The sequence below is a fragment of the Gossypium raimondii genome, chromosome 9 (genome assembly GCF_025698545.1).
Source record: "Gossypium raimondii isolate GPD5lz chromosome 9, ASM2569854v1, whole genome shotgun sequence".
NCBI lineage: Eukaryota > Viridiplantae > Streptophyta > Magnoliopsida > Malvales > Malvaceae > Gossypium > Gossypium raimondii.
In genome coordinates this window covers 29554617-29626705 of record NC_068573.1, presented here as the reverse complement: position 1 = coordinate 29626705, position 72089 = coordinate 29554617, and the positions used below count along the sequence as shown (strand labels likewise).

Below are 72089 nucleotides of genomic sequence, written 5' to 3'. Positions count from 1 at the left end.
GTGCCTCAACACAAGAAATGAACTAAGACTCCATGGTAGAAGTGGCAATCAAGGTTTGCTTTGCACTTCTCCAAGATATTGCTCCGTTAACTAACATAAAAATGTACCCAGATGTTGATTTTCTTGAATCAACACATCTAGCAAAATTCAAGTATGAGTAACCAACTACCTCTAAGTTGGTAGTTTATTTATACATAAGCATGTAATTTTGGGTCCTTTTAAGGTGCTTCATCACTTTCTTTGCAATTCTCTAGTGGTTAAAACCTGGATTACTTTAATATATTCCCAACATTCCAACAACAAATGCAATATCAGGTCTAGTACAAACTTGAGCATACATTAAGCTTTCAACAATGGAAGCATATGGAATGTTCTGCATTTGTTCCCTTTCAAGCTCATTTTTTTGGACATTGGTTCAATTTGAACTTGTCACCTTTTAATATGGGTACTACACTAGGTGCACAATCCTTCATTCATAATCTCTCTATTGATATAGGCTTCTTGAGATAAACACAAAAATTTTTAAATCTGTATTTATAAATCTTAATGCCAATGACATAAGATGCCTTACTCATATCCTTTATATTAAAATTCTTAGAGAGAATTGTTTCACTTCATATAGCAAACCTTTATCTTTGGTAGCAAGTAAAATGTTATCCACATACAAAACATGGAAACAAATTTTACTCCCACTAACCTTTTGATATATGCATTGATCTATGATGTTTTCCATAACCAAATGAAGAAATGGCATCATAAAATTTTAAATACCATTGGCGAGAGGCTTGTTTTAATCCATGGATTTCTTAAGCTTGCATAATAATTGCTTACCATCACTTGAGGAAAATCCTTCTGGTTGTTTCATATAAACTTCCTCAAGGTCTCCATTAAGAAATGTTGTTTCCACATCCATTTGATGCAATTCCAAGTCAAAATGAGCAACCAATGTCATGATGACACGAAGAGAATCATTCTTAAACACTAGCGAAAAGGTCTCCATGTAGTCTATTCCCTCCTTTTGAGTGAATCATTTAGCAATGAGTCATGATTTATATCTTTTAATATTGCCTATCGAGTCCTTTTTAGTTTTAAAGATCCATTTACATCCAATGGTCTTTGCTCCTTTAGGCAATTCAACAAGATCCCATACATCATTAGATGCCATAGAATTTTCCACCTCTATCTGATATCATAATTTAATTTGTTTGTTACATTGTTTTTTAACCTGCGCTTTAAATATTCTAAAAGCTTCCAACACTTCATCCTTGTTGTGAAATAAGTAGATATACATGTATTATGAGTAATCATCTATAAATGTGATAAAATATTTATGACCATGCAAGCTCATATCAAGATAACGAACATCAGTATGTATGATTTTTTGTACTCTTAACCTCCCGCCATTGATGTTTATTTTATGTGTATTGGTTCTTATATGCTATTAACAACTCATTTAGATGGTATATGTTTTACGAAATTGCTGAGCATAGAAATTTCTTCATAGTTTTTGTATATATAGGCATGCATATACACGTTTTCCCATAAAAATATTGCATTCATACATTTATGTTTCTTTCAAATGAAGCATTAACATCTTCCATAAATGCAAGAGTTATTGAAGAAACTTAAGCATCATTTATGTTAATAAGACATGTAAATTTTGATTACATCATAACTAGCATTAATAATGTTTTAAGTAACATAACTTAAATAAACAAATAAGAGGAAAACATTTATATATATGGAAGACTTAATGAAGAAAAAACTTACATCTTTTGTTAATTTTCTATTTTATGATATAACGTAAGGCCATGTGTAGTTTCTTGACCGTTTCTTAAAATTTTTTATCCTACTAATTATGAATAAGCTTTTTTCTCCTTTTTCTGTTATTAATTTTAAGGTTATTTATTCGGTAATTGGGTTTATGGAAGGTTTTTTTATCTAAAACTAAAGTTAAAATAATGACTAAATTGTAAATAATGTTAGAATTTTCAAGTATGCAAACTAGCAATAGTTTTATGAATAGAATTTTCAAGTATGCAAACTAGCAATAGTTTTATGAATGTGAACAATACATTGTTAGTAACAACATGTGTGAGTAAGCTGATTGAATCTTAGTTTGTTGGCATCAACATTGTTGTTGGAATAGGAGGACGTGGGTTCGAACGTATTAAAGTGCGTTTATTCTCCTATTTACAGGTAGGTAGGGGTTATATAAAAAAAACATGTGAGTAAAATTCAAAATAATTAGGAACCTCAAAATGAAGTTAATTTTTTAAGTTGCTTAATTTTTTAATGTGGTATATCGGGTTTTAAATATGTTTTCATTTTTTTTATTAATATTTGATTCAATTGTCGTTAATTTTATTTTAAACATATTAGTATTCAATTGGTTTTGCACTACAAATTGGGATGATGTGCTAAGCAAAAAAAGCGAGAAATAAAAATTGATTCAATTGAAGTATTTGGAATATTTATAAAATATAAATTAAAAACTACAGTTACTTGAACCAAATCAAATGTTATTTTATTTTAATTTATAATTAATTTTAATTTTATGATATAAAATAAATAATTTACATTTTAAGGAGTGAAAATAACTTACAAAGTCTATATAAACTTTGTTTTTTCAAAATAGCATATTGAAGTATTGTTATGACTCTCCATGCATGTATTTCCTCTATGATTCTTACTCTTTATTCAAAATTTTGATTGGATTTTATGTTTTTAATATTTAATAATTTTTTAAATATTATATTTTAATTGTAGTAATTAACGTAAAATAGTATTTTTATTTGAATTATTTAATATAATTAAAATATATTAATTTATCAATTCAAATTATTATAGTAGAATATTTTCAAATAATAATTAAATCATTTTAACACATTCAACCTACAATATAGTTATACTTTACGTAATTAATTCAAACTAACATTATTTAAAATAATAATTAATTAACACAATTAATTTTAATATTAATTAAATGATAATTAAGGTGCTTAGAATTATAACTATTTTACATCAATAAAATCAACACAACTATTTTAAAAATAAAAATAGCACAACTTCTTTTGCATTAAAATTTTTAACTACTAATTGTAATTATAATTATCATGACTTTGTACCTATATTTTATGCTTAGAGTTCTATTCAAGTAATAACTCTATTTTCAAAATTAACACAATTTTTAACTAACAAATTTAAATTAAATTATAATTATTTTAAATATGTAATTATCACAACTTCTATTAAAGTATAATTATTTTAAAATGTAAAATTATCACAATTTCTATTTTATTTCAATTTTTATTTTTAAATGTGACTTTAATAATATGATGAAAATAAAAAAAAGTATTTATCACCGGTTTAAAGTTGGTTTAAATTCATGTTTTATATATATTATTTATTTTATAGTTGATAAAATTTAATTTTTAAAAATCGTAAATAGTGTTTCTAAAATTTAAGAGTAATAATTATGATTAGAAATGGCGTCATAGCTACTTTAGTACTTTTGAGACATTGCGCATGAATCAAAGAGCCTAAGCTTATAGAGAGCCCTTTTATAAGTGTGAATACATATTTTCTTAAAAAAGAGGTAATAAATAGTAAATTGTTGACTTATACAATTTTTTAACATAAAATAAATGGTGACTATCAATAAAATTTGATAATTTACTATTTATAATCTTTTGTTTTTGAAAGAAAATATGTTCACGCTTGTCCTCACCATTTATAAAAAGAAGAAGAAGCTAAATCCACAATTATATTCAACTTATTTTTTTACAAATTTTCTTTACATAAAATAATTAATACTAAGAAAAGGAAGTCAACTTCTAATGATACACACAAAGAATTATATTATACGAAGAAAATGCAAAATTGAGCTTTGAATATAAAGATGAACAAAAAAATTTATTACTATTTGATTTATCCATTTAGTTTTTGAAATGTTTAATGTTGATCTTAAAATTACGAAATTATTACATACATACGCTATAAGCCCAACAAATTATATTAAACCATGTTATTTATTTTTCCCATTTCAACATAAATCACTAAATCACCTATCTTCTTTATCAAAATAATTAACAAATTTACCATAATTTTTTTCTTCTATAAGAAGTTAGGATTTTTCTAAACAAAATTTTGTTTCTTGGTTTATTCCAAAAAAAAATCAATTACTGAATCCAAAAATTGAATTAACCCTTCACAGCATACCAAACATTTGGGTTAACAACCATGGCGGTGATGATCAATAGAATTTTAGTTCAGTTGGTATCGTTGTTGTTATAACAATCGGGAGAGAACATGAGTTTGAGCGCACTTATGAACATATTATCTTTCGGTTTAAGGGTTTGGAAGGATTACAAGTAATAAGAGGAATTGTATAAAAAAGGGGTAAATTACACTCAAGGTTACTAAACTATTAGTAAGTTTATGTTTTGGTCGCTCAACTTCAAATGTTACAAAATGATTGTAACATCTTCAAAAACCCCTTGGTCCTGAATAATATGAGATAAAATTTTAGCGAAATAAGGTATAAGATCAAAGAAAATGAAAGTTACAATATATCAAAAGAGAGTTAAATCAAGAAGCATGACATGATGTATTAAGGAAGGGACTAAATTGCAAATATGCAAAAATTTCTATGGGACAAGCATAAATGTAACATCCTTACAATTGATATATAATAAAAGTAGTAATAAATTGAATAATGTATAATTGATTTTTGGTAAAATGAGAAAATGATATAAAGCGGATAAAAGAGAATATTGATGAGTATTAAAATGATAATAATAATAATAATAATAATAATAATAATAATAATAATGATGATTAAGGAGTAGGTTTTAGTATATTGATTTAAAGTAAAGGCTAAATCGTAAATATGTGGAAAGTTTTTGGCTTAAGTGTAAATATTCAAAATTTAGGGGATCAAAGTGTAAAAATGAGAAATTTGAAGGACCAAAAGTAAAATAATCCAATTTACTAAGATATGGAATTGACATGCAGGGACCAAATTGAATAGGTGAAGAATTGTGATGGACTAAATCGTAATTTTACCAAATTAAGTGATGATTCAAGGATGAAATTTTGAAAGATCATAAAGGACAAAATGGTCAATTAGCAAGAGGGAGAGTTCTAGAATGTAATGATGATGTTGATGATATTTTGGTGATTTTTTAATTAGTTAATTAGTTAAATATTATTTTATTAATATTTTACTTATATATTTATTATTATTTTATTTAGAAAATGGTAGTATTAAAAGAGAGGAATGATGAAGGAAATGGATCATCCTTCCAACGTGAGTGAAAGGGTGAGAAAAGAAGTTTTCTTTTCTTTACAATTTAGTCATTTGCCATGAAAACCTATATTTTTACCCAAAATTTTTGAAAATTTCCTTAGATATTAAAGAGAGAAGATGAAGTAGAGATTCTAGAGAATATGCTCATCAATTTAGAAGCAAGAAAATAGTAGATGAAAGTGGAGAAAATGAGAAGAAAAAGGAAGGAAAGTGGTGAAGATGAGAAATGCATGGAAATGAAGGAGAAATGAAGAAATTCTTGACAAAGGAGATAAGTTTCATACTAAACCTATTTGTATTTCAATAGGTTGAGTTAAAGATGTTTTGATTGAGATGTATGAAATATGTATTTAATCTAAATACTAGAAATAGAAAGTATATGACGAAGAATAGAGACTTAATACACTAAATTGGTAAGAGAGAATGTGATTTGTATGGTAAAAAGTACTAAGATTAAGAAATGAATATGTAATCTACACATAAACATAAGTGTCTAAATTGTATAGTAATCAAAAGTATGACATTTAGGTGTGAATGAATGAAAGATAGTGCAAAGAACCATGGAAAAGAAAATATTTTTTTCATTAAAACAGTTTGGACAGCAACAGTGACGTAACTTTGAAAATTTACCAAAAATTATAAAAATTTAGTTAGAGATTTAATTAAATATTTAATTAAAGCTTATTGAGTCTAGTTTCATATGGAAGAAACGGAATTTTATAGTTTTAGATATATTAATTTTCGTGAAATAAGGTCGGAGTGGATTCAGGTTCCCCTGTTCTGACTTTGGAAAATCATAAAAAATTGTAAAAAAAAATTATGGTTTTAAATTTATATGTTTAAATTCTTAATGAGTCTATTTTCAAGAAAAACAAACGAAAACATCATCCAAACGCCGTACTAAGAGATAATTAATTTTTAGTAAAGAAAGGTCGAAGCCGTCAAACAGCAAAATAGAGACAAATTTGAAGAATTTACTGTACTTATTGGCTAAGTCATAAATTCTGAAATTTTTATGGTAAAAAGATATTTGAGTCTAGTTTCAAAAACATCAAGCGGATCTTAATTTTAAATTCTGTAGCTCAAGATATAAATAATTTAGTGACTATGACTCAAGTGGACAGCTTTGATATGAACACATAAATAAATAGTGGAATTATAGATAATGTTACATATAAGCATGTTATATACTAAAAGTTAAAGATTCTAACAAATATATACATAAAGGATGTGGAATGGAGAGGAGGAGGAAAAAATATATGAATATATATATAGTAGATGAATTTGAAATGTTTGAAATGGTTGCTAGTAATGGAATGATTAATACATGTGAGTATGTTTAAGCGAATTGATAAAATAATAAGTGGATAATTGTTAATTGATGTGATATTGAATTCTTTATTAAAATTTTATGAAGAATTAAATTGATTGGCATAATTTAGAAATAACTATGAAATATAGGTAAAGTGGGTAAACCACTTTTGAAAGTGCAAGTCCTCCAATGGTCTTATTTGTAAAATTTTAATATTTGTGTTAATTTTATATACTTTGTTATCTTTGATTGAATATCATGTTTTTTTTATGAGGACTTGATATTAGAAATAGATGTAAGTGGATGATATGTAAAATGAAGTAGCGGTTATGACATTTGAATATATATATTCAGGTAATGATATATAAAAATAAATAAATAAAAATAAAACGGGGAACTTGTAAGAAAATGGAGATGATGTCAAGATGATAAGTTCGCCATGTCACGACGTGGAAACCCCAACGTTGCGACGACAATTCATAATTTTTTATGAACTTTACAATTTGGCCTTTGATCAACTGTGGATGTTTTAATGAGCCCCTTTAACTCATTATTAATTCTATCATAAATTCAATTATTACTAAAATGAGTTAATGATCTACATTAATTAAATAATACGATAAATTGATCTGAAATTTTTAGTAGTTGCTTCGGCAACGAATGTGACATCCTGATGCCTTGACTCGACGATCGGGTCAGGTATGGGGGTATTACAATGATCACTAAACTATTTGAAAGTTTTCATTTAAGTTATTAGGTTGTTAAAATCGTTGTTGTATGGCATTCTCTGTTTGCACCGCCTATATCACCTATATCAATCAAAAACTCTTCTTTCCCTTTTCTTGTAACACCCCCATACCCGACCCATTCGCCGTGTCAAGGCATCAGGATGTCACATTTGTTGCCGAAGCAACTACTGAAAATTTCAGATCAATTTATCATATTATTTAATTAATTTAAATCATTAACTAATTTTAGTAATAACTGAATTTACTATAAAACTAATTATGAGTAAAAAGAGCTCAATAAGACATCCACAATTGATCAAAGGCCAAATTGTAAAGTTCATAAAAAATTTTGAACTGTCATCACGACATTGGGGTTTCCACGTCGTGACATGGAAAACTTGATGTTTTTAAAACTAGAATCAAATATCTTTTTACCATAAAAATTTCAAAATTTATAATTTAGCCAATCAGTACAGTAAATTCTTCAAATTTGTCCCTGTTCTGTTGCTTGACAGCTTAGACCTTTCTTTACTAAAAATTAATTATCTCTTAGTACGAAGTTGGGATGATGTTTTTGTTTGTTTCTATTGAAAATAGACTCATTATTAATTTAATCATATGAATTTTAACCCATAATATTTTTTTTTACAATTTTTTATGATTTTCCAGAGTCAGAACAGAGGAACCCGAATCCACTCCAACCTTGTTTCACGAAAATTAATGTATCTCAAACTATAAAATCATGTTTCTTTCACCGTTTCTTCCGTATGAAACTAGACTCAATAAGCTTTAATTCCATATTTAATTAAATCTCTAACTAAATTTATATAATTTTAGGTGAATTTTCAAGGTTAAGTCACTGCTGCTATCCAAACTGTTTTAATAAAAATATTTTCTTTTCCAAGGTTCTTTGCACTATCTTTCATTCAATCACACATAATTGTTGTACTTTTGATTACTATACAATTTAGACACTTATTTTTATGTGTAGATTACATATTCATTTCTTAATCTTAGTACTTTTCACCATACAAATCACATGATCTCTCTTACCAATTTAGTGTTTTAAGTCTCTATTCTTCATCAAATACTTTCTATTTCTACTATTTAGATTTAATACATGTTTCATACATCTCACTCAAGACATCTTTAACTCAATCTATAGAAATACAAGTAGGTTTAGTATGAAATTTACCTCGTTTGTCAAGAATTTCTCCATTTCCATGCATTTCTCATCTTCACCACTTTCCTTCCTTTTTCTTCTCATTTTCTCCACTTTCATCTACTATTTTCTTGCTTCTAAATTGATGAACATATTCTCTAGAATCTCTACTTCATCTTCTCTCTTTAATATCTAAGGAAATTTTCAAAATTTTTGGTAAAAATGTAGGTTTTCATGGTAAAGGACTAAATTGTAAAGAAAAAAAACTTTCTTTCTCACCCTTTCACTCACGTTGGAAGGATGATAAATTTCCTTCATCCTTCCTCTCTTTTTATACTACCATTTTCTAAATAAAATAATAATAAATATCTAAGTAAAATATTAATAAAATAATATTTAACTAATTAATTAAAAAATAACCAAAATATCATCAACATCATCATTACATTCTAGAATTCTCCCTCTTTCTAATTGACCATTTTACCCTTTATGATCTTTCAAAATTTCATCCTTGAATCATCACTTAATTTGATAAAATTACGATTTAGTCCCTCATAATTTTTCACCTATTCAATTTGGTCCCTGCATGCCAATTCCACATCTTAGTAAATTAGATTATTTTCACTTTTGGTCCTTCAACCTTCTCATTTTTACATTTCAATCCCTTAAATTTTGAATATTTACACTTGAGCCAAAAACTTTTCGCATATTTATGATTTAGTCCCTTCTTAATACATCATGTCATGCTTCTTGATTTAACTTCTTTTGATATATTGCAACTTTCATTTTCTTTGATCTTATACCTTATTTCGCTCAGATTTTATCTCATATTATTTACGACCAAGGGGGTTTTGAGGATGTTACATTTCTTTTACGATATAATTTTATTTTTCATTAAACAACTTTGAACATTACGAATTTGCGAACCAAAATCCAATGAATTTTTTTCTCTAACCTTCAACATTGATCGTCAAATTGACTTGGATTTAAGGTTTCTTCTACTCGTTGATGGGTACTGATCCACCGTACTGATTGTCGAATCATTGCTTGGAGCTCACTAGCTAGACTTTAAAAAAAACTTAATAACCTATTGACTTAAACAAAAACTTTCAAATAATTTAGTGACTTAACTGAAACTTTTGAATAGTTTAATGACTATTTTATAACTTTTTGAAATTGAATAACCAAAATGTAAACTTATAATATAGTGATCTTAGATGTAGCTTACTATAAAAAAAAGCCACAACGAAGATGGGCCAAACATCCTAGTAATTGGTTAGGATTTTTTTTTTTTGCCTTCATATGATTATTTCTTTGATATTTTTGAATTTTGTTAATGTGTCTTTGAACCGTTGAATATTGTTGTAGGATTTTGGTTGTTTGTTTTTGTTAAAGAGATTGTATAGTTTTTGTTAATGTGAGAAATTGAAACTAATATATAAAGTGTTTGATGAAAATTTGCATTGGAGTTGTTTTTATCATGAATGAAAAAAAATGAAAAGATTTGATTATTCTGGAACCGAACAAGTAGCAATATTTTTTTTTAAATCCCTTAACTTCTTGAAGGAGAGAAGCAAAGCTTGTTGTACCTCTTCTAGACTTAGACACATGTTAGCATGATAGGGCACCTGAGAAACTTAAGACCAATCTTTAGGTTGGCTCAAAGGCCTCGGTGACCAACCTTCCTGGACCCTTGCTCTCTATCTGAACCTTAACCTCAGCAAGGGACCAAATGGAGCCATCTGTGAATGGTAAATGGTTTTGACAGGCACCCCTCTGTGACAGCCCACCATGCCATACTAGTAGACAATAGGACGTCTCCTATAAATACCCTCCTAGACAGTGGAGGAAGGATCTTTAGCCTCTCAAGCAACCTTTTAAGAACATATCATCCTCAGGTTCCTCTACTGTCTTTTGCCTATCTTCTTGTCTCTTTCTAGCTCTCCGCCTCTTAAGGTGAATTGACTACCTTAATACCACCACATCCTCGTTGTACATTGTATCAACAAAATTGATGCTGATTTTTTTTGTTATTAATTATTTTGATAAAAAAAAAAGGTGATTTGCAATGCTTTTAGAACCAGAACAATAGTCAAGTTGGTCAGGTCATTGGTTCACGATCCGATTGGTTCAAATGATTTAAAGAAAATAAATTATGAATTTTAAAAAAAATTTATATATATATATATATATATAAATCAATTCAACTAGTTTTCTTAGCTTAATTCAACTAGTCCGTATCAATTCACAGATCAATTAATTTTATACCTTTCGTTGAGATATCGATCAGTTTAAACAATACCGATAATTTAAAATTTTATCCTAACATAAAAATAAGCCATGTGGCTTAATATAATTGATTCCGCCTAGAAAACACCTATGTAATAACTTTTCCTCTATTAATTTATTAATATGATACAAACTTCCTAGTTTTGACATCATTATTCCATCTTTAACTTTCATGGTATGACAGTCTTTTACATAATTTGAAGGCGTAATTATGAATTTAACCTTTCAATATTTATATTTTTATCAAATTAATTTTTTAATTAAATTAAACTTTTAATTTTTCAAAAACGAGTAAAAAGGCTTTTCTTAATGAAAATGATGACTAAAATATTGTTTGTATGGCAACTCGTATGATAGTCTAGGTGCAAATCATGTTAACATAAATTTATTTTCTTATATGCCATGTCAATAAATAATTTAAAATTTTAAAATATATATAATTTAAAAAATAAAAAAATTAGCATGAAGTGCATGTGGATTGTCATGTACGTTCACGTATTTAAAAAGTTAACATTTTAGTTAGTATTCTTGTTTAAAGAGCATCATTTCAACTCTTTTTAAAAGGTTGATGGTCGAATTTGACTTTTTTTAAATGTTAAGGGCCAAATTTAGCTAAAAATGATAAATTTAACATATATATATATATATATATATATATATATATATATATAAAACATTAAGGGCTAAATTTGACATTATAAATTTTATATTTTATAATCCAAAGGTTTTCTTTTTGAAAATAATAAAATTTAATTTTAATTTAATTCTTCATGTTTAAAAAATAAATAAATTTAATAAATCTTTTGTTGCATAAAATATAATTATTTATTTATGCTATAAGTAAATCTTTAAATGTAAAAATAGTGTTGAATAAGAAATAATGTTAGTAGTTTGTGGCAAATAAAATAAATGAAAATTTCATGTATATAAATAAACAAAACCAAAACTTATGTATCATAATATATATTGAACTAAAATTTATATATAGCCTTAAAAAAGATCTTTTATATAAAATAAAATTCTATCATACGTGTATGCGTGTGGAAATAATGTATTTAGAACATACAAGTATGTTTAAAATAAAATCAATAAATAAAAAACCAATGGTTTGAAACTAATTAATAATAATACGTGAAATATGTACAACATTAAAATAAAGAAATAGATTAAATTGTGAGTAAAATAAAATTTTAAACACATAAACACATCATACTAGGAATGCTAAATAAATACAATTATTTATCATGATGATGCCATTAATCTTGAATTGATGTTGAATTAATTTGTGACACCAATTCAATCAGCAGCATTCTTAATATATGCAATTGATGGAGCTAATAAAATGCTTATAATAAAATTCAAATGTATAACAAAATCAAAATAAAACTTTGGTTGAATAGTAAATTTAAAAATTTCCTAATACAATTGACACCGGTTTAATTATCACCATATACATATTTTTATTTTTTAATAAATATGAAAATACACACCAACTTAAATAATAGTGATGATGATGTAACCCCAATGCCCAGTAAGATGGTAGCCTTGTGGGTTATGCCCAATACTAGCACAACCCTATTATAGCCTTTTTCAATTAATTAACATTCAAATGGACTGATGATAACTTTCGTATCATGTGTGAGTTGTATATTTAATTTTTATATTTTAATTTGATTAATTTTAATTTTTATATTTTTGAATTTTGAAATTCTTGTCCTGCCCTAAAACGATAACGAGTAAATTCATAAGTTGTGAATTTTACTCTTTATATTCAAATTTCAATTTCAGTTTAAACAATAGTTGTTAAACCTATTAACCAAAACACTATAGCTATTTATAAGTATTATGTATAAATAGCAAATTGATATACCCATTACACATGTGATAATATATTTATCGCATCATATTTTATAAATAGTAGATTTAACTTAATGAATTTAACAATTATCATTTGAATCATGAATATAATTTCAAAATTCAAAAATGACGAGACTAAATTAGACTTGTTCAAGGGTTGAGTTACTTGCCCAAGCCTGAAGAAAATTTTAGAAAGTTTGAACAAAAATATTAGACTCGAAAAATGGACTCGTACAAAAAATTAGGTCTATTTAAAATATGAGTCTGACTTACACTCAAACATTCAAGGTTCGGGTCCAATCCAACCCATTTTTTAAGTTTGTAACATATTATATTACATTATATTATATTATATTATATTATGAATATGCAATTTATAACACATAAAAATTAATTAAGTAAAAATATATAGTACTATAATATAAATATTAAAAAATTGTTAAGTATCCAGTATATAAAATTTAAATAAATGGAAAAATAAAATATTAAATTAAAAATAATATAAATATATATTTTAAAATAAAATGAGCAGAGTTTAAATAAATTTAAATTAACTAATTTCAAATATAAACGAATTTAAATGGGCATAGTACCAGAAAATGCCCATTTCCTAAACTAATTTCAAATATAAACGAATTTAAATGGGCATAGTACCAGAAAATGCCCATTTCCTAAAGTATTTATGGAAATGGGCCACTCCAAAAAATAATTATTCGAATGGACCGAAAACACTAAAACGTGCTAACGTGGATGCATTTTCAAGGGAAAACATAGTAATAGTTGAGTATAGCAAAATATTAAAAAATAAATATAAAATGAGTATAGTAAAATATTAAAAAATAAAATATTTAAAAACTACTAATAGTTGAGTGATCATTTTGTAAGTTTTATAATTCGATAGTCAAAAACCATAGTTAAGTGACTACTAATGTAATTTAATCTAGCTATAAAAATATGATAAATAATTATTATATTTTATTATTATATTTCTATAAAAACTTATTTAACATAATTATATACTATGTTTAAATAGATTATCTGTCTAGTCAAAATACATCTGAAATAAATTTATCAACATTCATTAGGTGATGAAATTTAAATTAAAATTAGGATTAAAAACTTAATGAGTATAGTAAATATTAAAAAATAAATATTTTTAAAAAAGAGATATCAATTTTTATTAATCAAACATTCATAACATAAAATAAAGTAAATAACTAAAAATTAAAAGTATAACTTCTAAATTGAAATAATGGAAAATTATTTTAAAATTAGAATTGCATGAATATTAACTTCAAACATTAAAAATTGAATAGAAGATTACCGCATGTACAAGTTTCATATGTGCAAATTGTTCTTTCTTTTTAATGGTCATTTTATATATGCTAACAATTCTAAAATGCAACAGGATTAAAGATATCAAAAGATAATTTTATAATATGAGAAAATGTTAACAAAATATTAAAAAATAGAACCTCTGTAAGTAAAAAAAATTATAAAATATAGTGTAGCATTTTATCTTATGTTGTTAGTTAAAAGAGGAAGGAATCCAACATTGTCTAGGAACAAGTTGCAAACCTATTCATGAATCTATATATACACATATCTCACATCTCACATTACTTAAGAAAACAAGAAAAATGAGACTTTGAGTTTATATAAAGATCTGATTTGTAAGTTTTATTTCCATATTAATTAGTGTTACTAAAAAAATGGTGCTGTCACTTTGCGTCTTTATAAAGACTTATTCTCATAAATTTTCAAAAATTTAGTCTATTTTAACGTGTTTTTGCTGACACGGGAAAAAGCGCATCCTCATCAATATGCTTTTTTGCATTTTTCCCTAAAAATGTGTCCATATCAACACATTTTAATATTTTTGGTCTATACCCATTATTACTTTTTAGAGCGGCCCATTTCTATAAATAATTTCGAAAATGGGCTTTTATCGGTACTATCATTTTAAACTGATACATATTAATAAAACATGAAATATACTAATTTTATGGTCAAACTAATCTCCTTCAAGCCTCAATTACATGGGGGATCCAACCAGAAGCATATAAAACCATAGCCACACGCGCCATCATAAGCTGTAACTGTCACATCACTACAAAACAAAGCGTAACACAAGTTACGTGCACGACACTCTCCCGTCTCTGGTCCCCTTATACATACCCATATCCAACTATGCCACGTGGGGGCATACTGTCTTTCCAAGTCACGTATCCTGTCTCTCAACGATAATTAACCACTCCATTTCTCACACTTACACTTATCAAAATGTTTGTAGTCTTTTTTGAAGTTTTAATCTCAAATTTCACAAAAAAGAAAAATACAAAAACCGATAATGGCGTTTGCCGCGTTGTTTATTTCGGCGACGAAGCTCGCCGGAATAATCATGACGGTTTCTATCGCAGCTAATGCTTTCTCTTTCTCGCGTTACCGGAAAAAGCATCTCCGACGGTTCGATTCTCCCATCGTTGAATCCTCCGATACTCTTGCTGATTTTAATGTCAACGGTAAGTGAACAGTTAATCAATCAGACTCTATTTTTCTTCCCTCTGATTGCTTGAAGTAATGTTGTTTATCTATAGCCTTTGAACTGCATTTGTGTGGATTTAGAGTGAAGCTCTCCAAGTATATGAAAAGTATACTCATGAAGTTGCTTGCTTCTTCTTCTTCTTCTTCTTTTGCTTCTTCTTTTGGATATTTTTCTCTTTGATTGGAACGATAAAAGAATATAAAAAGGCTATAGTATTATAGTGAACTTTCCTACTCTTTGATAGAGAAACAGTGTTAACTATAGGTCTAGGTTTGGTATGAGGAACGAAAGGGAAAGCAAATCGCCATTTGTTTTGTACGTAATTCAATAGGAGTAGTCTTTTTTGGTTTGTTTAGTAGAAATTAAATACGATTGGAATGTAAAACATTTTTTTAGAATTAATAGATAAAATTTGTGTTTATATAAAAACATAACTTTAAATAAATTCTGAAGTTTGCGAATCGTTTGATTTACTCAATAATTTTATAATAAACTATATGCTAATCGGATTGTTAGTCTTACTGAATTGGATTGCTATTATTCCTTGATTGTATCAATTGGAAGATCATTGGGAGATAGTGATTTCTGGTAACAGAGGAGAGAAAAAGGGGATAAAGAAGAGAAGGTTTTTATCTTGACTGTATCAATGGAGCTAATATTTCTTAGTTACGTGACAAATTGAGGCATTTTAACTTCCATCTGATTGTTAAAAAAATTGTGTGCTATCTGATGAATTTTATGTGTTTAGGAGAGGAGGAAGATGGGTTTTTCTTTGGATTAGCAACAGCCCCAGCACATGTGGAAGACAAGCTCAATGATGCTTGGCTACAGTTTGCTGAAGAAAATCCTTGTCATAAATCAGAAAAAGGTGATGATGATATGATGGAAGCTGATGCAGTGATTGGTGCTGCTGATGGTGGCTCGCATCAAGCTCCATTAGCTAGGAAAGAGTCTAGCAAGAAGAAGAAGCCTCTTAAGGTTGCCATGGAAGCCATGATAAGAGGGTTACAGAAGTTTGTAGAGGATGAGTCTGAAGAAGAGACTGCTTCCAAGGAGGAATGCAATCATAATGTAGCTGCATGGCACAATGTTCCTCACCCGTAAGCCTTGTTAACTGATAAATGATGCCTTTATTTACAAGAAAGGTTTATCCTACCCCTCACTGATTTTTGACAACGTGAGAAATGAATTGCTTTAATTGTTTCAGGGAGGAGAGATTAAAATTTTGGTCTGATCCTGATATAGAACTGAATCTGGCCAAAGATACTGGCATTAGCATCTTTCGGATGGGAATAGACTGGAGTCGAATCATGCCACAGGAGCCAGTTAATGGGATTAAGGATGCTGTAAGTTTGATGTAACTTTACAGTTGTAACGATGCTTTCCATCTATTGTGTTTCCATTTTTCATTATATGGGCAGAAGTTACAAATGGTAGGAAAGTTTAGCATACTAAGTCAAGTTGATGTCATTCTGACTGACTTCGGATCTAATTTTGGTTTGGTGTGCAACTGAAACATGGTTCTTTGTCCATGGGCGTGACAGGGGAATATTTCATAAAAATCTGAAAGTTATGGCAATAGCTCAAATACTTGATAATGGCTCAAATATACCCCAGTTTCTCTCTCTCTCTCATAATCACGTCCATACTGCACATAGGGGGTCCTACGATTTCAGTAAGTAAAAGAGACTCAAGTTGAAGGGTACTTAGAAGGCTATCATACTGGTGATGAAAAGTAATTGTTTTTGGTTGGTTGTTGCTCAAATTTAAGACACCTGTATGGCATCCAAGTTTAATTGGTTTCTTATATTCAACGCCAATGGGTCCACATTTAGATAGGTAGTATGATGTTGCTTTTCAGGTAAATTTTGCAGCATTGGAGCGATATAAATGGATCATCAGCAGGGTTCGCTCTAATGGAATGAAGGTGATGCTCACACTGTTTCATCACTCACTGCCCCCATGGGCTGGTGATTATGGTGGATGGAAGCTGGAGAAAACTGTTGATTACTTCATGGACTTTACCAAGTAAATATTCCGTCAAATAGTAATTTCTGTTATGTATTTTTGCTGCTCTGATCATACTTTTCTCAATGCAATCAAGGTTGACTGATGACAACTCTATTCTCATCTTTCTCTTGCATAAGCCAACAGAGAGAGAGAGAGAGAGAGAGAGAGAGAGCTTTATAAACAATCTTTAACGACTTTTGATTTAAATATTACTAAAAGAAAGGTAAACTGCAGGAGTTAAAACACATAGTTACTAGGTGAGAGAGTGGTAAGAATTCAACATATTGGTGCTCTTAACTGAAATCTAAATCGGACTTTGAGGCAGAGATTAGGCTGCTAATTCATATTTCATGAGAGCCACTTTAGGCTATTTTTAATTTAGGAACTTCTGGTTTTGTTTGTCCTGCCTGTTTTCTAACTCCTTTTTTGTGTGCTTATCATGCAGGCTTGTCGTCAACAGCGTATCAGATATGGTTGACTATTGGATAACATTTAATGAACCTCATGTCTTCTGTATGCTTACTTATTCTGCAGGTGCTTGGCCCGGAGGCCATCCTGATATGATAGAGGCTGCCACTTCTGCTTTACCAACTGGAGTTTTTAGACAGGCCTTGCATTGGATGGCCATTGCACATTCAAAGGCCTACGACTATATCCATGAACAAAGGTTTTTCTTCCTTATGAAGACTTGAGAAAAGGATTTTTTTGTCAAAAAAATTAACATATTTCTAACAAGTTAGATATTTTTGATACTTGAAGTTGCGAAATACTGCATGTCTCACCTGTTTGACAGATTTCCCAAATATATGACATTCTAATTACCATTTCATTTCAGCAGCACATTATCAAAAAAAGTGGTTGGAGTAGCACATAATGTATCATTTACAAGGCCATATGGTCTCTTTGATGTTGCTGCTGTTACATTGGCCAATTCTCTCACCCTTTTTCCGTATGTGGATAGTATATGTGACAAGCTGGATTTTATAGGCATAAACTACTATGGACAGGTTCGTTCCTTTTTCCCATTCATCTTTTTCCTGTTAAAAAAAATGTACTATTCTTCAATATAAACCTATTGAGATTATTCTGCTGGCCAGGAAGTGATATCTGGAGCTGGACTAAAACTTGTAGAGACTGATGAGTATAGTGAATCAGGGCGAGGGGTTTATCCAGGTGGTTTGTTTCGCCTGCTAATAGATTTCCATGAAAGATACAAGCACCTTAAGGTTCCCTTCATCATTACGGAGAATGGGATTGCCGATGAAACAGATGTGATCCGTAGGCCCTATCTTTTAGAGCATTTGCTTGCTGTTTATGCAGCAATGCTCAAGGTTTGGCTTTGAATTTTAGGAAATCTGGAGTTAGGTTTTCTGAAATTAGTTAGTCGTAGAACCAAGTACTAACCTTGTTGTTTATTACAGGGTGTCCCTGTGCTCGGTTACCTTTTTTGGACTATTTCTGACAACTGGGAATGGGCTGATGGTTATGGTCCCAAGTTTGGACTTGTAGCTGTTGATCGTGCCAATGGCCTTGTTCGGATCCCACGTCCTTCATATTACCTCTTTACCAAGGTTATTATTGTATTCATAAGGATGTTCCATCATTGGCCTTCCTGTTGCTACTCTTATGTGTTTGTACTGAAACATCATAGTCCATATTGATTTTAGGTGGTAACCACAGGCAAAATTACTCGTGAAGACAGGGAAAAAGCATGGAATGAACTTCAAAAAGCTGCTAAAGAGAAGCAAACAAGACCTTTCTATCGGGAAGTTAATAAACAAGGTTTGATGTATGCAGGTACTATCGCAGCTCCTTATTGCATGTTCATATTACTCTCCTTTTATTGACATTAGTTCTTGGCATATAGAATCTAAAACGATTGATACTGTTGGCTTGCATCCCTCTCTAGGATGATCCATGATAGCTACATGGAAATAAAGTTGCTTTTGAATTTGAAATCTAAATTTTAATAAATACACGTAGGAGGCAATTGGCATAACCTTAAATACATTTCATGCATGTCATTATACTATCTCGCATGCTCACTACATTTCTCAACTAGTCACTTGAAAATGACCTTGTGGAGTCATGTTAAAAAATTTTCCTATAATTTGCAAATCCGAATTGATTTGTATTTTCTGTTGATGGTTTTCTTTTTGTCTTTCTCAAAATGCTAAAGTCCCAATAATAATATTTCTATTATTCCTTTTATCATTTCGATTTTGATAGGAGGCCTTGATGAACCTACACAAAGGCCTTTTATTGAAAGGGATTGGCGGTTTGGACACTACGAGATGGAAGGACTGCAGGATCCATTAAGCCGTTTATCCCGATACCTTCTCCGTCCTTTCTCCCTCAGAAAGAAGAGAAAGCATAAGAAAGTTAATTCTGAATTGGTTCTTGAGCCCCTTGAGCTAAGTGCCTGATAGCTTATCCATGCTTTACTTATATATCCTTCAACATTGCTATTCAACTGAGGAGTACTACAATTTTAAATCTAGGTATATGAACTCTAGAATAGCGCCAAGCAGTCAGTATAGGTACTTTTCCCTTAGAAGCTAAGGTTCAAGTTCTTGTAATGAAATAAAACATGTCTGATTTAAACCTGTTTATGTAATGAAACAGGTACTATTCAGCTGTAACTCTTAAATATTTCTGTTCATGGAAGAAAGAAACAAAACTGGAAACTTTTGTCTGTTTCCCCTTGGTCAGTGGTAAAGGGAGAGAAACCAAGATTTGGTGCCCCTCTCTTGTTCCACATGGAAACATTTTTGTGATAGTCAACCATTATTTGCAGGCTCTGCAATATGGAATCAAAGAACCAACCATTTCAGTGTGGAATCATGTGAATATTGGATAGCTGTGGCGTTCGGCATACGTAAATTGAATTTTGGAGATACGACTTAATCCTCAAAATAGATTATCGGACTTGTTCATGGGCCATATTCAAATTATGGCCTAAGATTGTTTTATTTTCTTAGTATAGGCTCATCTTCGGCCTACTCGGCTTGTCTACCTGAACTCAAGCGGGGCCAATTAAGTCCAAGTTGGGCTAAATCTACTAGGTCAAGTGGATTATTTAACCACACATACTTTCGTAATATGGTAGGTAAATGTTTTAGTTTTGGTTTTGGTTTTGGTGACCCAATCTTCTCTTTTGCTGGAAATTGGAAAATATCTTCTTCAATCATACATGGATGGTAATGGTACTAAGCAACATCTTTTGGGTATAAAGACAAACTTTCCTTTGAAAATGAATGATTGACCATTGGAAGTGTGTGCTTAAAGTTGAGGATAAAGTTTTACATAGAAATCCAATTTTGATAACAATTAAAGCAATATAATTTTTTGTAAACATGCCCTTCATTCTTTCAAATCCTTAACGTCAAAAACTACATTATGAAGTCCATTCGAGTCCTCTGAAAAATCTACAACAACATCCAAATAACGAGTCAATGCCGGGCGGCTCCATTATAAACAAACAAATCCATAAAAAAGTTCTGTCAAAACTATTGCTTGAAAGTGCTCTTTATCTTGTCCTCAACTAAAACGTGGTTTCCAATCGATATCAGCCATTCAATTTTCATGGTTTGAATTTTTTAAGCCAAGTTAAACCTGTAATAGCCCCCCCCCCCCATCTTTTCCTTAAATTCTACGCCATGGTGAAATGCATTAAATCTTTCTTGAACTTGTAGATGATTTGTTCAACTTTGAACCAAAGATGGGCCCTAGATCTCCACCTAAAAGAGTTTCCATTTCTCACTCATTCACATCTTTCTTCCTTGGTTTCTTAATTCCTTGCATTAATGCTGCACCCTTGGGTCCAGAATCCGATAGAGTAATCAAGCTGCCGAGCCAGCCGGCGACGCCATCGATATCGCAGTTTTCGGGGTATGTCACAGTGAATGAAGAGCATGGAAGGGCACTTTTCTACTGGTTCTTTGAAGCACAGTCTGAGGCATCTAAAAAACCTCTCCTGCTTTGGCTTAATGGAGGTTTATATTTCATAGAATTTTCAATTTCTAGAGAAATATATGCAATCATTTATTTAATGATGAATGTATGTATGTATGACTCTTGTTTTATGCGTTGGGTGTTAAAGGACCTGGTTGTTCATCAATAGCCTATGGTGCAGCTTCGGAGTTGGGTCCACTAAGAGTTGGTGAAAATGGTGTTGATCTTCATTTCAACGAATTTGCTTGGAATCAAGGTTCATCCTCTCTCTCCTTTATTTTGATGAAAAAAGAGAGAGTATATTATCTTCTTAGAAATTATAATATTATAAATTAGTATAATAATTAAAGTTACATTTTAACCCCCTTAAAAATTTATTTTTAATTTTGATTCTTGTCGTCCAAGGGCCAAGCTGCATGTCAAGCCTAAATATCACCTAATATAATTCGTAAGATTGGATAAAATATTATATATGAAATTGATATTAGACAAAAGAAAAATGTTTAAAACATGGTCGAGTGTGAATTTCAATATTTAAGATTCAAATTTTGCTCGATTCAAACAATTTTATAATATATATTTTAATTTTAATTTTATATATTATGTAATTTTATATAAAATTAAATAATATTATAGTATAAATATTATAATTTAAAGTTATAATAAAGAAAAATATATAAAATTAGTAAATATAAAATAAAATTTAACATATATTTTATTAAAAATTTAAAATATATATAGACAAAACTTAAATCGAATTAGATTAACTATTTTTATTTTAAAAAAAATAGTAAAAAAATAAACTTCACAAAATTTAATGGGCTAAGAGATTGAAGGATATGTCGTATATGATTATGACCTAAATTTGTCCTGTCCCGGCCTGCATGTCCTATTATATAAAATATATATATATATATATATTTCTGAAAAGAGACTGACAAATTCATAGATTTGTATCCATAGAGGCGAATTTGCTGTTTGTAGAATCTCCGGTTGGAGTGGGCTTCTCTTACACCAATACAACCTCCGATCTCACAAAATTGGACGATGCCTTTGTTGGTAATTCCCAACTATTTGTATAGAGGGCGATAATACATCAAAACTTTTATATAAAATTGAACAGTAAAGTAACTAAAACTCTATTTCTCTTTTCATTTAGCTGAGGATGTATACATGTTTTTGGTGGAGTGGCTTCAAAGATTTCCACACTTCAAAACTCGTGATTTCTTCATCTCTGGGGAGAGTTATGCAGGTATTATTTATCTTCCTTTTCTTTCTTTTTATTTATAAATATATTTTTATATTTCAATAAAATTTGAGATTTAATCTATATATTTACAAATTTTAAAAATTAATTTTTTTATTTTTTTAATTTAAACATTTAATCTGATCAGAAATAATAGTAATATTTTCTATTAAAATTTTCTAATTTAGCATGTTGACAGGGGCGGAGCGGACTAGTAGGGGCCCGGCCCCTCTAAAATAAAAATTTCCACTTTTAGTTCTTTTATAATTTTAAAAAATTTAAATTAATATATGATAAAATTATACTTTGGCCTCCCCAAATGAGAACAAATTGATTTAATCTTTAAAAAATTATAAAGATATAGACTGTTAAGATAATAAAATTTCATTTTTACTATAATAAAAATATACAACTTTATTCGGGCTCTCTAAAATATTTTTGGTTCCGCCTTGCATTTTGATTAGGTAATTTTATATGATGAGATATGTGATTGATAAAACCAAATATCTCAAACTGAAAATTTTAATAAAAAATATTAACCTGATTAAATTAGGAATTTTCAAATTAATAAATAAAAATTAAATTTTAACTTTTAAACTACATGAACTAAAGTTTAAAATTTGTCAAAATACAAGGATTCAAAATAGATTTTGACCTAATATATATATATATATATATATATTGATGAAAGTATTTTTATTCTATCACTAAATTAGCAATAGAATAATACTTTTTATGATTAAATTTAAGCATCCATGGTAAATCACATTTTAGTTTTAATTTAAATCATTCAAAATAATGAATTACACTTTCAATTTTATATATAATAAGATAAATATATTAACATTCATCATTTAAGCATTTTCATTCAGCATGAGCCTAAAATTAATGAAAAATAAACCCTTTCGTTATTATATATTCATTTAGGCTTTATAATAATAATAATTATTACCATCGTCATTATTATTATATTTTAATTATAAAATAGTTAACATATTTTCATTTAATAATTTAAATATGAATACATTATTTAATAAAATTCAAAAGCATAATAAAATCACATATATCACATATGATAAATTAAAAAAAATTGTCAAGTGTCTACAAGGGCAACCTAATAGGGTAGGTAAGGCCTTCACCTTCCAAAATAAAAAATTACTTATGTAGTCTCTCTCTAAAATAATAAAATTATAAATTAATATATGATAAAATTGTAAAAAAAAAATTCTTTTAGTCCCTTAAAATAATGAAATTATAAATTGATAAATGATATAATTACTTTTTTACCTCTAAAAAGTTTATAATTAAAATTTGGCTCTCTACCTTATAATAATCCTATACATATTTAATAATTCTTCATGTGTTGCAGGCCATTACGTGCCCCAGCTAGCAGAGCTTGTGTATGATAGAAACAATGACACAACTCGATACCCATTCATCAACCTCCAAGGCTTTATGGTAACCTTTTCTTTCATGCTATAGGAATTATGAAAAACCATAAACTCACACACCTTTACATCTTATCCATTTTCATGACTATAGTCAATACATGTTGCAGGTGGGAAATCCAGTCACCGATGATAACTATGACTACACTGGCATTATGGACTATGCTTGGAGCCACTCTGTAATATCAGATGAGTTCTACCATAAAATCAAACAAGCATGTGATTTCAAGGAACTGAATTGGTCCACTGAATGCAATGCTCTTGTTAACCAAGTCTTCGACACATACTCAGAGATTGATATTTATAATATTTATGACCCCAAATGTCTTATTAACACCACATCATCAGCAACTGCTAATAAGGTGATTTTCTATCTATAATTTAGCAAGCTACCTAACATGAAATTATGCACAAAGTTTCTAATGAAAAAGATGTTCCATGCCATTTCGCAGATAAAATTTGATGGGTTAAACAGAGTGAGGATACTTGCAGAAGGGTATGATCCATGCTATTCTCCATATTCAGAAATGTATTTCAACAGGCCAGATGTTCAAACATCTATTCATGCTGACAGTAGAGGAGAAAAATGGGTGAGCTGCAAGTAAGTATAAGGGCAGTATTGTTTATATTTATAGATATATTTGATTCACTAACATGACTTTTTCTTTTTTATCCCAGAGATTCTATCTTGAATTCATATAATTTTTCTGTTTTTTCTGTACTGCCTGTCTACGAGAAGCTCATCAAAGGAAAACTGAAGATATGGATGTATAGGTAAGCTAATATTTCATACTCCATTATCATAAAATGGAATATTGGACCATGAATAAGTTCATATATATGAGATATTGGGTTTTTTGGAATATTGGACCAAATGCCAAAGTGGATAAGAGTGAAATGGAATCATGAAATTAGATTATTAAAAAGAATAATAAATGCTCAAAGTCTTCTAAATCGGACCTTCTAGGAGTTAAGTAAAAGAAAAGATTGGAGGTGGTGGGGGCCAAGGGAAGAAATGATAATAAGTTTTTTAACTCTGTTCTATATTAGTGTTGTTTTAAAATTGGTATATTGTTAACACCGGTATGTTTTGGTATCTGTTTTAAGTTTGTCAGTATCTTTTAAGTATTTTTTCATATATAAAATTTAATTTTTATTATAATATATTATATACATGTGAATATATCTTAATTAAATAAGTATAAATATGTTTATTTGCTTACAAATTAATCTATATGAGAACATAGTTCGGTATTGATTGGAACAAATTGTGACACACCAAAACAAAATTTAAACTACTTGATACCATCGATAAACCATGGTCTTATTATCTAATATGTATTTTGGTTGGTTGGCATAAACAGTGGGGACATGGATGGAAGAGTACCTATCATAAGTTCCAGATACTGTGTTGAAGCACTTGGGCTCCCAGTCAAATCACCCTGGCGTTCTTGGTTCCACAACAAGCAGGTTCCTTCTTCATTTTCCTGTAAAATCAACCTGCATGTAATATGAATATTTGTGTATATATATTTATATATCAAGTTGGGAAATTGAAAAATTTCAGGTTGGAGGGAGGATAGTGGAATACGAAGGGCTGACATTAGTGACGGTGAGAGGGGCAGGTCACTTGGTGCCTCTAAACAAACCCAGTGAGGCTCTTGCCCTCATCCATTCCTTCTTGTCGGATGAACCACTACCCAACCGCAGATAGATGATATACGCTTTAAGGCTAGCATTCCTTGTTTGCTTCACAACACAACCTTTTAATTCTAATCATTAAGATTCAATCTCAACACAAATTAAATTAAAAAAATGGTTTAGAAAAAAAAGAAGAAAAAGAAAGGGTATGCTACAAAGTACAAACCATTGATGAGAATGTAACATATTCTGGTGTTAAAGTTCGTTGGTATGTATGTATTATTGGCAATTCCCTTCGTTGGTTTGTGTTTCAATCAGGATCCTAATTGTCTGTTTCAGAATAAAGCTTTTTATTCTATTTATTTAAAGGGCAAATCCCTCTGTCTTGAATTGTTGTTTAATGTTCATCATACATGGAAATGTTGTCTCCTAAATGTGGATTCCATTCCTATTCATCCCTGAATTTTGACTGTTGATGGGTATGTGGTTACAGAAAAAATGCTCAAATAATCTATTTAACTTCTTTATTTAAATTACACTATATTAATAACATCTCTACAATGCAATAATGCAACCCAATCGATGAAAGTACTTAGGAGATCCTCAGATTCTTGTATCAAATTAGTCCTCTATTATTAAATAAATCAATTTAATCCTGTACTATTAAAAGGAATCAAATAAGGCCAAATTGGAATAAAGTCAACATTTACTTGTTTAACAAAGTTAATATTTTTAAAGGTTTTATGGTTTGGTAAATGAAATCTTTTATTTGGAATTGAACTACAATTAAATAATAATTTTCAAGATATTTCTAATACAACAAATGTTAACTTTGTTACAATTTGAACTCATTTGATTCTTTTTAATAGTATAGGGGCCAAATTGATCCATTTAATAATAGAGGACTAATTTGATATGGTCCCTAGAATCCAAGGATCTCCTAAGTGCTTTAACCCAAGCCAATCAGAGTTGCTTTAGACAGACATGGTAATGAATCATTGTATTAGTGGTAAATAACAAACAAATAATAACGCAACAAAAAGTAACACTTCATTTGGAAGTCCTTATACTTACTTTAGATCATTTCCTAACCTAACCGATTTTCCATATTTTGAGAATCGGGATGATCGAGGATGACTTCTTCAATTGTTTGTTATCAACTTCAACTTACCGCAGCCAGATGTAGATCTGTGAGATATATGTCTCCAGTGTTATCTTTCCAAGCCATCTGAAAAACAAAAGACGAATATCAGACAAAAATTAGTTTGTCCTTATTGGTCTTCAGAATATATAAATGAATAAAACAAGAGATGAATTAAAGCCCACTTACGCAAAAAGGGTTAAAGTGTAGCTCCGGAAGGACTGGGTGACATTTCGTAAACATATAAACACACTGATCAAAACAAGAAATGAGGCTCGAGTAAAAAGCAAAATTGTGTAGATATGTAACATAAACAAAGGTAACATTGAGACCTACGTTATAGGGATCCATGAGGTATAAGGATGGTATTGTATGTGATATTTTCAAGCTTGTATATGTATTCAAACCAGAATAGCCCCATCTACAAGTTTTATCAACATTTCATCAATAAAGATGGAAATTCTAGGAAACAGGATATAAGTCAAGAGGTGTATATGGTACTGTCAGGGCTATTATCGTCACAGCCATTTGATTTGATACTTTCCCTCCATTGTTCAACCTGCAACAATAACTCCAGAGTATCAAGCAATCGACTCTAAAAGGAAAACACTAATAGGGTATGATCATTGCTATTCCTAAGTAAATTGCATTATTTCATAGCCAGAAAATACAACCAAAAGAGGGAAAATAATTGCATCAGAACTTACAGTTGGATGGTAGTAAGCATAGATCATTCCAATAATCCATATGTAACGTTCAAGGCCTGAGCGGAAATGCCACTCATGCAAGTGAGGAAAGTTGGGCTTTGCAGGATCAGTATATCCTGCAACAGTTTTTCTTTCCATCAGTATGACACAAAATAGTTTAAATAGAAATTATACTTTGGAAAGTTACCCACCAAGCGAAAAGGTAAATGGATTCCAGGGAACCTCAAACACTCCAGGCACTTCCCAAACTAGGATAACCACCAAGAAGTAGGCAATGTGTTTTAGAGCAATGACCGACCCTTTCTCCTTGTACTTATTTTATACACCAAGTGCTCCAAAAACTATAAGAGAACACAGTATGCATTGGGCATATATAGTACAACATATAACTATTATTGAGGATGACACAGCAAAAAAAAATAAATTTAGTCATCATATCTTCTGTTCAACCAAATACTCAAGGTTAGAATGTGAAAAAAATTATATTAAGGTTATATACTATTCACTTTAGGGGAACTTATACCTGTGCAAACCTAGCAAGACTGAAATCTTTGCCTACATAATAATATGAGAAGTTCCTAAATCCAGTCATCCACACATAAGCAGCAATGAAAACTTGGATAGCATTATAGATCTCTTTTGCTGCAAAGTAATGGTACATCAAAAACAAAACCTGTAAAATAAAGGGGGAATAGTTAAGAGTAAGACTATTGATCCCGGTGAAGCACAATGCTTGAACGCTTGAAGTATAACTGACATCAGCTGATGGACTGTTAACTTTTTATGCAATCCAACCCGTGCCCTATCATAATAAGTAGGCAACAATATTCTGGGAAGAAAATTTTGCAGATTTACAAAGTCATGTGAAAGAATCACAAACCTGCATCCAACCTTTCCACTCCTCAGTTTGGTGTCTGTTCAAATGAAGTATAGATTTCCCTGAAAATGGTGACTTATCATGGTACATTTGAAAGAAGTTATCGCCGAAACTATGATTAGAAGGAAGTAGAGGAACAAGAAGAGATCCCGATTATAGTTCTGCATAGACAGATGATGAAAGAGAAAACTTAATTAGCAAGCAATAACAACTGTAATACCCAATTTTAGCCCGGACTCACAAAAAAAAACTCAAAGTAATATCATTTGGCCCGATCGGAATTGCCCATTACTTGAAAAGGTTGAAGGTCCATCTACAAGCTTATGGAAACATAATCTTCAGGGATATGCAATCTTAGATATGATATGCAATATATAATCTTAGATATCATATGCAATCTTAGAAGATATGATTTTGTAATCTTAGAGATTTAATTTGTAGATACCCTTTAATCTTAGCCGTTGATGTAATTGATCTGTACCGTTGGATTTGGGGAGGCTCAACTATAAATAGAGACCTCTCCCTTCATTGTAGAAAAAAAAGAGGGAGGAATAAAAAAAGAAAACGATTGGCAGTTTTTTAAAGGTGGCTTACTATTTTTTTTCTTTCCATTATTTTTTACTTATTTACGATTTTAAAAAAAGGGAGAAGGTGATACCACTGCAAATTTTATTTATTTATTTTATTTAGGCCCTCCGCCTTTTAATATTTTTGTAATTAACTTTTTATTTTTAAATTTACCCCTTTATTTATTTTCGATTTCAATTCGATCCTGATTGGACGACGCCGTTTAGGGAAATAGGGAAAATTTCCTTCCGGTCCCTCCATGTAATATCTGCTTCAATTTGGTCCTTGATTTCCATTTATGTATAGATTTGCCTCGAGTTTTTATTTACAGTTCAAATTAGTCTTTTTCATTTTCTTTATTTTTATTAATTAGTTTTTTATTCTTTTTTATATTTAATTATTTTAAAAAATATATGTATATATATTTTTCATATCATATATTTATTTTTTGTAGTATAATATAATTATTATTTTATTTATTTATATGTAATTATTTTTTATCTATATGTATATATTTATTTTAGTATACATATGTATGTACACATATTAATATTTTTAACTAATTTTTATATATATGAACATATTTATTTTTTAAAATGCGATATATATTTTTATATACTTCATAATTTTTTCCTTTATTTTCATAAATGCATCATGTATGTATAAGTTTCATGTGTATGACTTTTAATTTCAATGCATATATACTATGTGCCTTTTATTCTTTATATTTTGTTTATTTTCTTCATTCGATTATTAATTCATGTTTTCGTTTATATGTTAAAATTCATTTTTTTATTTTGATCATTCATTTGATATTTTGTATGTGATTATTTTTTATTATGTATATTGATTCTATTTATTCATTTATTTATATTATTTCTACGATCTTTGTAATATGTATTATTGCATGGTATATTTAATGTAGCATCACATCATTTTTTACTCGATTTCAAACTTTTCAAAATTGAGATAGTGCTTGTATTTAGGATTTTCAAGGAAATTGAGCCCTAACGTATTGGGTTCCGATTTTCTTCGTTAAATCTAACAATCGAGCATTTCTCTTTAATCAAAAAATAAGAACTCATTATTGGGAATTCAACACGTTGTGTCCTAACGTATTGGATGTGACGCATTGATTTCTCGAAATGAATATTTTTAAAAAAATAATAAAGGTAATATTCCGAGTTTGGGATTCTAAAGGAATTGTGCCCTAATGTATTGGGCCGCGATTTCTTAAATCTTGAATAAATGAATATTCTTTTAAATTTTATGGCACTAGTATTTTGCCCTAATTCATTTTTGTGGAAAATTAGAATGTCGTGCCCTAACGTATTGGGTGTGGTATTTTCTTTCTCTGAAATGATAAGGGTCTTAATATGTAATGTTTTAAGTTTTTTGCTAAGGATTACGTTTTTCAAATTTTCGACATTAAGACATTAATTATTTAACTAGGTACCAATTTTGGGGCGTAATGAGGGTGCTAATTCTTCCTCATACATAACCGACTCGCGGACCCGTTTTTCTAAAATTTGTAGACCAAAGCTGTTTTTTTAGGTGACCCAATCACACCTTAATAAAAGATTGGTGGCGACTCCCAATTTTCATTTTTTTGAAGTCGACAACCTAAAAATTTTGTTTTTCAAAAGATGGTTTCGACAGCTTGGCGACTCCACTGGGGATTTTGAGAGTCGAGCCACAAAGTTGATTAATTTTTGTCTTATAGTCGAAAAATGAAACTTGTTTTAAAAAGCCAGTTGCATTCATTATTTCTTGTTTAATGTATTTAAGTATTGTTTGCACTACACATTACATGGGTTGAATGATTTTACCCTTTAAATGAGAGCGAGAAACTAGTCCTTCGTGAGGTTTTTACCTCCGTGCAGGGTAGTGGACCGCTTCCGGGATACATCCGTACTTATGTCTTCGTGAGATTTTCATCTCCGTGCAGCCATAGGGAAATGTATTCCCCTGAACTGAACTCGGTCCATATGAGCCTATAATGGGTGAGGATTGAGGAATCTGCTGGTTCGGGTACCTTTACTTTAGAACCGAATCGCATATAATGAGCCTTAAGAGCTTACCTTAGGTAGAACCGCACTAAACTCTGGTAGATATCCGAATAGATGTTTTACTATTTCTTGATTATTTTCTATGTTTATATATGTTATTGACCTTTTGTGTTTTATTTTGATTGCATGACATGGCATTTCATTTCATCATAAAAAAGAGTTGTTGATTCACGTTCAGTTGTTAAATAGAGAGCTTGTCATAAGAAAATGAGTTTCTTGATAAAATGGATGACAATATGGTTGTCCGAATATGGTCCAAGAACACGTGATAAGAGAAGGATGATAATTTAATGGAAGACTACACGGCTATGGCTCCGTTGCCCAAGGATTCAAGATGACAAAGATTATTTGAGAGCTGCTGAACCTTCTTAAAGAGAAGCCAACGAGCATCACGAGGATGAGTGAGCAACAAGTTACGACCTGAATCGAGCAAAAAAGGAGATAGAAGAGACGTTTTTTAAATAGTTCGTGAGATTTATCTTAATGCTCGAATGAAGAAGAGGATCGAATATCTCCACCTATGAGGGCAAGACCATATAAATATCCATTTTATGTAAAGAGATTTGTTTTCTAGTAAAGTTTTCTAAATGGAATTGAATCAGAATCAACGTCTCTTTATGCATTCATTTCATGCATTCGCTTTACATGATATCATAGCATTAAAATTCATCAAAAATTCTAATTAATTTAAATCACTGCTCAGTTAATCTGGAAACCAACCAGCCTACTAAACACCGCTACGGTACTCGATCAAAAACTAATGATATGGATCAAAGGATGGAAAGACTAGAACAATCCCAAAAGGAAATGCAGGAGCAAATTCAAAAGCAAATGAATGAGCAGCAAAAAATGATAGACAAAATGATGGAATCTCAAGGGAGTATGATGGCTCAGTTAACTCAATGGTTTAACAAAGGAACTGATAAAGGAAAAGACTATGTGCTCAATATTGAAAGAGACAATGAGGGACCTGTCTATCCTCCGGACTTTACCCCCGACAAGTTGAGATATACCCGCGTAGGTCCTCTGTTACCATTAATCCTCCGAGTGACGCTGCAACGCTAATGAATCTCCAGGCAGGATCAGGCTCTAACCTCGGAGCCAACTTTGTTAATCCTGCTATCATTGATTTCGATGAGACAGCTAAAAAGGAGAAAATGAATAATAAATTGCCGAAACACTCGAAGAAAAGTACAAATGGCTGGAGGAAAAACTTAGAGCGATGGAAAGTACTGAGAGCTACCATGGAATTGACGTTAAAGAATTGAGCTTGGTTCTGGATTTAGTACTCCCTTATAAATTCAAAATGCTTGAGTTTGAGAAGTACAATGGAACTAGTAGCCCCGAAGCTCATGTTACCATGTTTTGTAGGCGGATGACTGGGTATGTTAATAATGACCAACTGCTGATACATTGTTTCCAGGATAGCCTCGCAGGGGCAGCATCCAAGTGGTACAATCAATTGAGCCGTACCCAGATAATTCATGGAGAGATCTAGCACAGGCGTTCTTAAAACAATACAGCCATGTGACTGACATGGTACCTGATAGAATTACTCTGCAGAACATGGAGAAGAAGCCTGGTGAAAGTTTCAGGTAATACGCACAGAGATGGAGGGAGGTTGCCGTCCAAGTTCAGCCATCTCTTTTAGAAATAGAGATGACGATGCTTTTCGTTAATACATTGAAGGCCCCATTCATCACACATATGTTAGGGAGTGCAACTAAAAGCTTTTTTGACAAAATCATGAATGGTGAAATGATTGAAAGCGCCATAAGGAGCGGAAAGATTGATGCTGGAGGAAATAACAGAAGGCAAGCCTCAAAAGAAAAGGAAAATGAGGTAAACAGCGTGAATACGTACGGCAAATCGATTGCTAATCAACAGAGTTCATCAAGACAAGAATTAGGTGTGAAGCGAGGTACTGAAAAGCTCCAGTTCACGTCAATTCCAATGTCGTACAAAGAGCTGTATCAAAGCTTATTCAATGCGCATGTTATTTCTCTTTTACATGTAAAGCCTCCACAGCCCCCGCATCCCAAATGGTATGATGCAAGTGCACAATGTGATTATCATGTAGGAATTACGGAGCATTCTATAGAAAATTGCATTACCTTCAAAAAAGTGGTTGAAAGGCTTATCGGTATGGGCGTTGTCAAATTTAGCAATTCATCTAGTGCAGAAAATTCGCTACCCAATCACATTTGATAATGGGGGTGAATGGGATGTATGAAGAAATGTTGAGAGGCGTTCACATCAATGCCATTTTTGAAGACACAATTTGCAAGGGTCCTTGAAGATATTCGCCCTTATCAACTTAGAAGTGTTCTAAGTAATTGAACTGCGGAAGAAATCTCTGTAGTTTTTTAGAGCTTATTTAGAGTAATGTTCAGAACAATTTTGTTATTTTTAGCCTAAAAATGATAAAAATTCCTTTGCGAAATAGGCACATTTCTGAACGTCGTTATTCTAATAAAATACATCTTTGCATTCATTTTTTGAGCCAATATATTTTATAATCATTCTTTTGGATTTTCTTCCACATTCATAGTTATATTGTACAAATAATCATTCTTAAATTCGTACATTCTTTGTATATTCTTTTGTACTTACTATAGGTCCCTAGATATCAACGACATGAGTGATGCTGCTACAGACTCAGAAGCTCCTTTTGAGCGAGACATGTGTTTAGAGGGATCTCATGACTTTGAAGATGACATAGATTGTAGCATATTTCCGGACTTGTTAAGGATGGTAGAACAAGTCGAGAAACGAATCTTACCCTACAAAGAATCATTGGGATACTTGACTTCTCCATATGTGGGTCATAAAGGTCATTTGGTCAATCTAGCCAAAAGAGTCTAACGATCATTGATTCATCTTTGTGGTCGTCAATTACTTTACTAAATGGGTGGAAGCTGCTTCATATGTCAATGTCACAAAATCGACAGTTAGCAAATTCGTGAAGAATCAGTATGGAATGCCAAAATGATCATATCTAACAATGTACTAAACAACAGCACAATATCAAAAGTTTGCAGTCTGTTCATGATTAATGCCATATCACCAAAAAGGGGATGACAAAAAAAAAACAAAATCTACCAGGGCAATGTCTTTCTCTTGGGTCCATTGCGGTTTTGCCTATTGAAGACAAGATTCTTTCTCTCTGAGTTTTTGGATCCAATACCGATTGAGGAAGAATGTTCAAAGTTATCCGTCATGGTCAAATGCGCCAAAAGTAAATGATGCGAGCTCACAAAAAAGGTCCGCCCTAAAGAATTCATTGAGAGGGACCTGGTATTGAAGAAGATCCTTCCCATACAAAAAGAACTTCATCCCAAGCTAGGAAGGACCTTATGTGGAAGGCCTTATCCGGAAAAGCATCGACTTTGATCAGAAGGGATAACAAGGACATGCCTAATCTTACGAGTTCAGATTCAATAAAAAATATTTCAAAAAAAAAAGCGTCAAGATCAAAATAAAAAAATAAAAGTGATAAAAAGAAAAAGAAAAAGAAAAATGAAAGAAAATGGAGAGGCCAAGGTGAAAATCCACAAAGGATGCCTTGAGACCTATTTTTGATAATCATTTCCTTTTGAGCTATGCTCAGAACCAATTGTATTCTCATCCATTGTTATACCCTTTTTGCAAGAATGTTGCATTGAAATAATGATTAATGGACTAATAAAACTTTCACATGGGAAGTTTTGTATATTACTCTAGAAGTTTCTAAATAATATAGGAACCTGAAACATGACTATTATTTAGAACGCACCAAGTTTAAAGGTTGGAAATCTGGAAAGGAAGAGTCTAAATTAGAACCTTTTCTTTGGATTTTGTTGTCAAAAACATTGAGTGAACAAATGACATGATGATGACAAAGCTTAATAAACAAGCAAGCAATGATCACAGATAATAGAAAGAGGTTTCCTCGGAGAAGAAAGCCTTCATTTGTGCGTGAGCCTTTGGTACGACACCCTGAGAATGGTGTAAAGGACCAAGGAGTTTCACATTTTGTATCCTTGAATTACAATAGGAGAGGATTGAGAGAAAGCCAGATTTTTCTACCCTTGGATCACAACGGGAGAAGGATGATCCAAATTTTGTGCCCCAATGGATTAAACTTGGAGGTTCACAGTGGGGGGCAACCTGGCTAAATGTTTCTTCAGAAAAGCCAGTCAAGCAAGAAGGCGTTGTAGTACGCCAGTCACAAAGCCTTAATAAACTTCGAGTAATGACAACCTAAGCGAGATCATTCTCGGAAAAATAAAATTTTGCATTCATGCAAACACCATTCACACATGTCTAGTTAGGAGCATTTGATGCATTTTGATCATGCCATCCTAATCATTAGGCATAATTAGGTTCATTATACAGGTCATGTTCCCCAGAGAATAGATCAGTGAAAATAGCAGATCTTGCCTTCCTGCATCGATAGCGAAACAAATCGAAAACAAAGCCTTGCCTTCCTCGATTGTAGTGGAGCAGGTTAAGGATAGTAGATATTGCCTTCCTACTTGACAGCGAAGCAGATCGAAGATGGCGGATTTTACCTCCCTATGGTTACAGTGGAGTACATTGAAGCCAGTAATTCTACTTCCCTGGACAACAGTGGAATCGATTGAAGATTTCAGATCTTATCTCCTTAAGCAGTAGTGGAGCGGATCGAAGATGGCGGATTTTACCTCTCCGTGGTTACAGTGGAGTACATTGAAACCAGTAATTCTATTTCCCTGAACAACAGTGGAATAGATTGAAGATTTCAGATCTTATCTCCCTAAGTAGTAGTGGAGCAAATCGAAGATGGCGGATTTTACCTCCCTGTGGTTATCGTGGAGTACATTGAAGCCAGTAATTCTACTTCCCTGGACAATAGTGGAATAGATTGAAGATTTCAGGTATTATCTCCCTAAGCAGTAGTGGAGCAGATCGAAGATGGCGGATTTTACCTCCCTGTGGTTATCGTGGAGTACATTGAATCTAGTAATTCTACTTCCCTGGACAACAGTGGAATAGATTGAAGATTTCGTGTCTTATCTCCTAGCGAGAGTGGAGCAGATCGAAGATGGCGGATTTTACCTCCCGTGGTTATCGTGGAGTACATTGAAGCCGATAATTCTACTTCCTGGACAACAATGGAATAGATTGAAGATTTCGGTCTTATCTCCTAAGCGAGAGTGGAGCGGATCGAAGATTGCGGATTTTACCTCCCTGTGGTTATCGTGGAGTACATTGAAGCCAGTAATTCTACTTCCCTGGACAACAGTGGAATAGATTGAAGATTTCAGGTATTATCTCCCTAAGCAGTAGTGGAGCAGATCGAAGATGGCGGATTTTACCTCCCTGTGGTTATCGTGGAGTACATTGAAGCCAGTAATTCTACTTCCCTGGACAACAGTGGAATAGATTGAAGATTTCAGGTCTTATCTCCCTAAGCAGTAGTGGAGCAGATCGAAGATTGCGGATTTTACCTCCCTGTGGTTACAGTGGAGTACATTGAAACCAGTAATCATATCTCCCTGGTCAACAGTGGAATATGTTGAAGATTGTAAGTCCTATCTCCTTGATATTGTAGTGGAGTAGATTGAAGCACCAATTCTTATACATTTTTAAGATGCAGTAGGATGGAATGTGGCTGCTTGAAGAAGAAGAGCACTAAGATCCAGTATTCGGGCAAAATTGGCCATTTCTAAAGTCTTTGCTCCGTTCTGTTACCGACAACGAGCAAAGAGAGGCAGCTGTAATACCCAATTTTAGCCCCGGCTCACAAAAAAAACCCAAAGTAATATCATTTGGCCCGATCGGAATTGCCCATTACTTGAAAAGGTTGAAGGTCCATCTACAAGCTTATGGAAACATAATCTTCAGGGATATGCAATCTTAGATATGATATGCAATATATAATCTTAGATATCATATGCAATCTTAGAAGATATGATTTTGTAATCTTAGAGATTTAATTTGTAGATACCCTTTAATCTTAGCCGTTGATGTAATTGATCTGTACCGTTGGACTTGGGAGGCTCAACTATAAATAGAGGCCTCTCCTTCATTGTAGAAAAAAGAGGAGGAATAAAAAAAAAACGATTGGCGGTTTTTAAAGGTGGCTTACTATTTTTTTCTTTCCATTATTTTTACTTATTTACGATTTTAAAAAAGGAGAAGGTGATACCACCGCAAATTTTATTTATTTATTTTATTTAGGCCCTCCGCCTTTTAATATTTTTGTAATTAAGTTTTTATTTTTAAATTTACCCCTTTATTTATTTTTGATTTCAATTCGATCCTGATTGGACGACGCCGTTTAGGGAAATAGGGAAAATTTCCCTTCCGGTCCCTCCATGTAATATCTTGCGTTCAATTTGGTCATTCGGTTTCCATTTATGTATAGATTTGCCTCGAGTTTTTATTTACAGTTCAAATTAGTCTTTTTCATTTTCTTTATTTTTATTAATTAGTTTTTATTCTTTTTTATATTTAATTATTTTTAAAAAATATATGTATATATATTTTTCATATCATATATTTATTTTTGTAGTATAATATAATTATTATTTTTATTTATTTATATGTAATTATTTTTTATCTATATGTATATATTTATTTTAGTATACATATGTATGTACATATATTAATATTTTTAACTAATTTTATATATATGAACATATTTATTTTTTAAAATGCGATATATATTTTTATATACTTTATAATTTTTTCCTTTATTTTCATAAATGCATCATGTATGTATAAGTTTCATGTGTATGACTTTTAATTTCAATGCATATATACTATGTGCCTTTTATTCTTTATATTTTGTTTATTTTCTTCATTCGATTATTAATTCATGTTTTCGTTTATATGTTAAAATTCATTTTTTTATTTTGATCATTCATTTGATATTTTGTATGTGATTATTTTTATTATGTATATTGATTCTATTTATTCATTTATTTATATTATTTCTACGATGTTTGTAATATGTATTATTGCATGGTATATTTAATATAGCATCACATCATTTTTTTACTCGATTTCAAACTTTTCAAAATTGAGATAGTGCTTGTATTTAGGATTTTCAAGGAAATTGAGCCCTAACGTATTGGGTTCCGATTTTCTTCGTTAAATCTAACAATCGAGCATTTCTCTTTAATCAAAAAATAAGAACTCATTATTGGGAATTCAACACGTTGTGTCCTAACGTATTGGATGTGACGCATTGATTTCTCAAAATGAATATTTTTAAAAAAATAATAAAGGAAATATTCCGAGTTTGAGATTCTAAAGGAATTGTGCCCTAACGTATTGGGCCGCGATTTCTTAAATCTTAAATAAATGGATATTCTTTTAAATTTTATTGCACTAGTATTTTGCCCTAATTCATTTTTGGGGAAAATTAGAATGTCGTGCCCTAACGTATTGGGTGTGGTATTTTCTTTCTCTGAAATGATAAGGGTCTTAATATGTAATGTTTTAAGTTTTTTGCTAAGGATTACGTTTTTCAAATTTTCGACATTAAGACATTAATTATTTAATTAGGTACCAATTTTTGGGCGTAATGAGGGTGCTAATCCTTCCTTATACGTAACCGACTCCCGAACCCGTTTTTCTAAAATTTGTAGACCAAAGCCGTTTTTTTAGGTGACCCAATCACACCTTAATAAAAGATTGGTGGCGACTCCCAATTTTAATTTTTTTGAAGTCGACAACCTAAAAATTTTGTTTTTCAAAAGATGGTTTCGACAACAACATTTTAGGTGATACTCGTTGCAGTGAATTTTAAAATGCATGGCTTGCTACAACATTTGGTAAGAAGAATAGAGTGTTCAGTAGTTCATACTTCAATTCAAATTGTTTTTCTTTAAACCTTTTAACAAATTCAGCATTTCCTCCAATTTAAAATCTATTTTGGCCACATGATTATAAGAAGGAAATGCATCATGAATTTTCATGATGAAGTACTCATATTCACCTTTTTGGAAGAGGCAAACACATCAGTGCGATCGTAAATGTAATACTACGCCAAAAGAACACCAAATTCAGATCTATATGAACATAATTAAGAACAGAGAGCAAGTTAGATTACATACTATTAATTCTCAGATATAAATGCTTCATATATTAATCAGCAAAGTGAAATTCGCTTGCATAGCTCGAAGTGTCAGCCGATTCTCAACAAGAAAGTCTCATCCATCATAAGAAACCTTAACATAAAAAAAGCATAGAAATTAAGCCACTGATCAACGAAAATCGAAAGAAATGAGAGCAAAAACTAAAATTAAAAAAAAAATCAAAGGCTCTAATGACAAACTTAAAAAATAGAGACAAGGAAGATGTTGAGAATCGAGCTTTAGGAGAAGCTGATTGAAGACCTCCGCCTTCCAATAAAACCGCTCTATCATCCTCTTCAACGGCATTGTTTCCGCTTTCAACGAAACTCACATCAGATTGCCTACTACGAAAATACAAAAACAAAAGTTACTTGTTTTTCACCAACAAATTACCGCTAATTGTAACTGCATTACAAAGAAAAATGTGGAATTGAGCGCTTACGCATTGGATGCGAGGGAATCTTTATTGTACTACAATATTCTGCATAGATCCAAGCTGAAATCATCGGAAATATACCGAGAAAAAAAGACACCTAGAAAAAGAATTCAAAATTCAAAAAATAATTTTAAAAATGTAAGATCGAAGGACATCAGAGAATGCTGAAACGTACCTGACCAAGAGTGATCGGACCAACGATAATCATTAATTTGGCAACTTCCGGGAAAAGAACAACTGAATTTTCTTTTGAATATAATAAAAACTTAAGTTAAGCCGCCAAAACAAAGTGTTTTTGGTTTTTTTTTTGGACAGAGCGTATTTGAGTGTACTAGACAGTGAGTTAATAAATTTAAGGCAAAATGTACTAGTTTACATTTTTTTTTCGTGAGGTACCTTTTTTAGCTAAATTTTGCAAAAATAAAAATAAAAAATTTCAAGAAGAGTATATTTCCAAAATAAATCATTATTTTTTAATAAAATAATAGACTAAAATGTTAAATTTTTAATACGACAACCTGCATAGTAATTTACATTTACTTCATGCTAACTTTTATTTTTATATTTTGATTTTTTGTAATTTTAAATTATTTATTGAAATGACGAGAAATAATGTCACGTTAGCATGAAATATATAGTGACGGTCATGTAGGTTAAGATGCCAACATTATTAAAAATTAATATTTTAGTGAACATTTCTATTAATAAAAAATGACTTTTTAAAATATTAATGCCCAAATTTAGCTAAAAAATAAAGGTTAAAATTACAAAAGATATAAATATTGAGTTTGACATTATGCCTAAATTTAAGAAGAAAAATCTCATAGAAATATGATTTTTGGATGAACTAAAAAGGTTAAAATATACCTCCCACATTTGGAATTTAGTCCATATACATTTACTTTTAGGAATTTAATTTCTCTACTTTTTAGATTTCAACATTTAGGTTAAATTATTAACACCGTTAAAAATTTTTCATTAGATTTGTTGGCTTGACATTTTGTTGGTATGTATTGTTGCATTCATTTCAAGGAATGAAGCAGATCTAGTAAGATAGACTTCATGATTTTCATTAATACCTTGTTATTTTATTCAAGCATAAGTAAATATTTTTATAATATTGCTACTACAAGAGTGCATTTGAAATATGAAAACTTAAAACAAATTCTCTAACAAGTTCCCATTAGTAAGACATGAGCACATTTGAAGCATGAAATGCTAAAACAAATTTTCATTAGTAATATTTCCCACAATAACTTAATTGACAACTTATTTTAATTACTGCAGAGTTACACTCAATCAATTTTAAAATCTTGCAACTTCATGTGCATCTTATCATAATGAAGTTTAGGTAGGAGATCTTACAACTTCAAGTACATAAAATCATAAACATGCTATAATAAAATAAATTATAGTAAAATATACCGGAGATCTTTAACATCATCGTCATCACCCTAGCACTATTACAAGTATTAAAATAACTTTGTTTTCATAATAACATTTATAAATTAATAGTAAAAATATTTATAACACAATCAAAATTTTTGTGTATGATGCTTTAAAATTATCTGATACAAATTGTATCAAATTTCAATACCAATCAATCCAAATTTTCAATAATAACATGTTAATAAGAATAAATTAAATCCTATTGAATTTCCTTTAATCACCGTGTCAACAACGCTTTCCATTACAATTTTAATCCAATTTCAAACATATTTAATAATAAAATTTACTCATCAAAGTTTTTCATTTAATATAATGCATAATAAACTTCAATTAAAAAAACCCTAATTTATAAGATCTTCGACAATTTTATCAAAAAAGATAGTGGGAAATTAAATCAAATACAATTATATAAATTTCTAAACACCAAAATCTATTTGGCAAAATAGAATTTTAAATGTTTCTTGGCAAGAGAATAACAAACACATTGAGTTTGAGCCGTAAGGGGGGAGGTTTATGAACTTTTGGGTGTGTCCTGACACCTAAGTTCGAGCCGTCACGTGTTTTTTTTTTTAATAAGATGTGTGAAAAAAAAATCGAAAATAGGTCAATTATTCAAATAGTTATTTAATTATTAAAATTTTTTATTTTAGGTACTTGAAATAAACTTTTTCACTACTCCGTTAAAATCACAAAAGATAAGTTGACATGATAGTTAAAAATCGATATAATAATAAATTTAGTTCTCAATTTTTACATATTATATCAATTTAATCATGATTTTAAAAATAACCCTCAAAATTTACAAATAATCTAAATTTAATCTCAACTCTAAAAATTCAAAAAATATATAAAAATACATAAATATTTAAAAATATAATAATAAAATAAAATTTAATATAAATATAAATATTAATGTTAAATAAATATAAATATAAATATATTAATATTAAATAAAAATCCCTTCTCCACCACCGTCCCTCTGCCCCTCACTCTTTGCTATTGTTGCTGCAAATTTATATTAGGTTAGGGTGGGAGGGGATTTTTATTTTATTTAATATTAATATTAATATTAATATTAGTATAAAATCTAAATTTATTATTATACTTTTTGAAAATATTTAAGTATTTTTGTATATATTTTGAATTTTTAGAATTAGGATTAAATTGAAATTATTTGTAAAATTTGAGGGGAGTGATAGGTAGAAGGGGAATTTTTATTTTATTTAATGTTAATATATTTATTTAATATTAATATAAATTTGAATTTATTATTATATTTTTCAAAATATTTATGTAATTTTATACATTTTTTGAATTTTATAGAATTAGGATTAAATTGAAACTATTTTTAATATTTGAAGGTTAATTTTTAAAATTATGACTAAATTGATATAATATGTAAAAGTTGAGGGCTAAATTTTTTATATATTGGTTTTTTAATTGCCATGTTAGCTTGCCGTTTGTGATTTTAATGAGAGTGACCAAAATGACTAAACTATGTAACGTGAATGCTTAAATTGCAAACTTTTTTATTTTGAGTGCCTAAAATGAAAAATTTTATATTTGGGTGACTAACTGTGTAGTTTACACTAAAAATAAAGAAAATAAATCAACTATTATGTTGATGACGTATTATGAAATAAAGATAAAAGAGAGTAAAGAACAAATAAATTGGGAAAGCAAAAGAACTATGATATTTTTTGATTAATGAGTATATTTACAATGGTTCTCCAAAGTCTATATTTATAGGCATAAAAAATATAAATAAAATAAAATCTACTTCTAATGAATATTAAAATCTTAATGTACATCAAACTTATCTTGATCTTAATAGATATCCACTTAATAATAAAATATTCGTAACAATATTAATATTAATATCCATATGAGTTTTGTATTATTTTAATAAATAAATAAATATATTTTTGAAATGAACTGAGTTGGACTTTATAATAAAACAAATCAAAGTACAAGCTAACTCATTGAAGATGGACCTACAAGAATGAAGAAACAAACAAAATTAAAAACAATAACCAAAATAATAAACAAACGGAATTGAAAAAGAAAACAAATTAAAAGCCAGCCTAGACTTAGATGGCACCCACTCTCCAAAAGTAAACCCTAGAAGCTTGTGTCGATGCCAGATTCCTAAAAGGCAAATATTCTCAAAAAACTGATCTTTTGCATTTCTTTGCCTTTCCTTCTACCCAAACATTCCCCTTTCTGCTATCAATCTAGTTCTCTTGGTCTGAGGAGTAAGGATCCCACTCCGGTGTCGTTCATCATTTTTAAGTCCAGGTATTTCAGGTAAAAAAACCAGTTGAACCATTCTACATCAGGAATTTCAGGTAACAACAGTACCCACTGTAAGTTTAAGTTATTCCATATAGTTGCTAAAACTTGACAACTTCTAAACACATGATGTAGGGTTTCGGGACTACTACCACATCGGGGACAGAGACTGTCCCCCCCACTCGCCTATGATGCAAATTAACCATAGTGGGAAGGAAGTTTCATGTTGTCGTCCGCATATGGATTTTTACTTTTGCGGGAATCTGTAATTTCCATAGTTTCGTATAGAGGTCTTTAAGAGCATAATTTGTATAATTAGGCTAAAAGGCATCTTTATGTAATATTTTATAGACGGTTTTGACTGTAAGATCACCAGATGGGTCATTTCACCAAACCAGGACATTCTCATTTCTCTCTTTCGGTAAATGAATTTGCAAGACTCGGTTTGCAACCTTATCGGGGAAGGTACTTCTGATCAAGTCTTCTTTCCATATCATGTTGTCACTATAAATATACTTTGTCACCACATTCAAACCTCTTAAATTAATATTTTCATGGATATGATAGGATGGCAAACTTGGCAACCATGCATCCCCCATTATGAAAATATTAGCGCCAGAGCCAATTCTCCAACAAAGCTCACTCACTAGCAGACCCCTCACTAACCACACTTTTCTAGGTAAACGAAGGTAAATTGCCTAAATTCATATTGAGAAAACTAGAATTCGGATAATATTTTACTTTTAAAACACGAGATAATAACGAATTAGGATGATTAATCAAATTCCAACCTTGTTTTGTGAGTAAAGCGACATTAAATTTAACTAGGTCACGAAAACCCAACCCTCTCAATTCCTTCGACTCACTAAGATGCTCCCAAGAACACCAATGAATCCCACGTTTCCCTGGTCCTTTTTGCCACCAGAATTTAGCCATGATTTTTTCCATCTCATTACGTAGGGCTTTTGGGAGTAATAAACACGCCATAGAATAAGTAGGAACCGCTTACAATATTGATTTAATGAACACTTCACGTCCCTCTTCTGATGAATAGCGAATACTCCATCTTTCAATACATTTTTTGAATTTGTCTATTAATATTTGAAATTGCTTATTCTTGCGTCGCCCCACCATGTTAGGGAGACCAAGATATCTTTCCAGATCGCCAGAATGTTGTACACTTAAAAGCCTGAAACTAATTGTCTGTTATACGTAAAAGTGTTGGTGCTGAAAAAAAAGTAGACTTGTTGAAATTTATGCACTGACTCGAACATTGCTCATACTCTCGTAAAATAGTTTTTAGCACACTTTCCCCTTGAACAGATGCATACTCTCGTAAAATAGTTTTTAGTACATTTTCCTCTTGAACCGATGCCTCACCAAACAAAATGGAATCATTGGAAAAAAGTAAATGCGAAATCGAGGGTTCATTCCTACTGGCTTGTGCACCCTTTAACCAGTCGTCCCAAATTGCAATTCTCATTAGTGAAGATAATCCTTCACTGCATAGTAGAAAAAGAAATGAACTCAAAGGGTCACCTTGTCGGAGACCTCTACTAAGACGAAAATATTCCCTTACTTGACCATTTAGAATAACTGAATACGATATGGTTGAGATAAATCTCATTATAAGCTTCACCCAACGATTATCAAATCCCAACTGAATAATCATGCCCTTTATGAAACCTCATTCAACTATGTCATAAGTTTTACTCATGTCTAGTTTTAATGCCATAAATCATTTCTTCCCCACTCACTTTTGATGAAAAGTACATAAAATTTCATAGGAAAGTAATACATTATCAGATATTAATCTACCAGGCACAAACACACTTTAAGATTTATCAATACAACTAACCATTACACCTTTCATGTGATTGACCAGAACTTTTGCAACTATTTTGTAAATAACACTGCATAAACTAATGGGTTTAAAATTTACCAAATTCGTGGGATAAGGGACTTTTGGTAAAAGGACAATATTAGTCAAATTTACTGAAATAGGGTCCATACCTTCACTAAAAATTTTTAAGCAAAACTCAGCAACATCTCCTCCAACAATGTGCCAGAATCTTTGGAAAAAAGTTGTTGGAAACCCATCATCTCCTAGAGCCTTCGTAGGCCCCATCTTTTTTAACACTTCTCTTACTTCGTCAACCATGAAAGGAGCTGTTAACTGCATATTTTTCTTCTGAAAGATGACTGGCACGATCCCCCCAAAATTCGAGACATCTCTAACACCATTAGAAGTGAACAGATGTTGAAAATAATCTCGCGCAATATTGTCCATCTCGTCGACCTCTGTCATTTCCTTTCCATCTCCTCTTTGTAGGGATTTGATTTGATTACCCGATTTACGGCTGGAAGCATACTTATGAAAAAATGTTTTGTTCTTGTCCCCTACTTTCAACCAGTTTGCACGAGCGCATTACTCCTAGAAACGTTCGTCTTTATCAATTTCTAAGCTGGGATGGATTTTGGTATCAATGATGCGTGCAAGATTTTAGTCGTTAACATCTTCTTCTAACAGAGCCGCCAACTATCACATGAGTTTCTCTTTTATTCCCTTACGTTTACGAGCTATACCCCTCGACCATCGAACAAGGCTGGTTTTCCAAAAGAGGACCTCGTGAACCATCCTAATACGTGCAGGCAGTATCTTTAAAAGAATTCTCCAAGATCCACCATGCTTAAAATTGAAAACTCATCCTTGTACGATTTTTTGTAATTTGATCAATGTGAATGAGTATTGGGCAATGGTTAGATAACAAATGAAGATGATGTTTAATAAAAGCATTAGGAAACATGTTTATTCACTCAACACTAGCCAATCCTCCATCCAACCTTTCTCAGATGTTTATTTCCGGTAAATTTCCCCTCTCCCATGTGTGCCATGCAACCTCCATGCATCGCTCATCTCTAGGAAGATCTCCCTTCTTTTCATACGTGTATATTATCTCATTAAAATCCCCGCAGACTAACTAAGGAATTCCTTGATCCTGACCCAAAAGCTGAAGTAAATCCTATTACTCCTCTTTACTACGGGCATATAGAGAGCTATAAAAACTAGTAAATCTCCACCTACGCACTCCATCGTCTTCCTCAACCTCCACGTAAACATGACTGATGGAGAAACTTTTTAAACTAATAGTGACATTTCCCTTCCATGCCAAGAAAGCCCTCCTCTTGATTCCTCTGCTGCTACCTCAATACCATTAAGGAAGCCACACAAACGTCTAACTTTCTCCATTCTAACTTTATTGATTTTTGTCTCCATAAAGAATATAATTTGAGGATTATGTAGTTTTAGTATATGCCGAAGCATTCGAACAGCCCTAGGGTTCCCCAAACCCTGGACATTCCAATTTATAATTTTCATTGCAATTGGTCAGCTTGCCTTTTGGCAGCCGCCGTTATAAATTAAAATTTTCCCGAACCCTGCTTAGTAATCTTCTCCATCCCACCTGTGGCTAACGTCGTGCGATCTTCACCCAAGGTTTGTCGAGGACATTTTTTTCCCTTCTCCCCCTCTAGCAGCACCCCCTCAGAATCATGCTTCATTGATGTCTCCTCAGATACAAGAGATGGGTCCCCTATTAAATTCAAACCCATCATAGAATCGAAACTCTTGTAGTTTCCATATTGATTTGTAGATTCCAACGTTGTGCGCCCCATCCTCTAATTTTGCGAGCTGCTTTCTCGATTTGATCGTTTCCCATCATTTCTTAACCATATACTACCCATCGCCAGGGCACATTTTGATTGTGCCCTAATAGACAAATCCTAACCCATCTCAGCAACTTCAAAACCTAGAGACATCCTCTCCTCACAAAAAGAATCGCTACGGCCTAGCTTGCCATAAAAGAAGCAGAACAAAGTCATACGTTCATATTTAAAGTGCACATAGCCTATATTTTCTGGTGAAAACAGTAATATTTTCTTCCTCTTCAAGGGGAGACGTATATCCATACAAAGCCTAATTCTCATATAACTCCTTAGGCCCCTAGCAATACTCTCAACATCATATTCAACAAAACATCCAATAAAATTACCAAGCTGTCTGGCTAAGACTTCAGAGAAAAACCCTAGAGGGATATCATGCACTTGGACCCAAAAACAAGCATAAATCAAATGAACTTTTAGGGGATCCTCTCCAATACCCAATCAATGAAATAATAACATGTGGTTATTAAATGTCCAAGGAGATCCATTAATCACTCGCTCCAAATCCATTAGATGAAAGAAACGAAACAAAAAACTCTTCTCCCCTAAATCCAATATTTGAATACCTTTGATGAGATGCCAAAGATTAGCTAACGTACTCCGCATGGCAGGAAAGTGAATAACATTTGCTATCAAAAAAGCCCAACCAAACAGAAATCATGTTCTTCTCCGTCAATCGGATCTCTCCTTTATGCTTCTTCAATCTGATCTTCTTGATCATCAAGGGACAATGTCGCCAACGCGTTCTCCATTATTAAGAAAAACCCCTCAGATCCGTTTTGTCCCACTAGCATGTTAGAACTGAAACAGATCTATATTCGAACCAAGAAAATTGACAAGAAACCTTAGAAAATAGCCGCTGTCGTAAACAAAATAACAAAATTAATTAAAACCCTAATCGTGCTTTACAGAGAAAGCAGACAATAGCGTGCAAAGAAAGCAGGCACTTGTGGATCTAATAAATACATATTTTTAAAATTAAATGAAAGTTATAAAATTAATTACATATTTTTAAAAATACTTTGTAATTACATTATTTTTAATTTAATAATGATTCTTTTAAAAATTCATTACAAAATTAATATTATAAAAATATTATAATTTTAATATATACAATTTACTCATAGGAATTATAAACTAATTATAATATATAATTTAAATAAAATCCAACCCAAATTGTTTTAACCCAACCAAATATGAATTAAACCAAACAAAAAAAATGAAATTTAAAATACAAAAATTAATTTTACCTACACAAATTATATCTTCGTAATCACGAATTACCTCCTTTCTTGATTGATACAAAATAATTCATTGTTAAATAATTTTATTTATAATAAATTCAATTAGTGAAACATAACAAATAAAAGTGAGACAACTTATTTATGCCACATCAAGAAAGTTGATAAACGTTAATTTTTTCATCTATTTTGGGATGATTTGACAAACAATACAAGTTCAATAGCTAAAAGAGATGAAAAATTAAATGGAGGGCTAAAATGATATTTTCTAGAAAGTTGAAAGGCTAAATAAATCATTATGCCTTAGTTAAATAATTAATTGAGTTGATGTTATTTATCAATCGAATTTCAATTCACTTATGAAATTACTAAAACCTATTATTTTTCACAAAGTAACAAATATTATTTTGAAGGTATTTTTGTCCTTTTATATTTTTATATAAAATGTAGAAAAACACATACACATGATTAGATTTGAATAAAAAATCATAAATTTTACCATTTTAACTTTATCATTTCAATTAAAACCTTAATAAATTTATTACATATTATTAGTTTTTGATTGTATAATAATCTAATTAATGTTAAATTTGTTAATAATTTTAACTTAACAAATTTGAAAACAGGAATTGCATTGTAATGAAAGTGACCAAACATCCATCATTTTCATACCATCTTCCAATTTTTAACCACCACTTCTTTTCTCTTGGTCGGATTTTAACTTCAACACCCTTCAATGGAATAGGACTTATTGCACTGAATGTCCTTGAACTATCTTCCAGATTTTGAATCGGTGCCTAAACTTTAATATGTTCTAACTGAGCCATAAAGGAATTAGTATTGTATCATTTAGGCCTTAAATGTGAGTTCGAAATTGAAGTGGAGTATATTTAAAAATATAGATCAAATTGTAAACACGTCTATACCTACAATGGGTAACTTGAATATGATGTTTTAAAGAAATAGACAATGTCAATAAATTTTAAGACCAACAATTTTTTAATACATTTATGATTTAACGGCTAAGCTAATAACTAGGGTGAGAAAAGGACCGGATTAATATAATACCAATAATTTGAAGGTTCAATTAGAACATTTTAAAATTTGAAAATAAATTTAGAATGTGAAGCATAATTGAAGGATATCTAATGCAATTAACCCTAAAATAGAACTTGTTTGGTGTTTTTGTCGCTTACTTATTTGGGCAATATTTTAAGTTGATTAACATTGCACATTCGCCTGCCAATCGGTTGTTGGATTTGAAGACAATAGCAGATAAAATTGAGTTTTAAAATGAATTTATTGGATGCAAATATAACCAACCGGCCGAGAAAGAAAACAAAATGTTACACGAAATTTACATAAAATATTCATAGTATTAGTGAGTGAAACAAAGACAAATCAGAAACGAAGTGACAAGAAAAATCCAATGATTTGCAGCTTTAGGTTAATTAAACTATTTGTAAATTAATATTTCGGTTATTCAACTTCAAAACATTATAAAATAGTTATTGAGTTATTTGGAACTTTTCATTTAAGTCATTGAACTGTTAAAAGTATTTTTGTATGCCCTTATCTGTTCACACCGTCTACATCAATTGAAACATTTTTTCTTCATTCTCTTTTACAATTCAATTTTTTTTCATGGAAAAATTTTGAAAGTTAATAATCTGCGAATCAAAATCCAAACAACTTTTTTCTTCGATCTCTAATACTAACCGTTAGATCGACTTGGATCTAAGATATGTTCTTTTACTTGTCAATGTATACTGATTCACCAAACTGATTGTTGAATCGTCGCTTGCGACTCACTAGTCGGACTTTTTTTTATTATAAAAAACACCTTATTAGCTAGTGACTTAAATACAAATTTTCGGATAGTTCAATGAACCATTTTATCACTTTTTGAAGTTGAGTGACCAAAACGTAAATTTACTAATAGTTTAGTGACATTGGATGTATACCCTTTTGATTATAGCAACAGGGAGGAGTGAGCCAAAAGCTATTTACATGTTTCGAACTTTATTTAATAATTTAGAACTAATTCTACTATGATTTTTATTTATATATATCTAAATTTGTTTTGTTCTGGAATTTGATGTTAAAAAGTTTTATATATATTTTTTATGTTCGTTTTATGGTTAATGTTTGGGATTTGGGGTTGTCTCTTTTATAATAATTTGTCTCTAATATTCGAACTTAGATTTTTTCCTTGAAAATACAATGTGTCTTACCTCTGACCTATGACATATAGGTCACCACTTAGGAGGCATGGTATCAGGGGTTCAAATCCCATCAAGGGTGAGATGCTCACACCCACTTGGTATGTGGCTATGCAACCACGTATGACTTGATTCCTCGAGGTGTTCCCCTTCCGTGAAACAAGTTGCTCATGGTGTGTTAGCTTTCGATAGAAGAGGGAGACAAAATCCTGTCACGACCCAAAGACAATACAGACCATTTTAGAGGGTCCAACCGACTGCCCTACAGATGACACTTCAAATATTTCTCCCGAATCAATCGACCCACTCGGCAATAATAAAATTTAAAAACAATACATTTTAGTAAATATATATATATATATATTACAACGAGGCAGATTTTATTTAAATCCATTAATCTAATCTTGAAAGATTTAATAAAAAGCCCACCCTTTCTAAAAACTCGTTAAAAAAAGAAAAAGCTTCTAGGAGGTTGGGAGGGGTCAGAACCCAAATATACACATTTTTGGCCATTTCTAAATTTCTCTCTCCCTAGCTTGGCCAAGTATTGGTGAACACGAAGTAGTTGAAACATAAAACGTGTAAGCTCCAACCCAAATCCTTACAAAAGCAAAAGCACAAACAAGACACTCCCAATCAGTTTCTTGTATTAAACAAGTTGCCATTAAACAAATTGAAAAGAAAAATAAAAACACACATATATATTCATCAAACAAAACAAAACCAAACCAGACCAATCATTGCTTATAGGTGTTTTTTTTGTTGAGTTTTGTTCTTGAGTATATTGAGAGCAATGCCTCTAAGACCAAGTAATACTAGAAAGGATGTTGAAGTGAGGAAGAAAGGGTACAAAACTTTAGTATTAGATGGTGAAGAAGCAAGAAGGAGAAGAGAAGACAATTTGGTGGTGATAAGGAAGTCCAAAAGAGAAGATAGTCTCCTCAAGAAAAGGAAGGATGGGTTCTTTGTTATCAATCACAGTTTGTATCAACAGCATTCAAATGTAAGAATTCATTGGCTCCTTTTTCTTTATCGGGTAAATATACATTTTTGTATTTAAACTTAGGCTTTAAGGTTTAATTTGGTATTTAACGTTTTTTTGGGTCCAATAGGTAACTAAACTTGGTCTCAAGGTTCAATTTAATATCTAAATTTGGCTTCATAGTTCATATTGGCTCAAATAAGCCATTTATCGTAAGTATTAATTTGGACAATAAGAAACCAAGTTCAGTTACCAATTTGAACTAAAAAGCTAAGTTTATGCATCTAATGGGACCAAAATAAACTTTAGGTACCAATTTGAATCTTAAAGCTAAGTTTAAGCCCTTAAATGGATAAAAAAAATCCTTAAGTACCAATATAAACTTGAAACCTAATTCAAATACCAATATATATATTTATCCTTTTTTATTCATGCTACTTTTAAGGGAGGAGTTAGACATTTTTTCCTCATTTGCAAGGATTAAAATATAAATTTATCATTATATTTACTTAAAATTTTCACATTTTTGTTTTTTTATGACAGTTGGAATGTGTTCCATTGATGGTAAAAGGAGTATCATCTGATAATCCTGCATTGCAATTGGAAGCAACCACTCTCTTTCGAAAACTATTATCCGTTGGTTTGTGTTTCATCATCTTCCTATCAACATTTTATCTTCATTCTTTCTTTAACCTCTATAATTTGCATAGTTTTCTAAATCAGATTGGACTGATTGGTCGGATTGGTTGAATCGGAAATTAATTAAGGTATCAATTCCGAGAAAGATATCAGATCGGTTGATTTGTAAATCGGGCTAAAAATTAGTTGAGCCTATTTTTTAATATTTATTTATCTTTATAATTTTTTATGAATTATTTAATCGAACTATACAAACTGATCAAATTGACAAATTGATGATTTAACTGATTCAACCACCAATCTAATACTAAAAAAATTGATAGTTGAGTTGCTATAAGCTCACATTATGGTATATACCTGCAGAGCCATGCCCTCCCATCGAGCAGGTAATCGAAGCAGGCATTGTTCCTCGATTAGTGGAGTTTCTTGACAATCATGATCAGCCTCAATTGCAGGTAAGGTTGTTTTTGGTTTTAATACGGTAATGTAAAATATTTTTATAAAAATTTCGATTATCAATTAATTCTGTTTTGATTATAAAAACATTCAACAACTCGAGTTTAATGGTTTTGATTGGGCAGTTTGAGGCAGCATGGGCATTGACTAATATTGCATCTGGTACATCCGAGCACACACATGTTGTTATTCAAAATGGTGCTGTGCCCAAATTTGTGCAACTTCTTTGCTCTTCAATTGCTGATGTTCGAGAGCAGGTCAGTTCCAACTACTTTTAGGAAGATTTATAAAAATTCAAAGTAAGAAGTGTTTTTAAAAGAAATAGAAAAGGTGAAATTCTATTATTAGTCCCTGTACTTTTCAAATCGGTCAATTTTAGTTTTTGTATTTTTCGAATTTTAAAATTTTAGTTCTGATCCGAATAGTAACAGTTAAATCTATTTGGTTAAATTCGATTGTTAGTCCTATAATATAGGTACAATTTTAGATTTAGTCTATATTATCCAATTGGTCATTCAAGTCCCTATACTTTAAAATTTTGAAATTTTAGTCTTGATGCAAATGACGGTCGTCAATCTATTAATTGGATTTTTAGCGAGTAATATGTGGAAATAACAAGCTACCTATAGCCATTCCCCAACCTATAAATAGGAGGACAATGCACTTTAATATGCTCAAACCCGCGTCCTCTTACATTGACAACAATACTCAAACCGATCGAGTTAAAATTCAATCGTCTTAAAAATAATATTTAATGGAAATGAACCGAAATATAGGAAATGTCTATTTTTTTTTTGTTAAAAATCCAAAATTAATAAAAAGAAAAAGAAAAGTTAAAGTTAACTTATTCTCAATTTAACTTATATAATTGAAATGTGATTTTCAATTTAACCGATTAAATTGAGTGGTCCAATTCCGATCCTTACTTGCTTGATGAATCCCAGGCTGTTTGGGCATTAGGTAACATTGCTGGTGATTCACCTAAATCTAGAGATATAGTTCTTAATCATGGTGGACTAATACCACTACTGGCACAATTGAATCAACATTCCAAATTATCTCTCCTACGGAATGCCACTTGGGCTTTATTAAACTTCTGCCGAGGCAAGCCACCAGCACCTTTCCACCAGGTAACTAAAATTACACATATTTATTGGTTTGATTAGTTCTTTTAAATTTGCATGTTTGTTTAAAATTTCAAAAGGTTTGATCGAAAAATAGATTTGGATAAAAGATTTAAGTTTGTTTAAAATGAGTTGAACTCAAGTTTAGGTATTCAATATCCAAGTTTAACTTAATCCGATCAAGTTTATTTTTATGCTTATCTTATATTATATTTTTATATTAAGTAGTTTCTATGGCATAAAAATAAATTTATAGTAATAAATAATACTATAATATAAATATATTAAAAGAATATTTAATAAAAAATATTTAAAAATATTAAATATTAAATTTCAAAAAATATAAATATTAAAAAAAACTAAAAACTAAAAGGTAATATATGACGGATCTAAAATAAACTTGGGTATTGTTAAGCTCATACTTCTGATAAGTTGAGTTTTTATGCATCAAGATACTGCTTAAGCTTAACCTCAACCTGGCTTTAACAGACTATGAACACCTCTAACCAAAACCTATGTAATCATTATTTTTTGGTCAAATTAATGTTTTCGTCCTTCCAATATCTAATGATTAATTTTATGCCTTGTTGTGAAGGTTAAGCCTGCATTGCAAGTGTTACACCGCCTGATTGAATCGAGCGACGAAGAAATTCTGACCGATGCTTGTTGGGCGCTTTCTTATATTTCCAACGGTATGAGCGAAAAGATTCAGGCCGTGATCGAGGCGGGCATATGTCCACGACTCGTGGAGCTTCTTCAGTAAGATGTGTTGTGGATAACATGATGTATTATGTTCCTTTTGATCTTGTTGGGTTAACATTTCTCACTTTTGTTCTGTTTATGGTACCTACAGTCATCCTTCAGAAGCTGTTGTTGTCCCTGCACTTCGGACCATAGGGAACATTGTTACCGGTGATGATTCTCAGACTCAGGTATTTATTGCCGTGGCAGATTTAGGACTAAGTATTTGGGGTCTAATTATTTTTTTAAAAAAATAGAAGTTTAATGAGAATTTAAAAAATTTGGGGTTTAATTAAATTTTTAGAAAATTTGTGTATTCATGAAAATTTTCAAAAAAATTAGGAGAGTTTAATTAAATTAAAAAAAGCATAATAAGAATATTACTTTTTTAAAATTTAATTTAGCCATCTTTAGCTGTTAGTTAAATGGAGAAATCAAATTTGTCTCCTTCCAAAACTTAATAAATTAAATTTAAGCCATTTAACATAAATTTTATAATTTTATTTTAGGCCCTCAACACAAAAATTATTGACTTTGAAATTTTAATATTTTGTCAATTGTGACAGTGATTGACATAAAGTATGTATTTCAGGTTGTAATTGACAATGAAGGTCTACCTTGTCTCTACAAATTTGTGTCCCAAAATTACAAAAAAATTATCAAGAAAGAGGCTTGTTGGACAATTTCAAATATTACAGCTGGAAATAGAAGCCAAATACAGGTTAAATATGCTGCAATTATGTGTCTTCCATTGAATTAAGCTGTGTTACTCATAAAATATATATTGCAAATAATATAGGCTGTCATTGAAGCAAACATAATTAGTCCACTTGTTCACCTCCTTCAACATGCTGAACTTGAAATCAAGAAAGAAGCTGCTTGGGCTATTTTCAATGCTATCTCCATAGGCTCCCATGAACAGATTCAGTATGTTCCCCCCCATCTTTTTAATGATTTGTGTTGAATCTGCCGAGAGCCTTATAAATTCAAAAGTTGATGGTACATCATGTAAATCATGTATTGTCTCTAATTGGTGTTTTACCTTATTGTGCTGAGAGTCATAATGAATTCATATGATGAGAACACATCGTGGCGTCTAAATAGGTGAAATCATGACAAACTAAAGGTTTGATAGTTCTTGACTTGTGTGATGTACCCCTTGGTTTGTGAATTCATAGAGTCAAAGGCGATGGGAAAATTTCCCTTTAAACCATCTAAAATTTGTAAAGTTATAAGTTAAAATGGTGAAATTTCACTTTAGCCTCACAAGAATAATAGAATTATGAGTTAATCCTTATAAAAGGAATGATAAATTTGTATTTTAGTTCTCATAAAAAATTATAATTCAATTTTGATCTCCCAGTCAAAGTCAAAACACATTAACAGAGTTTGCTTAATTGCTGTTGTTGTTGTTTATTTTAACAGATACTTAGTGAAACAAGGTTGTATGAAGCCACTTTGTGATCTACTAGCCTGCTCCGATCCAAGGATTGTGACATTATGTCTTGAGGGTCTTGATAATATTCTAAAGATTGGTGAGGCAGATAAAACATCAAGCAACAATGGTAGCGGGGTAAATATATACACTGAAATGATTGAAGAATGTGATGGTTTGGAGAAAATTGAGAATCTACAAAGCCATGAAAACAATGAGATCTACAACAAGGCAGTACATATGTTAGAGAGGTATTGGTTGGAGGGAAAAGAAGAGGAAGAGGAAGATCGCTTTGGTGATTCACAATTTTCTTATGGAATTAACACTGCCTCTATTTGGAGATTTAAATTTTAGTTGCAACATTTTTTTTTGAATAAAGATAGTTTGTGAAGCTATGTATAGAAGAAATTAACAATGAGGCATAAGAAATATTTTTTTGGTGAGAAATTAACTTTGTTAAAAGAAAGAAAGAAAGAAAGAGAAAGTATTATACTAATCCTAAAACATGAAGAATTCAAATGGTTTCCAATAAATTTTATATTTAGGAAACTCAACTAATTGAATATTAAAATAAAACACAAAAAACAAACAAATAATTTTCTCCTTATAAGGAGTATTGTTGTGGAAATCAAATAATTTCCCTCCCCAAATTCAAGCTACCAAACATAATAATGGGTGTACCATTTTGAATTGATTCATTAAAAAAAAAAAGAAGAAAGAGATGTGGGGCGAAACAAGGTAGGGCTGATTCTTTTTCTTTTGAATAGTGGATATAAAGTAATTCTGATAATTGTTTGTCTCGTCCCACTCCACTATATGAAATTATCATTTTATCGTTATATGTATAATTATTAAAATATTTTTTTAGAAAATTATGTTTAAATATTTACTTGACTTTAAAAATATAGATGTATAGGGCGGGGATGGATGCATCCTCACCTATGGAAGTAATAGTAGTTTTCAAGATTATACATATGTAATAAAGCAGAATATGGATGGTGGACTAAAACGTACCAACTATGGAGCAATGATGAATTTAACAATAGTTATTCTCATTTTACTCCATTGTAATCTCTATTTTCGATACGAGATGATAAAATAAAACACTCAAATTATAATAAGCTTATGACATACCCAATGTGGGATTACAAACCAAGCCAAAAACTCAATAGATCTTTTCTTTTGATGAGTTTGTTAGGCCCACTCAACTTATTGAACCTTCCATTTCTCAAATTAGATGATGTTATCTTTCACAATGCCTCTAATGCGCTGATTGGTGCCATACACTTGTAGAATATTAATAATCAAGTCTAAACATTGATTGAACTTGGTCACCATCACCACCCACTGAGGTCATTAGCATGATTTATGCTATCTCGCAGTCTTTCCTTCGTCAAAGATATTTGTTTTTAAAAAGTGATTTCTCTCTGCTTGAATAATAAACTTGATTTTTAGTTAAGTGAATAGCACTCAGACTATTACCATATAAACTTCCAAATCTTCCAACAAGTCATTAAGCCAAAATGCCTTTTTAACAACTTTTAAACCTGTCATTTATTCAGTCTTTGTAGTAGATAACGTCATAGGTAGACTTCCAGCTTATTAGAAATCTAAGTAATTAAATTTGTTAAATTAAAATTTACTATTTTTAAAATTTTATGCCATGTGCAATAGCATGTTTGTTTGCTATTTTCTTTTGAACTTATGGACACAGAGGTACGAGCCTATAGAACAGATCCTGTTCAAGTAAGGTCGTGTTTGTTTGCTATTTTCATTGCTAAGAAAAAGGGCACATCATTTTGCTTGATGGATTTAACAATTGAGTTTGGATTAAAATTTTAAAATTAAAAAATTGTGTACACTAAAAATGATTAGATTAAAGAATAAAAATTAAATCCTTTTATTAGTATATTTAAATAAAAACCTTTTATTTATCTTTTTGTTGTTAGGTTATTACAAAGGAAATGGAAATGTAAGTAAAATATCCCACCAATAAATCTCTTAAGCGAACTTTATGGTTAAAGCCTAGAAGAGTCTCCCTAAATGACTTGGACCTTCCCGGTATAGAGATCAAAGGCTCCCCTCCCCGGCGGATGAGCAGCATGTGGTCCACGCCAGTTTTCCGGTGGCCGAACTTGGGATTCCCTCGTCCAAGTCCAACACCGGTTTTCCAGTGGCCGGAGTTCAACTTATCGTATTTGACCAGTGGATGGAGCTTGCAGAGTTTGAGGTGGGTAGTTTTTTCCATTGTAGATGATGTGTTGTGGACTTTGGTCACAGCTTTTGAATGCTTAGCTCTAGTTACCACGCTCTGTTTCTTCTTTCTTTTCTGTGGTTGTACCTTTTGATTTTTTTTTTTATATCTTCCATATTCTAAATTTATTGTCTTTCAATATATATGCTTCAATTCTTTAACACCAATGTTTTTATACACATATATATTATATATAACTGGATGAAATAAGCAAAAGATTGATAGTAAAAAATATTAAAATAATAGGCCTTGAATAAAAAAATGATCGTCATTCTGGATTTTCGTGTTATTTTTAAACTCTCACGGAATTAAGCCTTATTGTAAAAATAAATGGATATCGTGCTCTGATTATATTCAAACTTACAAATGAAGGTGTAAAGTGAAGATGTAATGAGATTCATACCAATTATATTATTGGTATGGATTGAGATGAAAGGTAATTGGTATACATTACTGGTATCAAATGCTTAAAATCTTTAAACAACATATGAAGCATGCGGGTGGATTAGATAGAAGTGATCAATTTTAAGGTGTTTCTCACGTTCAATCATATATTATATTATGACTAATTAGGTATAATCTTTTTAGATGTTTAATTATTACCAAATTATGTATTACTTATGTGAGTGAGAAATATATAATTAATTAGTTTTTAAATGGGAGATAGTTTTAAGGATGGTAGTGTAGAAAGGTTTTATTAGAGAATGAATATTTTTTATATAAAATTAATAATAATATTTGAAATAATTATTTAATTTTGATAATATTAAAATTTATCATACTAAAAAAATACCTATTCTAAGTTTTAGAGTTAAAATTTACTGTTTAGAATTTAATATTTGGCTTGTAGAGTAAGATATAAAATTTAAACTTTTATATAATTTATAAAAATATAAAATTTTAACTTTAAAATTAGTGAATAAATTATATTAGGATCATCTTAAAAACATAGTTTTAGGCACTAATAAAATGGTGTCAAGTCATTAAATTTTAAAAATAATAAAGTATTATTACAAGAAATTGTATAAAACTATGATTTCACGTCATTTCTATCCATTTCCTCCTTATTTTCAACTTTTTCCTTATCAAAAAATTCAAATCCAACTTGAAACACCCCAAACTTGGCCTAGATGTTATGGTCGAATTTGAAAAAATTACATTAGTTTGTTTAAAAACTTTCGTCTCGAGCAAGCTCAAAATGCGTTTCAAAAACATAATATTTGACAAAACTTTTACACATGTTCAGGAAAACTTAAACTCGAAAACACTTATTTCAAACCCAGAAATTTAATTCAGTTTCATTTGTTTCGAAATTACCAATTTTAGATAAATCATTTTCAGTTAAGGCTAACGTATTTTCAAAACCATTTATTTGTTTACAGAAAAACACCTAAGAGTTACTAAATTTGCAGTGGAAAAACTTTCAGAGTTTTAATTTTGAAAGCCGAATTTTAAATTTTAACCCGCAAGGTTTTGCATTATCACATTCGCATATATGAATATCGAAAAGTTAAACAGAAACCAAAACAAACCCAAAAACAAATTACAGTCCCCAAATGTCTAAAATAAATAATTATGAAAATCACCAATTTTAATTTGACTGATAAAACCATCTGAGCTCTCGCATGCCGTCCGATTCTAATTTTACAAATTACCTGAAACATCATAAATAAAACAAAGGAGTGAGCTATACATCTTAGTGTATAACTAAAACTCAAATTGAGATCACACACATTACGATATACAAAACATAAAATTTCATAACGATCAGTCAAACAAAATTGAGTATGCATGATTATGCCAATGCAGTACTTTTCAGAAAATCATAATGCGGATTTTTCAAAAAAGTCCTACCCAACTCCGCTACACACCAAAATGGAGTTCTCCCACGAACTCATCCATCCAAAACACACCAATAAAGTCATCCTAGGTTGCTCAGCAATGATGACCCGCCACCCCAGGTTGCCCGGCAATGATGGCTTATCAATATGCAGTTAAACTGGCAAATCAAATATAAATGGTCAAGCCACTAAATATGCAGATCATTAAACTACCAGTACAAAATCTTCCTCTAACATTATCCCAAACCCCATGCAATATGTCATGACATGCATGTACAAAATCAGAATGGTGAGCATGTAAGACATGCTGATGTACAGTAACAGAAATAGATGGCATGGAAGTCCATGCTCTACAAAACATATTTATTAAACCTTTTAGAAACACATTAGTTTTGCCATGAAATTACATGCATGGTTACATAACAGATTTAGAAATACAAATTAACAAAATCATACCTTATATAAACTTATACAGACAAAGCGAACCAAAACATACCATTAGAACTACCGGTATCATAACATGCAAATATATATATTACAAATACCCTAAACACATCAACACAGAAGCATATTCACCGATACCTTGTTTTTAGGTCTTAATTAAGTGGTTCGAACCCTACGGAGAGGCTAAATACAGTTCATGAAACAAAATGGGCCAAAATGAAAATTTTTAAAAAATGGGCCCATAAACCTGTGTGGTCCACATGGCCTAGCACACGGCCTCACACACGCTCGTGTGGCCTACACGACCCAAGAAGCCTAGACTATGTGACACACATGGTTGTGTGGCATTGACAATCCCAATTTCAGCTTTCACCGATCGCTGATTTCTCGAGTTTTTGTTACACACCTGAATAGTTTCCGACGTAGTTTCAAGAACAAGTTATCCCACACCGTTTAAACGAGTAATCCCAATCGTTTAAACGAGTCAGCAACTACTCAAAACTTAAGTTGCTGGAGGAACACCAAACGCCTCTCAATCCTCCCCTAAAACGTATCGAATTTAATTAGATACCATAAGATAGGGATTTAGCACCACAACCTTGAAATTTCCAAAATCCCTAAATGCCCAACGATTAGTTTCATCATAAGAATAGAAAAGGGATAATGAAACCTTACCTCTAAAGATTGAAACCCACCAATCGAAACAATAAAATCTTGTAACACCCCTAACCCGTATCATTTGCCAAAATAGGGTTACAGAGTATTACCATACAAATAAAACAATAAACCTTTCAATCCATACATCAATGTAAACTTAGTTTAATTACATTCAATTACATTCATAACGTCCCTTAATCGAGCCCTCGAGGCCCTAAAAATACTTTAGAAACAATCTGGGACTAAATTGGAAACATATGGAAAGTTTAAGAAAAAGTTAGAAAAATTGGATTACAGGAGTCACACACCCGTGTGGCCAGGCTGTGTGCCTCACATGGCTGAGACATACGCCCGTGTCTCAGGTCGTGTAACATTCGAAATAGGGACACATAGTCGTGTCCTCACCCGTGTAACTCTCTGAGTAGGGTTACTCGGCCAAACCACATGCTCGTGTGCCAGGCCTTGTAACTACCTGACTTGCATGCTTTTAAACCTACAAAGGACACATAGCCAGCTAAGACACACGTCCGTGCCTCAGGCCGTGTGGACCTAAAATGAACATTAAATAATAAGTTTACCATTTCAAACTTACTTGAACCTTAAAAAACTCAAATACCAACTAAAATACTTATTCAAAATGACATTAATCAAGCCAAAAACATACCAAAATCAACCTATTAAGTGCCTAACCAATGTACCCTCATTGGTACCACAAGTATATACAATTGCACATCAACATAAAACCTCAAACTCAACTTATCAATTCATCAAATCAACACCTAACCAATATACTTATCATAGGTACCTAAAATACACATATCATTAATACGTACCATTTCTAGTTGCACATATCATTAATACATACCATTTCTAGTTGCATTGAAACATCTACCTCATTCACATACATTATATAAGATGGCAAATTACATTTAATATCATACTTAGCATTTTACTTATTCCAAAACATTAGTAATAACTACATAAGAGACTATTACATGCCATATAAACTGAATCAAACATTCCAAAAACTATCAAAATAAGCTGGATAGTGTGACTTGAGCATCGATCTGATCGTCCAACCTTTTGAGTATCTACAAGAACATTAAACAAAACAAGTAAACTCAATGAAGCTTCGTAAGTTTGACATATTAAAACAATAAATCTTACCGAAGTAAATACAACAATTCAAACAATAATAATTCAACCACGAAGGTTCCCTGTCATCCACAATTTTAACCGATAAATCACACATATACTCAATTTAATACTCAACATATAGCAAATCCATCAAATTCATTAAACAAAATTACCTTACCTAGATTTTTAATTCGAAAAAACGTCTTATGGATAGGAGTACATCGTCAGTCCAACCAAAACACACCAGATGCTCACACGAGCTAATCCCTCCAAAACACACCATTGCTCATAAGAGCTAGTCCAACCGAAACACACCAATGCTCAAAAGAGCTAGTCCCTTCGAAACACACCAAACAAAAAGTATAACACGAGAGTTCGCAACAAATGTTGAACCTCGGTTTACTCGGGTAATATATATATACATCACTCCAAGACCATCTCCACTCCAGCCCCCCATAACACACTAAATCATGACTGTACTCTATCCCGCGTTTAGTCTAAACTGAGCATTAAATTCAAAAATATATCTCAAATAATCAATCATTATCAACAATTAAATATATATATGTTGTACCATGTTATTCTACTCAACCATTCGTATAGAAGTTAAATTCGTGTAAATGTTAAATTTTAAACCGTACAAACTTACTTGGACTAAATTGTAGTAGTTGCAGAAGTTCAGGGACTATTCCGCTATTTTTCCTTTTCCAAGAGTATCTACGTAATCTTGATCTAAAATGTAAAATTTCTCAATTATCAGCTTACAATTCACATTCCAATCCATTTTTCAATTAATCCCCTTTTATTTTTTAAATTTATACAATTACCCAAACTTTTACAATTTTTGCAATTTAATCCTTTAACCCAAAATTCATCAAATTAACCATTTTTTCTCAAGTAAATATTCCATCCAAATATACTAGGCCCTTAAAAAGTCCCTAATGAATATTAAATTCACTATCAAACCCTATTATTTTGACATTTTCACAATTTAATCCTAAAATCAAAATCTAACAAAAATCACTTTACAAAATCATCAAACAACATAATCAAAGCTTCAAATACATGTTCATCATAAACATTCAAAATTCATCAATGACAACTTCAAAAATTTTTAATAGAATCAAAATCGAAGGTATGGACTAGTTAGACCTAATTGCAACGATCTCAAAAACATAAAAATTACAAGAAACGGGGAAGAAATTCACTCACATGCAAAGCTAATAGCTTGGCCGATTCTGCTGGCTTAAACAACCCTCAACTTTCGGCTATGGAAGGTAAATTGAAGAAGAAACCTTATTTCTTTTATTTAATTTTGTTTTAATTTAGTTTTATTTATTCATCACATAATTTTTAATCAATTTCACTATGTTGCCGTCCCATTATATTAACTAGGGTATATTTGCTACTTAAGTCCTTCCTCATTTAACTTTCCAACTATTTAATTAACTAAATACAATAATTACTAAATTTTGTACATTTTACAAATTAGTCCTTTTCCTGTAATTAACTATCTAAACGTTAATATTTTCGAACCAAATTTTAATACGACTCAAATGACTCTATAGATATTATAAAAATAATATTTATGAGTCGACACAACAGAAATTTGTTGTCCTGAATCACTGTTCCGTCACCACTGAAAATCAAGATGTTAAAAATCCAGAGCAGATTAAAAAAACAAAATTAAGGAAAACATGGGAATTTGGGAAAGAAAGGGAAAAAACAAATAGTAACAAACTTGAATAATAATAATAATAATAATAATAATAATAATAAACTTAAAAATAGAATAAAGGAACAAACGAATAAAATGGGGCGAGGGAACGTGCCAAAACTGTTATTAATTTTGGGAATTAAAATAAAAATAAATATATATAGAAAAACAAATCAAATTAATAATATAATAATATTAACAAAAGGTAATATCCAACTAACAGATTAGATTTTGATATCTTATCAGATTTCGCATAGAGTTTAAAGAAAAAAAAATTTGCATATGCAAGGATTTGAATACCAGATCAAAGAGTAAGTTGACACCTTACCACTAAACCATTAAACTTATCGTTATCATTAATTGATCTAAAATAATACTTAAGCTGCAAGCTCAAATATAGGAGTTTGGGTAAAAATTAACAAAATTCATGAAACAGAATTCAAACCTAAAACCTCACACACACAAACTCAACATTTAACCACTGAACCAGATGAATTCACTTTAACATAATTCATAATCTAATTTCTTCTAACCCAATTTTCAGGATGTGACACAACTAAAAATGCTAAAAATTAGGAGGAAAAACTCTTATTTGTCATTCTTCTATTGGAAAGGGATAGGAATGACGTAGAATCACATTTTCATACAATCCCTAGCCGTATTATTATACACTCATCTATACCTAATATCTTCTTCAACTTAATTTAACTTTAATTAAATTACTTAAAATAATTAATTTTTTTAATTATAAACAAACATCTTTCTTCTATTACAAATTTTAATCATTTTTGTTTTTTTTCATAAGTTAATATTTTTATTTTTGTGCATCCAATTTAAAAAAAAAAGTAATTTTTGTGCAATTTTTTCATGTCACTAACACATAATTTTGGTAATTATTTTGCCTTGAATCCCAGACCCTGAGGTTCAGGGTTTGGATTTAAGATTTAAGGTTCAGGACTTGAGCTTTGAGTTCAGGGTTTAAGATTTAGGTTCAGGGTTTCGAAGTTATGAGTTTAGAATTTAGGGTTTAATGTTTTGTGGTTTTAGTTTTTTGAGTTTAGGGTTTGAGATTTTAGATTTAGGGTTCAAAATTTTGGATTTGGTGTCCATAATAAAAAAATTACAAAATTATGTGTCAATAACATGAAAAGATTTGTTGAAATGTTATTAAAGAATTGAAAAAGGGACCAGGAAAGGTTTATAAGATAGTTTCTCTATTAATAAGTGTACAACTCATTGTCTGTCATCTCATAGGAATTGACCGACTGTGAGCATAGTGACGTCTACCCATAAAGATATAACATATAAAACTGTAAATGCCAATTACCCTTTATTATACGCTATTGTTTGATAATTTTATAATATTAAATATTTAATAGTATAAATAATAATGTAAATATATAATAAATTTAAATATTTTAATGTTTATAAAATGTTCACCCACTGCCATCCACATTGATTATATGATAGCTATAAACTCTCGAATATAAATCATAAAATAAACATAAAAATAATTTCTCCTAAATAAATTATACATAAATCTCCAAATTATAAAAATATTTCATTTATTAATAAACAACATTCTTCAATACCAGTATCGTACATAAGTATTCGAAAACAAAATAATGAATAAATTATACAGGCTAAAAGTATAGAGAAACAATGAGCAGAGGCCACCAGGAATTTACATGGTAATTTAATTCACCCCTCCAACTTTCAAATATTGTTAAAAGGGATAAATTAACAGGAAAAGCTTTTTAAAAAAAGAAAGAAATTTGAATGCAATACAAATACAAAAATATAAATTTAATAATAATTAAATAAAATTCTCCAGCAACATCTCTACATCCACAAGAATCTTTTGAGCTTTGCCTCAGTTTCTAAACCTGCAACCTGATCTGCCATGCTGCACAAGTAAATAAATTTTAGTTAGTACCCAAAGCTGCTAAGGACTAATTTAAATACAAATCAAAAGTATAGGAGCTTATTTGGCTATAACTAAAGTATAGGGACTTATTAACAAAAATAAACTAGTTCAAGGGCTAGTTTAATATTTTGTATCTTTCACAATACTACCCACTTTAAGAAACAAGAACAACATATTGAAATGGCAATTACTAATAGTACATACAAGGGAGATCCGGTATTGGAAATGCTTGAAGATGGATCCCCAAATAACTCAAGTGATAATACACCTCCTACTCCCATTTCTGACCCTCCGGATTTCGTCGATGTACCTCGGGATTCCATTCCTGCATATATATTAAACCGACAAAACAAACATTAATCTCATATTCTCTTTTATCTCAAACTATTAATCAAATTCTAAATTCAAACTGAATTCTTAAACTCAGAAGAGTCCTTCCATCAATCTAACTGTCAGCTTGACATTAAATGCTTGCCAACTTAGATTTGACGTAACTGGAAAATACTTTTAAGCTTGAGAATTCAATTTAGAAATTGACCTGTAGTTTAGGGATGTAGAATGCAATTAACCCGTACCATGATAGATGATGACAATTAACAAGATGATAATTAAGACCATGGCCAAAATGGTGGTGTTAGAAGAAATGCCCTTAGTAGCTTTCATCTTCTCCATGGCTTTCATCCTCTCAATCCTTGCACGTTTCAATCTAGCAAGCTCAGCTAACTCCTTAATTAACCTACGGTCAGCAGCATCCAATGTTGGTGCCTTTGGTGGTCTTGGTGGCTTTGGGGCCTTCTTATTACGTTTCTCTTTCCCTACTTTATTATTATTGTTAATTTTATTATCATTGTTGCTCTCTTTACCAATAACACCCTTGTTATCTTGACCTTCCTTATTCACTGCTTCCGTACTACCGGAATCCGAAGCATCACCGGATAATGACACTCTCTCGTCCGAGGAAACATTGTCTGAGAAGCTGAACTTTGAAAGCAGCATTTGTGCCTTGTTTTTAAGGCTTGAAAATGGGTTCTTGATTTGATCTTCTTCCTCACTAATGGTTAAACCTTTTTCAAGGTCAAGTTCTGTGTTTTTTTCCCTTGTTGCCATACAATCCATTGAAACCCCACCACTCAATAAAATTTCAACCCTTTTTTTTCCCTTTGTTTAAACAAGTTTTGCCAATGATTCAATGAGCCAAAAATTAGGGTTTTCTTCAACAAAAACCCATCAATTATCAAACCCTCCCTGCATGCAATAAACAAAAAATTCAATAAGATTTAAAAAACCATAAAAACCATTGAAACCCTAAAAAGATTCCTTGAGATAAAAGTTAAAAAAAATACCTTCGAAAGAATGTAGGAGGAAGAGGAGGAGAGAAGAGAAGAGACAGTGTTCAAAGATGTAAGAAACTTCTTCCTTTTGTATGTTTTTGTGTGTGTGTGTGTGTGTGTGTGTGTGTTTTCTTAATGATGTCTTTGGGTATGGTTTTAGGTTTCCAATATAAAGGGGGTGAAATGAAATGCAACAGAAAGAGCCATTGCTGACCTTAATTGGTGGCCTCCCCCTTTGTTTTCCTCTAATTTCTCACTTGTAACCATCAATGGCAATTGTCAATGCTTTCTTTTTTCTATTTTTGTCTCTTTTTTTAAAAGTCATTTTAATTAATTTTGAATATTCCAGATTGTTGTACGACCCTTTTTGCATGAAAAATGAAACATGTTACGGAATTAGTACAGTTGTTTAACAACTCCAGGCAAAATATGGTTCAAAATATTTAACAACGTAACCTAAAAATGTAATTATAAAAAATAGATATACAACGTTAAGTTTTCTAACACACATACTAATTTAGACAAACAACCAAAGTGCAACAACTCTTTCAACTCCTGTCATTGATTAACAACTCAAAGTATGTTGTTGTTTACGAATTTGACTTAATTTGTTGTTTTTTATTCAAATATTTTAATTATCCATTTTACGGATTCGAATATTTATTACCAAAATTTATTTTACTTTTGTGGATAAAAATTAATATTCAAATATCCAAAACCATCATCCACGTGCTTTTTAAAATTTTTATTTTATTTTATTGGAATTATATTGGAATTTCGATACTAAAAAGAAAGAATTACAGAGAAAAAAACAAGAAATTTAGCAACAAAATTGTATGCTAAAGTTTTTATTATTATTTTCACTCATTTATTAGGAACAATGTAGCGAGGGTATTTATAATAAGAAAAAACTATTAAATATGAAAAGAAATAACAAAGGTTTTTACACTAATAAACGTTAAATATATTATACTAACAAATACTAAATCTTCTAGAAAGAAAATATATTTTGTTTAACATGGCTTGCAAGCAATCTCTTTAAATCCTGTTCATATTTTTTAGTTCACCGAAGTTGAAGTGTTCGCCAACTTTGCATGAACGGTCATCTCGCAACACTCCTCCTTGGCCTTCATTCTGCGAACACCAATTTTATCCCTCAACTCTTCAAACCTTGACTTTCCAAGTGGTTTGGTCAAGATGTCTGCAAGTTGGTCCTCAGTATTGCAATGGACCAGAGTCACTTCTTTACTTTATTCGACTTCTCTCACAAAGTAACACTTAATTTTAAAATGCTTTGTCTTTCCATGAAAGACTGGGTTCTTCACAATTGCTATGGCAGACTGATTGTCGCAAAAAATTTGAGTTGCTTCAACCTGTACATGATTCAAATCAAACAAAAATTTTCTCAACCAAATTGCTTGATTAACTGCTGCTGCTGCAGCTACATACTCAGCCTCAGCTGTGGATTAAGCAACTGTTGATTGCTTCTTCGAACTTCAAGAGAATACTTCAGATCCAAATGAAAAGAAATATCTGGAGGTACTTCGCATATCATCCACTAATCCAGCCCAGTCACTGTCAATTTACCCAATAAGTTTTAAGGAGTTCGCCATTGCGAACCAAACACCAAAATCAATTGTTCCTTTGACGTATCTCAGCACTCTCTTCACCGCTTTAAAATGAGAAGTATCAGAACAGTGCATAAATCTTGACAACAAACCAATTGCGAACATAATATTTGGTCATGTTGCTGTTAAGTACAATAAACAACCCACAAGGCTTCGATAGTTATTCTCATCAACTTTCTGAAAGTTTTCACTACTACAGAGTTTTTCTCCAAGTGCAATAGGCGTGCTGATTGGTTTACACTTCAGCATATAGAACCTCTTCAAAATCTTTAATTTGAAGTCCTGTTGACTTATGAAAGTTCCTTCTTGAACTTGCTGAACTTCCATCCCAAGGAAATATCTCATTTCTCCAAGATCTGACATTTCGAACATGTTCTCTTTTTGTTGTTTAAACTCATTTACTAAGACTTCACTGCTTCCAATCACAAGTAGATCATCTACATATAGCAAAATAATTAGCGAAGTGAGTTTGCTAGTTTTCTTCACATATAGGGTAAGCTCGCTAGGACTCTTTTCAAATCCTAAGCTCACGAAGTGCCTGTCTATCCTCGCGTACCAAGCTCGCAGAGCCTGTTTCAAACCGTATAAGGTATTCTTAAGCCTATATACCTTCTCCTCTTTTCCTTTAACTACGAACCCAGGAGGTTGCTCCATATAGATTTCTTCTTGCAAATAGCCATTCTGAAAGCCTGATTTAACATCCAGCTGATGAATTTTCCAACTCATCTGTGCTGCTAAGGCTAATAATAATTTGATCATGTCCAGCCTTGCTACTAGTGTAAAAGTCTCTCAGTAGTCAATGCCATACTGTTGATTGAAACCTTTCACAACCAATCTCGCCTTTAGCTTGTTAAGCGAACCATTGACATTTAATTTGGTTTTGAACACCTATTTGACGCTAATGACCTTTTTGTGCGATGGTTTGTTAATGAGCTCCCAACTTTGGTTCTTATGAATCATGTTCATTTACTCTCGCATAGCTTCTTTCCACCGTTCTAGAGTTTTAGCCTCTTCAAAGCTCGCAGGTTCAAATAGTGCTACGTCAGCTCTCTGATAGATCTTATTCTCTTACTGGAGTGTCATCGAAGTTTGTGTCAATTAGCTTATCGCCAGACTGTGCCCTCAGCTCGCTATCATCATAATGGTTTTGCGAGCCCAGTTCGTTCAACCTTTGCTTAGCCTTAATAGCATCCTAATTCTATGTTTCACTTTCATCGAACACAATATCCCTGTTCGCCAAAATTTTCTTGGAGGAAAAGTCATAAATTCTATAACCCTTCTTATTGTTGTTGTATCCAAGGAAGATACCTGACCGCGACATCCTTTCTAACTTGCTTCAAAATAGATGCATCCAAAAACTTTAAAATGAGAAAAAGAAGGTTTGTTTCCAAACCAAGCTTCAAATGGAGTCATTCCTTCTACAGCCTTGGTTGGTAATCTGTTTAGCAAATAGATTGATGTGTTCACTGCCTCAGCCCAAAATTCTTTTGGCAGTTTGCTTTCAAGGAATAGACACATTGTCATGTCCGTTACTATCCTGTTCTTTCTCTCGCACACTCTATTTTACTATGGAGTGTAGATGTTTGTAAGCTAGTGATGGGTTCCTACTTCTTCATAGTAGCTTTGGAATTTATTTGAAGTGTACTCGGTTCCATCATCAGACTTGACTTTCTTCAGTTTGCAGTCAGTTTGGTTTTCAACCTGTATTTTAAATTTCCAAAACACTTTAGCTATATCAGATTTCTATTTCAAAAAATGTACCCATCAATTCCTGATATAGTCGTTAATGAACAAGACAAAATATCTACACCCATTCAGTAATGATGTTTTCATGGGTCCGCACACGTTAGAGTGCACCAACTGTAGCTTTTCTTGAGCTCGCCAAGCTTTGTTTACTGGGAATGGTAACCTCGCCTGCTTTCTATGTTGGTAGACTTCGCAGATACCACTTTTCTTCTATACATTTATTATTTCTTTCACTAAACCTGCTTCGTACATTCGACTAATAGACTTATAGTTCGCATGTCCCAGTCTTTTATGCTAAGGGTTGGCATCATCAACATATAGGCCCTTGAGTTCGCCAAATTCCATTCTAACATAAAACTACTATTTTTCATTGAAACTGTTACAACTTCATATATCAATGAATCAAAATTATGCAACCATAATTCTTAAAAACTACATTGTAGTTTTTCTTAAGCAGTTGACCAATGCTAAGAAGATTCTGATCTATCGTAGGTACAAAGAGAACATCATAAATTACTTTAGTACCTGATGATGAATTTATCACAACTTCACCCTTACCCTTAGCTTCTAAGAGTTTGACGTTACCAATCATCACTTTAAGATCGCAACTTTGGTTAATCTTCCTAAAAATGCTTTCATCTGAGGTCATATGGTTGGTATATCCACTATCAATCAACCAACCTCTTATGACTTTGTTGTTAGATGCAGAACTTGTGGCTGCTCCTATTGAATGCGATCTTCCTCAACTGCTTGAGCCTGCACATTCACTATGTGCCCTAACTGCTTTCATGATCTGCATTTAATATTTAGTCTGTACCAGCAATATTTCTCAAGGTGAGTGTTTTTCTTACAGTGCGAGCATGGTGAATATTTGTTCTTTCCACCATCTTGTATGAACTTCTCCTTCCTCTCTAACCAATCTTTCTTTCCCTTATGTTTCTAGGGGTTCGCACCTTCAATACTCAAGGCTCGCAAAGCTTATTTTTCTGCGTTCTCCTTATGCCTTGATGTTTTTCTTTGTTCTTGAGCATATAGGGCATTTGTCACTTCTAAAAGAGAGATCGCCAAGAGATTCCTTAAGTCTTCGAGTGAGGAAATCTTTGATTCATATCTATCAGGAAGTGTTGTTATGACCTTTTCAACGACCCTGCTATTTGCGAACTCTTCCCCAAGTAACCTAATGTTATTTACAACCGCCATAATCCTGTCTGTGTATTGCTTTACAGTTTCAGTCTTTTTCATCTTCAAATTCTCAAAATCTCTTTTGAGATTAATCAGTTGTTGTTGTCTGGTCTTACCAGAGCCTTGAAATGCCTCTTTTAGCTTATCTCAAGCTTATTTTGGAGTCTTATAAACCATAACACGTGCGAATATGACATCTGAGAAGCTATTCTGCATGCATGACATTGCCTTGTATCTTTTAGCTTGCTCGTCACTGTGGTGTTTAATTTGAGCGATTGTAGCGTTGTCCCTCAATAGTGCTAACTCGACATCAGTATTCACAACGTCTCACAAGTCATTAGTTTGCAAGTAGGTCTTCATCTTGACAACCCATATATGATAATTTTCTCCATTGAAAACAAACGATGAAGATGGTCAGAAACTTATGGAAGCCATGTATAACTCAGAACGAATAATTACGGTCCTTAAGAAGATAACTCTGATATCAATTTTTGGAATTTCGATACTAAGAAA

At 31.2% G+C, this 72089-nt stretch overlaps 5 protein-coding genes across 7 annotated transcripts; 3 read left to right on the top strand and 2 right to left on the bottom strand.

Moving 5' to 3' along the window:
• The first annotated feature begins 14931 nt into the window (after positions 1–14931).
• LOC105798901 (beta-glucosidase-like SFR2, chloroplastic) lies at positions 14932–19901 on the top strand. Of its 2 annotated transcripts, none has more exons than XM_012629143.2 (10): positions 14932–15181; positions 15953–16304; positions 16412–16550; positions 17066–17232; positions 17660–17881; positions 18053–18221; positions 18312–18545; positions 18636–18785; positions 18882–19011; positions 19444–19901. In XM_012629143.2, the coding sequence occupies exons 1-10, from the start codon at positions 15010–15012 to the stop codon at positions 19638–19640; spliced, it is 1932 nt and encodes a 643-aa protein (XP_012484597.2). In that variant the 5' UTR covers positions 14932–15009; the 3' UTR covers positions 19641–19901. The 2 variants fall into 2 exon arrangements, with proteins under 2 accessions (XP_012484597.2, XP_012484596.2); XM_012629142.2 differs by having other exon boundaries at positions 14933–15181; positions 18050–18221.
• Positions 19902–20194: 293 nt separating this feature from the next.
• LOC105798902 (serine carboxypeptidase-like 26) lies at positions 20195–25865 on the top strand. Its single transcript, XM_012629144.2, has 10 exons — positions 20195–21209; positions 21317–21424; positions 22132–22227; positions 22328–22420; positions 23784–23872; positions 23973–24224; positions 24315–24463; positions 24541–24636; positions 25227–25332; positions 25430–25865. The coding sequence occupies exons 1-10, from the start codon at positions 20936–20938 to the stop codon at positions 25574–25576; spliced, it is 1410 nt and encodes a 469-aa protein (XP_012484598.1). The 5' UTR covers positions 20195–20935; the 3' UTR covers positions 25577–25865.
• An 805-nt stretch (positions 25866–26670) lies between these two features.
• LOC105797619 (protein REDUCED WALL ACETYLATION 2) lies at positions 26671–39696 on the bottom strand. The gene is given in 17 exon segments (XM_052621212.1): positions 26671–26731; positions 26834–26896; positions 26981–27014; positions 27017–27065; positions 27146–27189; positions 27348–27467; positions 27543–27700; positions 27702–28024; positions 28232–28317; positions 28320–28389; positions 38834–38906; positions 39010–39040; positions 39043–39065; positions 39173–39316; positions 39415–39445; positions 39448–39505; positions 39584–39696. Coding segments are annotated over 17 exon segments (1401 nt in total). The 5' UTR covers positions 39617–39696.
• An 11388-nt stretch (positions 39697–51084) lies between these two features.
• LOC105797890 (importin subunit alpha-4) lies at positions 51085–56167 on the top strand. Of its 2 annotated transcripts, XM_012627774.2 has the most exons (10): positions 51085–51338; positions 51861–51957; positions 52320–52411; positions 52538–52669; positions 53357–53542; positions 54132–54295; positions 54390–54468; positions 54870–54998; positions 55077–55204; positions 55703–56167. In XM_012627774.2, exons 1-10 carry the CDS (start codon positions 51129–51131, stop codon positions 56064–56066), a joined length of 1581 nt encoding a protein of 526 aa, XP_012483228.1. In that variant the 5' UTR covers positions 51085–51128; the 3' UTR covers positions 56067–56167. The 2 variants fall into 2 exon arrangements, with proteins under 2 accessions (XP_012483228.1, XP_052477345.1); XM_052621385.1 differs by lacking the exon at positions 55077–55204 and having other exon boundaries at positions 55703–55893.
• A 9437-nt stretch (positions 56168–65604) lies between these two features.
• LOC105798900 (uncharacterized) lies at positions 65605–66805 on the bottom strand. Its single transcript, XM_012629141.2, has 3 exons — positions 66265–66805; positions 65894–66014; positions 65605–65668 (listed from the first exon to the last, which is right to left on the bottom strand). Exons 1-3 carry the CDS (start codon positions 66803–66805, stop codon positions 65605–65607), a joined length of 726 nt encoding a protein of 241 aa, XP_012484595.1.
• Positions 66806–72089: the final 5284 nt, after the last annotated feature.

Bases quoted from the DNA above. Each gene is read 5' to 3' on its own strand.
- LOC105798900 (XM_012629141.2), bottom strand. From the start codon at position 66,805: ATGGATTGTATGGCAACAAGGGAAAAAAACACAGAACTTGACCTTGAA. The intron at 66,015-66,264 runs GTACGGGTTAAT...ATATATATGCAG, and splicing joins AATTGTCATCATCTATCATG to GAATGGAATCCCGAGGTACA. The intron at 65,669-65,893 runs GTATGTACTATT...TTACTTGTGCAG, and splicing joins TCCAATACCGGATCTCCCTT to CATGGCAGATCAGGTTGCAG.
- LOC105797890 (XM_012627774.2), top strand. From the start codon at position 51,129: ATGCCTCTAAGACCAAGTAATACTAGAAAGGATGTTGAAGTGAGGAAG. The intron at 51,958-52,319 runs GTTTGTGTTTCA...ATATACCTGCAG, and splicing joins TCGAAAACTATTATCCGTTG to AGCCATGCCCTCCCATCGAG. The intron at 52,412-52,537 runs GTAAGGTTGTTT...TTGATTGGGCAG, and splicing joins ATGATCAGCCTCAATTGCAG to TTTGAGGCAGCATGGGCATT.
- LOC105798901 (XM_012629142.2), top strand. From the start codon at position 15,010: ATGGCGTTTGCCGCGTTGTTTATTTCGGCGACGAAGCTCGCCGGAATA. The intron at 18,222-18,311 runs GTTCGTTCCTTT...TCTGCTGGCCAG, and splicing joins GCATAAACTACTATGGACAG to GAAGTGATATCTGGAGCTGG. The intron at 18,786-18,881 runs GTTATTATTGTA...TATTGATTTTAG, and splicing joins CATATTACCTCTTTACCAAG to GTGGTAACCACAGGCAAAAT.
- LOC105798902 (XM_012629144.2), top strand. From the start codon at position 20,936: ATGGGCCCTAGATCTCCACCTAAAAGAGTTTCCATTTCTCACTCATTC. The intron at 22,228-22,327 runs GTAATTCCCAAC...CTTTTCATTTAG, and splicing joins ATTGGACGATGCCTTTGTTG to CTGAGGATGTATACATGTTT. The intron at 25,333-25,429 runs GTTCCTTCTTCA...GAAAAATTTCAG, and splicing joins CTTGGTTCCACAACAAGCAG to GTTGGAGGGAGGATAGTGGA.